Here is a 72,089-nt window from a genome sequence, read left to right as displayed (position 1 = left end):
ATACTATCATAAGATTAATGTTCTTATGCAAAGCTCTGTGTACAACATTCCTCCACTCAAAACTCCCCAAAACTGTCTACTAAGAATAAAGAGAGCACTTTTACTCTTTTGCCAGTTATACTAATGTTCTCGGTCCATAAACATTTATTAAATACCTACTATGTGTCTGGTATATGCCAAGTGCTAGGGAAAGGCAAAGAACAGCCTGTACTGTTAAGGAGCTCACAATATAATGGTGGAGACATATTGAAAACAACTACGTACAAATAAGAAATATGCAAAACAAAATGGCAATAATCAGCCCAGAGAAAAACATCCCCTGCCTCAAATTAGGAGGGATCAGGAAAAGTGGGGGTCTTTGAAGGAAACCAGGAAAAAGAGATGAGAAGAGAGAATTCCAGACATCAGGAACAGCCAGTGAAAGTGTTTGGAGTCGGTAGATGGAGAGTCTTGTGTTAGTAACATCAAGGAATCAAGATTCATTAGACTAAAGAGTATGTGGAGGAAATATAGTTTAATTAGACTGTTGCAATTGTCTGCTGGTTGGTTTGCCTGTTATGTCTGTTTCCACTCCAGTCCATCCTCCACTCAGCTGCCAAAGTGATCTTATTAAATTGCAATCTCAAACATGTCACCTCTCTCAGTAAACTCCAAAAGCTTCCTATCATTCCCAGGATTATATCTAAAATCTTCAGATGGATATATAACTAAGAGCTTTGAACACCAAACAAAGGATTTTAGATATAATCCTGGGAGTGACAGGAAGCTATTTTAGTTTTCTGAGAGAGGTGACATGTTTGGGATTGCAGTTTAGTAAGATCACTTTGGCAGCTGAGTGGAGGATGGATTGGAGTGGAAACATGGCAAGCAGATCAAGCAACAGGCTACTGCAACCGTCCAGACATGAAGTGATGAGGATCTGCACTAAGATGGTGGCAATATCAGAGTAGAGAAGAGGCTATATGTGCAAGATGTTATAAAGGTAAAATCAATAGGCTTTGATAGTAGATTGAGTATGAGAGAGAATGCAGAGTCAAGGAAGACACTAAGGTTTCAAGCCTGGGTAACTAACAGGATAGTGGTTCTCTCAATTGAAATAAAGTTAGAAAGAGAAGAGGGTTTTTTATTTTTGTTTTGTTTGGGTTTTATTTGTTTGTTTGTTTGTTGCTGGAGAGAGAGATAATAAGTTCAGTTGTGGATATGTTGAGTTTAAGATGTCTATGGAACATCCAGATCAAGATGCCTAATAAATAGTTGAAGATAAAAGTTCAGAGGTCAGCAAAAGGATTAGTCTGGATAACGAAATTTGAGATTCAGCAGTAAAGAGATGGTAACTGAATTGTTAAATGATAAGCTCACCATATGAAATAATATAGAGGGAGAAAAGAAGAAAGTCTATGCCAGAGTCCTATAGGACACCCGGCCCAATTAAAGGTTATCACCTGGCTGAAGATCAAGCAAAGGAGATTGAGGAACATAGGTAGAAAAAGAAGTAGGTGAGGGTAGACAAAAATCTAAAAAGAAGAGAGTTTCAGGGAAAAGAGAGTGATTGACAAAGTCAAAGACTGCAAAAAGGTGAAAAAAAATGGAAGAAGTTTCACTCGAATCATTCTAATTCCTGGAATATCCTTGCGATCCCATTTTGAATTCCTGTCTATCCTTTAAAACTGATTACAAAGTGTCTCACTGAATACTTAGTACTAAGTAATAAATATGAAGTCCTTCCAATGGTCGGACTCTGAAAAAGAAGCAGCTGTTTCTGTTCTGAGAAATAACGGAGATTCACAGACATTGCTGAGAGACAAATAAAGAAGAAATGAATAGTTGTGGCTGGGCACCTAGCTGATAGATACCTAGGCAGCATTTTGGTAACCTGGTACTAAAAATAAAGATGAACATTTATATGATTGCTTGGACCATTTTGCTTTCCTTGAACATGAAAGGAACTTAATAAATGCTTGCTGATCAATTGATTGACCTGATGATCTGGATATAAATCATGGCTATCTATAATATATTCCTTGTTACTAAGATAAGAAAGGATATTCATACTCTTTCCTCCCTTTCTTTCCTTCCCTTATCTGCAGAGGAGAGTTGAATATGTGTTTTTATTCACTTCCATGCTAATTCCATATGTTCCAACTAGGCTTCTCAAAGTCCAGTCAAGAGTTTTGGAAGTTTTCTTTTCCTGAATTTTTCCTGAAATTAAAACTTGTTGGCCAACAAAAACCAAAAGTGTTTGTTGTATTTTATTAACATGCAGAGAGAAAAAAAGTAGACCTTAGAAGAAGTCAGAAGGCAAGAATAAAGAAATAGCAAGTCTGGGCTGAAGGTCAGATCTGAAGAGGGACAGAAAAAGAAGCTGGGCTGAATTTTCATGAGCCTTGCAAAAAATACCCAAAGATAGTCTCTAGATTCTTTCCATTGTGTAAAAGAGCTAATGAACAAGAAGAGAACTAGTATGTAGAAGAAAAAAAAAAGGTATCACTTCCTTTATAACCTGACTCCTTCCCACCATTCCAACATTTTAAATCTTACTTTACTCCATTTACTTCATAACCCAGTGACACTGTCTTCCTGGCTGTTTTTCATACAACACATGCCATCTTTTGACTCTATGCATTTTCATTGGCCTCCCCTCATATCTATAACTCCCTTTCTCCTCATGTCTGCCTTGTGGCTCCCCTGGCTTCCTTCAAGTCTCAGCTAAGTTCCCACTCTCTGCTCATTTCTCACCTGGCTTATTATCTGGGGGACTTTTCTAATTTCATTATGTCCATCATGGTGGAACATCATCATTGGGAAACTTCATAATTATATAAAAGCAAATCACCTCATCACCATCCTCTGCCTTTTTGATTGAAGGGCAGAGTCATGATCTCCACTAGCTCTACTTAAACAGGATTCTCAGGACATACATCTCCTCATTTCCCACATGACCATACAGCCTTTTCTTACTTCTATGTTCCTCCATTGGGTCCCTCACTCTTGGTTTTTTTAATCCTTTTATATGTTGTCTTACCACAAAAGATTTAAAGTTCCTTGAAGTAAGGAATTATCTTTTTTTGTATTTATATACCTATAACTTAGTACAGTATTGGGTCCATGACTTTCCATTATATTATAAAAGATGGAAAAAACCTGACTGAGCTATCTTTTTTATATAAGAAAATTTCCTATTTCTATTTTGCCTTCATCCATTAGTTGCAGTAGTACTAGCAGTTTGATGATTTCATGAAATACATTATTCAGAGGTTTTTGTTTGTTAATTTTCTTTTATCATAGTTTTAAGGGAAACCAATAATTAAGCTATTGATCTATATTCTCTGTTCCAAGTCCATTATTTTTGATAATACTTTATCAATTCTAGTTTTTTCGGTCTTTTAGTTTTGTTCTATTTATATCACTTATATTTCACTGAATATATAGCACCAAATCATGATAGTGAGCATTTGAATGAAATTCAATGGAAAGAAAACTAGAAGCAATATTACAGTGGAGGTATGCTAGAGACAAACTGGAAAGAAGAAAATATAGAAATAATTCAGGAAACTAATCACAAATCTAGCTAACATACCCTATTGAGATTTTAGCAAAAGCTGAGAGTCTATAGAAGTTAAAATGCGAAGGTAAAGGTAAAGGAGAAAGCCTTCAGATGTAAAATAGACACTCCTTTCTAAAGAAGATGGGAAGCTTGACTCCATTAATTGCATATGAAGAAGACAGCCAAAAAACGAACAGACCTCTAGGATGTAATCCCTAGTCATGTATCTACATGATAATCTCAAAAAAAAAGTGTAAGATGATAAAAGATTTATCACCATAAAAGAAAATGAATTGTTTTATTAGGAAAAGGAGTTTCTAATAAGGAAGAATTTGTCAAAGGGAATAGCAACTTTTTTCCCATATTTTACCTAAAGTTGAAAAATAACATTAAGAGTCCAGGCTTTAAAGAAATCAAAGAGAAAAGGTTTCTGTCAATTCTAAATTAAGGTCAATGTCCTAACTGAAAGACTATGTAATATTCCAAATGAAAAGAACATGGTATTATTTCACCTAGAGAAGACAGTATACCTCAGCTCAGCTATGGTTGAAGGTGGGAAAAGACTTCAGCTAACAATCAAAGAGCAAGTTCAGAAGGCCAGTAGATTGAATGATCCAGCACTGATGTTACATTCTGATAAGAGCCTAGTCTGCTTGGTACTATCTGCCAGCAGGTACTAAAAGCAAAAGTCCTGTTTGGCAGAGGCTGCTTACTATCAAAGAGACTTGCTTGACCTCATTTGGAAGTCACTCCCCATCAACTGCCCAGACTAATCCCAAACCAGGGTTTTATAAGGGAGCCAATACAGTCAGTGAGTGGACATCCTGGCTCAGCAGCAGACTGATTCATCCACCTGAAAGGAAGAGAAAGCTCAGATGAGCCACCTATACAGAGGCAACACCATGACATGCAAAGAACCAGCTCAGCTGAACAATGGAGGGATTCATTATGACTTCATGAGGATTTTCCAGAGAAAGGAAGGATATCAAAGTTATAAAGTTCCAGAATTTTTAATTTTCTTAATAACATGTGTCATTTACATATATGCCATGGTACTTTAAATTTCTGCCTACTTTTTTTTGCCTCCTGGACTATGGGTTTATTTGAGGGGAAATGTACCCCTGATATTGGGAGAAATTATATTACTGTTCTTCTTATGGCATTTGAATAAAGGCCTTTCCTTTAAAAATCTTATTCTACTAGTTGTTTATCAAGGGAAAACACAATAGTGCAGGCTCATATACTAGTGTACAGTAGGGTAGTCTCCCATAGTGTTACCCTTAGAATTCTGGCAGTAACAATAGCCACTGCTTTGAGGACCCAACTGGCCAGTGATGGTGCAAATTGAACAAGTAAGCTCTGAGGGACTTCAATTATAGAAATATATTGGATCTCCTGGCCAAAGTCACAAGAGCCAATAAATTCTGTATTTGTCTCAATGGTCACTCATCCTTCAAAAGAAAAAGGAAATGAGAGGAAGCATCATCCTGGATTTGATCAAGGAGGAAATAGTTCTTAAAGTACAGATGATAGAAATTTTGAGAGAAATGGTCACTCTAAGAATTTGTGACAGTGAAAAGGGAAACTAAGCATAGTCTGATGACCCATTTTGATTTTGGAAAGAAGATTTCATACAGTTCAAAGGAAATGCATGTAAGATCCCTACAGTTTAAAACTATAAATGGAAAGTCATCTCAGAAGACACTGGTAGCTCTCAAAAACAAAATTCCAAAGCCATAAAGAAAAAATTCTGATAACTAGGAAAAAGAAAAAACTGTGGGTTCTCATGCAGGAAATGCAGAATTCAGACTATCTTGGATTTTTAGAAGATGTATAGAAGATAGAAACAAAGGCAGTTAATTGAAGATGAATATACCAAAAGGGAGATTGATCCCCCTACTGAATATATAAAGTGTAGCATGGTTCTGTAAGAATAATACCAGCCTTGCTAAAGTTCAAAATGAGCTGAGGATGGCTAAGAATACTCAGAACACTTTGCTCTGGATAAATCTTCCAACTGACCACTCCATAGCTTTGTTTCCATGCTATCAGTGGGAGGAGTCAGACACCACTGGCAGCTGAAGTAGTTCATCAATCTTGGAGTCCAAGAAATGTGCATTCAAATACCTCCTTACATCTTTATTAGTTGTGTGCTATTGGGTAAGTTACTCAACTTTTCTCAGCCTCAGTTTCCTCATCTAATCAAAAGAAATAACTTGTGTAAAGCACTTTACTAATATTAAAGTAATTTATAAATGCTAGATCTCTATATATAAAAAAAGGAAGGGACAATAATAGTTTTTACAACAGGGTTGGTATGAAAATCAAATAAAATAACACATGTAAAGCATTATGTAAACCTTAAAGTGTCATGTAAATATTAGCTTCCATCGATTGTTTCTTGCCTTTGTTCTCATTGGGTACGACAATGTTTACAACAGGAGAGGTTCTATACAGCAATGATGACCTCAACAGAGGCCCAGAACAAAAATGGAAGAGAGGAGTTTGAGGTGGGAATTGACCTAGTTAGGCAAAAATGAGAATAAGACAGCTCACTGAAAAGGCAAAAAAAGCTAGGATCTAAGATCATAGGATCATAACTCTTGAGCTCAAAGGGACTTTCATGTTCTTTTATAGATGAGGAAAGCAAGGCTGAAATTGCTTAGAAGCCTTGTCCATAGTCACAGAGTAATAAGCATTAGAGGTGACATTTGAACACAGGTCTTCTGATTCAAGAATCATAGCTCTTTTCCTGAAGATCAAAGATACAACCTCTTCTTTTAAAAAAAAAATTATTTGAATTCTTTTCTTTTATATCAATTACATTTTTTAGGATATTTATTTCCCAAAGAAACGTTTCTTAAAATACTTCAGCAAAATTCATCAACCCATTTAAAAAAATCTGAAATATTCATTGTTCAAAATCTCTGCAAAGAAGTAAGAGTACCTTCTCATTTCTTAGGGGCCAACTTCAGTCATCAGTTTTTATATTTTTGTTTTTGGTAGTAGTCTATCATTTAATTATTGCAGTCATTTGAGTATGTTTTCCTGGTTCTGTTTACTTCACTTTGCATCAATTCATATATATTGTATCTTTCTATACTTCTTTGTAGTCACTGTTTCTTTATAGTATAGTAAAAAGTTTTAGTGTATATGCAGACTTTCTTTTTATCATTGATACTGTTAAGGTATATATATATATATATATATATATATATATATATATATATATATATATATATATATATATATATATATATATATGCCTAGTAAGGGAATTTCTGGGTCAAAAAATTTGCCACATTTTAGTAACTTTCTTGGCATAATCCCAAAATGATTTGAACAATGGTTGGACTAAGTCACAGTTCCATAAATATGAATGTTTACCTAATTTTCCTTCCAACATTGATGATTCCCATGTTTAATTATCTTCCAGTTTGCTGTTGTAAAGTGAAACTTCAGAATTATTTTAATTTGCATTACTCTTATTAGTGACTAGAGGAAACTTCTCTTTTTAATCTTGTCACAAGCTTCACAAAAATGGGAATTTGGAACTTTTTCAAACTCTAGCCATACCCACAGTGCCCCCCATGCTCCAAGAGAAGTAAGGGTACTCAGGAAGATTGCCAAGTGTTTATAGAATAGGTGCACAGTGCCCCCCATGCTCCAAGAGAAATAAGGGTACTTGGGAAGATTGTCAAGTGTTTCATAGAATAGGTCTTGACCGATCTCTGATTCATTTCTTTGAACAGTATATGTGGCTACATTGTGGATGGTCTGTGTAACAATAAACATAACAGGTCATAATTAAGAATATTCCAAAATCACAAGTGGAGGTTTAAGAGCAGAGATAAGAAATTTTCTTATTTAATACACTTAGAGCCTATTCTGCATCATACTTCTAGATCTATATTGAACCTAGGACCAGTACAAAAGACCCACAAGACCTGAGAGCTCAAAGTAGGTGGATGAAGTGGGAGTAATTTTAGAATTTATAAACTAAGCATCCTATGATGTGATTCCTACTAGGTATAGTATAATTCTGTTGCCTTTAGGATCGCCAATACATATACACTGAATACCCTCTGGCAAAGCCACTTGGCTGGTGGCTTGGGAGTAGTGCCATCCAGTGACCAAAATACATAGTACACTCCCTTGCAAATTAATTGACAATTTAATTAAGTGACAGCCTGCTTTTTTGTACATTGTAGAAAACAAGGGAAAGCCTGCTATGGAAGCCTATTGCTATTGAAGCACTGGGGAACCCAACAAGTTAAATTTAATCCACAGCACGATCATTCTGTATTAGAGGGTTGTTGTCTGTCCTTCATTGTCGGAAACAACCATAACATCAGGGGAAGATGGATGACATGACATGAAAGTGACATTTGAGTGAGGAAATGTTGGGCAAACTCACTAGCCTCACTTTCTCCTTCAGGGCTTTTTGGGTCCAGTGGCAAAATCTAGATCAGGACAACTGGAGATAGCCCTAGATGCAGTAGCAGACCTTGGCTTTTTTAAACTAGAAAGGAAAGGGAAAGAGAAAGGAAAAGAGAAGACAAAAGAGAATAGAAAAAAATTTTAAATTTGCATTCCTTTTGTCAGAGTACCCACAGGTAAGGGTATGATACCCTATGAGAAAGGAAGGAAGAGAGGGAGGGGGGAAGAAGGAAGGAAGAAAGGAAGGGAGGGAAGAAAGGAGGGAGGGAGGGAGGGAGGGAGGGAGGGAGGAATTGCCCAATTGACCAGTTCACTTAGTCTTTATTAGTGGGAAAAAAGATTTGAAAACAGATAGTATCACTGCTTTAAAAGAATGGAAAAGAGCTAAAGGATTAAAAAAAGATTATGCAAATTCTTTTGTTTCTTGGCTTCTCTAGGAAATTGGGTGGTGAAATGGATAGAACACTGGGTCTGTAATCAGAAAGACTTGAGTTCAAATATGATTTCTTACAGTTATTAGTTATGTTACCTTAGACAAGTCACTTAAACTCTGTCTCTATTTCCTCAATTGTAAAATGGGAGTGATAATACCTCCCTGGCTTTTTGTGAAGATCAAATTAAATTATGTTTGTAAAGCACTTAGCACAAGAATTTAATGTTTTTTTTTTTTTTTGCCTTTCTTCCATTCTTCTCCCTTCAAACTTTCTTCTATCCTTTCTTCCTTCATTCACTATCAATAAGAATCAATCTTTGACCTGAAAAAAGACTTGAAAAGGACAGGAGAAAATAATAATTGGAAGAAAAATCCAAAATGTGTAAGGAAAAAAAAATTAGCCTCGATGCATTCCTGTCTAAGCCCAGATGAACCAAATCCTAGAGTACTGAAAAAAAAAATAAAGATTATTATTGATTTTTAAACTTTCATGGAAAATGGAAGAGGTGCTGCAAGACTGGGAAGGGGGCAAATATTGCCCTGGTTTTCAAACAGGAAGAGAGAGACTTATCCATAAATTTGTCTATAAATTAAGATGAGGATTCCTCACAAAAATTTCAAATATATTATCAAAGTGATGACTAATGATCGTTCAGAAAAAGAAAATGTGAAGAATCAGCATGGCTTGACCAAAAACAGATAAGATCACACCAATTCCTTTTACTTTTTTTGGCATTTACTAGACCAGTAGATCAGGAATATAGAGATGAGCAAAACAAGAGTATCTCCTGCTTTCTCTGGGGATAAGATAGAAAAATGTGGGCTAGAGAACTGTTTTAGGAGGGGTTGAATGATTGTACTTGAAGAATATTTATGACTTGAATGGATTTCTATAGGCAGTACTTTAGGCCAGTGGTATCTAAATCAAATAGAAATGGGGACAAAGTCAGGATAGTCCAGTGATTTTTGCCTTGGTTACTCCCAAATCTCCTCAACACTGACCTGGAAAAAATGCCTCAAATCAAATTCTGAATCGAGAGCCAAAAAAAAAAAAAAAAAAAATCAGGGAGTCACTTTTCTGACCCAAAGCAGCTCAGGAAAATGGATTAAAAATCTAAGTTTGGGCTGGCCACGTGCACAGCAGCAGGAGGAAGTGACACTGGCTTTGCAAGCAAGAAACAACTCAAAGCCTAGGACAGTAAAGGGACTGAACACCTGGGTAGAAAGAAATCTCAGGGGGCCTCTTTACTAGCACTGAGAGCAGGAACAGATGCCATCTGGCAACTCTGTCGCCCAGTTTGGGATCATGATTCCAGGGTGGAGAGAATTAGATCATGAAGGATCAGGGATCTACATGTATAAGGAGGAGGGAACAAGTTTCAGGACATAACTGCATGGCTTTGAGCCCAATAGCAGAGGGGAGACTTAGTTCTAACCTTTAGCCACACATGTAAGCCTTCAGTGCAATAAACCTGGGTAGGAAGCCAAAATGAAGAGGAAATCGGCAATTTTGGGGCTGCATTAATAGAAGCACAAAGTAAAGAATGAACTAAAAATGTTGAGTTCTGGGCACCAACAACATCTTGAAAGGACACATAAGTTGGAAAGCAACGAGGAGTAGATATTTGGAATAATGAAGGGTCTCAAAATTATGGCCTGCAAAGATAGATTATAGGAAATTAGGTGGTTTTGTCTGAGGATAGAATGCAGTAGGGGCAGAATAGTTGGGTGGTTTTGTCTGAGGATAGAATACAGTAAGGGCAGAATAGTTGTTTCCAATAGGAAATGGTATCACTTAGATGGATTAGACTATTTGATTCCAGATGACAACAAACAGACATCTAAGTAGAACTTGCAGAGACTGTGCATTGATATAAGGAAAAACTTCCCAACTGTCAGGAAAGTGAAATGGGTTGCCATGGGAAGCAGGTCTTTGAGTTAAGACCAGGTCACCTTTTGATAAAAGACTGTAGGGGGAATTCTCAGTCAGGTACAGGTTGGGACTAGAATAGCTTTTGTTGGCCCTATGATTGGTACTCCCAAAGATTCCATTCTAGTTCAGGCATCTCAGCTATTTCAGCATGACTGAAGTTGTATGTTTCTGATATCTGTGTTGTTCTGTGGAAGGGTGGCTCCAGCTATAATGGAACACTGTTAAATGTTTTATGGTTTTAAGTTGTTGGTTTTGTTATTGTTGTTAAGCCTTTAAACTTTGGCCCCAACGTCTGATGGTTTATTGAACTAATGAGATAAGCCCGAAGTTAAAAGCCATGAGGAAGATTTTATAATATCAAGAACCTAGTTTAGAGTTGAAATAAAGAAATTTTGTAATAAAGCCAAAAGAAAAGTAAACAAAAATACAAACAAAAAATTATTTATTTTTGCTTCAGAAAGATTGGTTCTTTTGCTTGATTTCTAGAAGAAATAATCATGAAAATCAAGATAGACTTCCCCGATCACAGAGTTCACTGATTGATAACATTCAAAAGGCATTTGGCTCATCTCACCCACATCTATCATCAATAGGTAAGATATTGTATTATCATCTCATATAGGAACTTATCTACATAAAATTCTCTATTATATTTTTGATATTTTAAAAGATCAATATTTTGCAAAATGTATGATGTTATCAATTTGAGATCAACTGTATCAACAAGTATTCATTAAGTGCCTACTTAAGTGTCTGACTCCAGACACTTATGAGTTGTATGACCTTGGACAAACCACAATATCTACCTGCCTCAGTTTCCTAAATTGCAAAATGGGGATGATAATAATGCCACCTTCCTCCCTGAGTTGTTTTAACTTTCAAACAAGATAATATTTGTAAAACACAACACAGTGCTTGGCACATGGTGGGTACTTAGTATTAGAGATATAATAAAAAGAAATAGTCCCTGCTCTCAAAGAATTCATAATCTGAGAGAAATAAGATGCAAACAACAATATACAAACAGGAGAGATAAAGGGTAGATTGAAAATAATCTTAGAGGCAAGGCACTAAGATTAAGGAAAAACTTCTTACTAAAGGTAAACCTTTACCTGAGACTTGAAGGAATTGAGGAAGAAAAGAGATAAGGAGGGAGATAATCTCAGTGAAAAAGTCAATGAAGATACATAGAGTCAGGAGATGAAAGGTCTTTTGGAAGGAAGAGCAAGGAGTCAAGGGTCACTGCATCATAGAGTACATGGAGGGGAATAAGGTAAAAGGAGACTGGAGGGGGATGAAATCACCAAGTTATGAAGTACTATAAATGCCAAATAGAGGATTTTATATTTGATCCTACAGGTAAAAAAAAATCCAACAATAAACGCCAGTGATTCCCAATAGGAATTAATTGAATGGAGCATGGGAAAAGTGTGACATGATCATATATGAGCTTTAAGAAGATCAGTTTGACAGCTGAGTGGAAGATTAACTGGAGTGGAGAGATTTGAGGCAGGGAAACAAACCAGCAAGTTATTGCAATAATCTAGGCATGAAGTAATGAGGAACCTGCACCATGGTGGTGATGGCAGAAAAGAAAGGAAAGTGTATAAAGGAAATGTTACAAAGGTAGAAAGGGTAAGACTGGTAGCTAATTGGATAGAGGGGATAAGAAAAAGTGAGGAGTCAAGAATGACAGTTAATATGCGCTTGGGTTATTAAGGAGATACATTTGACTATGGAATATGGAATATGGAAGTTGGGAAGAGAAGAAGGTCTGGGAAAAAACCTAAGTTCAGTTTTTGACATGAGTCTACAAGAAACCAATTTGAGAAGTAAAATAGGCAGATGGATATGTGAAAGTAGATGTCAGGAAACAGGTTAGAGCTGGACAAATAGATCTAAGAATCAGTTGCATAGAGATAAGATTAAATCCATGGCAAATTGATGAGATCATCAATCTATACTAAGTGTAGAGAAAAAAGAGGGGCACAGAACAATACTATCATTACAGGTGTGACCAGTAAAAGAGACTAAAAAGGAAGAATGGTTAGACAGGAGAGAAGTGTCCCCAAAACCTAGAGGTAAGAGAGAATCAAGGAGAAGAGGGTGATTGATTGTTCAAAAGACTGCAGAGAGGTCAAAAAAGATGGAAGACTGAAAAAAGATCATTCAATCTGACAATTAAGGGATCACTGGTAACTTTAAAGAGAGGAAGAAGCCAGATTATAGAATTAAGAAGAGATTGAGAGATACTTAACACTTACTAGCTATGTGATTCTGGGCAAGTCACTTAACCCCAACTGCCTCAGCAAAGAAAAAAAAAGAAGAAGAAACTTAGAGGAAAGGAAGTAGAAGTACTCCCATTATAGATGGGCTTCTCAAGGACATTAGCCATAAAAGGAACAATAGAGCTAGCAAGGATAGCTGGATCATGGATGAGTTTCTTGAGGATGGGAGAGACATGGATGTGTTTGTAGACAGAAGGGAAACAGCTTATTGGCAGGAAAGGAATGAAGGTTAATGAGAGTAGTGATGATAGCAGGCAGCTAAATGGCACAATGGATAGAGCACCAGGACTGGAGTTAGGAAGATCTGAATTCAAAACCAGTCTAGGACACTTATTAGCTGTGTAACCTGACCTGAGTCGCAATCACTTAATTCTGTTTGCTTCAGTTTCCTCACCTGTAAAAGTGAGTTTGAGAAGGAAATGGCAAACTACTCCTGTATCCTTGCCAAAAGCCTGCCTTGTTTCAACAGCCTAGATGAGAATGTATAACATTATTCCATGATTGTCTCCTTTTTCATTCAATTGTGCATGAATAGGACAAAGTCAGAAGATGGCACAGATAATCTAAGGCAAGGTAAAAACAAGATGAAGCAATATTAAATAACATTTAATGAGCTCTCATTCAATGTTCCCACTCTTTAAATCCAACCCACACTGTAAGCAGGCAGCACAGACAATCTCACAAGATGTATAGTGAAAAGGGGAGAAGGGGCAATATGATGTTTAGGAATATCACTTTGGAAGTTATAATGAAGATGGTTTTAGAGAAGACTTGTGGGCAATGAGACTATTAAAAGGCTATAGAAATTGCCCAGGTGAGAAGTGATAGGGCTTGAATTAGAAAAATGTTTGTGTGAGTAGAAAAATAGAAACATGCAAAAGTGTTGTGGAATGAATGAATGAAGGCTTACCATGGGCCAACCATTGGGCTAGATAGTAAGAATACAAATTTTTAAAAAGTGAAAATCATTGCCTCAAGGAGCTTTTGTTCTTATAGAGAAAGGCAATTCATAAAGGAAATGGTGGTGGGAAAAGAGAATTTTAGTCTGTTATGATCTCTTGCCAAAGATAGCAAGTTGATAAAGAACAATCAATTAATACAACCTTTACAGAAATAATATTACAATTGATTTGATCACTATATCAAGCAAAAGACAGAAGGGAAAATAGGATGGATAGGAGGGTAAACAAGAAGATATTTATGTTTTGACAGGCAGATGATTAGGTGATCTGATTAGATAAATAGTTGGAATATATAGATGAAGCATGATATGACTAGGTATAGCAGAGGATACAAAATTCTAAATTTTGTGTAATTTAGTAATGTGTAAAACTCAATCACCAATCAACAGGACTGACATTACAAACTCTTACATTACAAACATTACAGACTCTTAGGAGCATGGGTTCTGTAAGTCTAAGATGCAGAGGTCCAGAAATCCAAGTTTGGTATAGAATATGCTGGTCCAAATGGAGAGAGGCAGGTTGGAGTGAAGGGGGTAGGTAAATGCCAACGTGGCATGAAGAGTGATCTAGCATCCAGGTCCAGTGAATGGGATAAGTGAGCCAATTTGCACTCAGAGTTAAAAATAACTCAAAGGTTGAGAACCCAGGTGAGCTGGAGAATTGTGCTGCTAAAAGAAATAGAAACATTATTAGGAAGAGGGTTGACTCTAGGGAAAGTATAGAAGACATGACAGATTCTCTCAGAATCAGATTCTCACAGAGAGAATGATAGATTTTGAACACAAAAATATAGTTGAAAGGAAATTTGGCAGAAAATAATCAAAAAGCAAAAACAATTAAAAGAATATCTGAACATTGTTGGTGGAATTGTGAACACATCCAGCCATTCTGGAGAGCAATTTAGAACTATGCTCAAAAAGTTATCAAATTGTGCATACCCTTTGATCCAGCTGTGTTACTACTGGGCTTATATCCCAAAGAGATACTAAAAAAGGGAAAGGGACCTGTATGTGCCAAAATGTTTGTGTCAGCCCTGTTTGTAGTGGCTAGAAGCTGGAAAATGAATGGATGTCCATCAGTTGGAGAATGGTTGAGTAAATTGTGGTGTATGAACGTTATGGAATGTTATTGTTCTGTAAGAAAGGACCAGCAGGATGAATACAGAGAGGACTGGCGAGACTTACATGAACTGATGCTAAGTGAAATGAGCAGAACCAGGAGATCATTATATACCTCAACAAAGATACTGTTTGAGGATGTATTCTGATGGAAGTGGACCTCTTCGATAAAGAGAGTTAATTCAGTTTCAATTGATCAAGGATGGACAGAAGCAGCTACACCCAAAGAAAGAACACTGGGAAATGAATATAAACTGCTTGCATTTTTGTTTTTCTTCCCAGGGAGAATCCAATTCTCCCTGTGCAACAAGAAAACTGTTCGGTTCTGCACACATATATTGTATCTAGGATATACTGTAACCTATTTAACATGTAAAGGACTGCTTCGCCATCTGGGGGAGGGGGTGGAGGGAGGGAGGGGAAAAGTCGGAACAGAAGTGAGTACAAGGGATAATACTGTAAAAAATTACCCTGGCATGGGTTCTGTCAATAAAAAGTTATTAAAAAAAAAAAAAGAATATCTGAGTTATTGCAAACCAAAATGACCTTGTAGACAGAATGAATAAAAGTAACTTAAAGATGTTAGGTCTCCCAGAAGTAAATGACAAATCAAAAAAAACTTGATTGCTATACTGTAAGGAAAAAAAAAATACAAGAAAACTGTTCAGAACATTTGAACACAGACAATAAAGAACTTAATAACAAATCCAAAGTTTTTTCCAGGAAAAATTTTTTTGAAAAATCTAAGCTTGAAACTCAAAGGCTTGAGTACTTAAATTTTGCAATTTCAATAACAAATGAATCTTGTAAACAGCCAAGAGCAAGTACGTCAGTTATATGTGTGTGTGTGTGTGTATGTGTGTGTGTGTGTGTGTATAAAATCAAAGAAAATGATAGAAAAAGATAATGCAAAAATATACAACAAAAAATACCACATAATACAAAGTGAAATCTAATCATCAATGAAAAAAAGAAGTTGAATTTTCAACTAAGAGAGGCATTCAATGCACTTCTGCAAAAAAAAAAAAAAAAGGAAAAAAAAGCAAAGGTAAGCCTAATAAATATCTAAACTAAAAATAGTCCAAACAAATAAAATACAAGAAAAATAAGTACAATTATTTTTAAACTAATGAAATTTTCATATGTTTATAGTCTTTCATTTAAAGAAGAAAAATAATAAATTGAACTAAAGGGATAGAAGAAAGAAGAGTAACAGATCAAGGACGGAGAGACAAAAAAAGGGAGGAATTTAAAGAAAAAGAAGAGAAGGAAAATTTGAATATTCCATAGCCTAAATTCTATAATCATTACAAATAAAGAAATATCTGGAAAATTGAATGAAGGCAGAAAAGAAAGGAAGAAACAGTTTTACTTAGTCGTGTACTAGAACCATTTTGTTGACTTTCAAAAGCTGATTGTTAAATTTTCATTGTGAGCATTTATACCTTGGAAATCAGAATTGATTTATTGTTTTATTGATTGTCTAGACTTAAGAAAGTCATAGAGAAGACAATAATGCAAATTAAACTTAAAAGCCTGGTGGGTGTATATTTTTCCCCCAGAGAGTCAACTGTTAAACATTTACTAGCCCACTCCTATATATACTACCCACCCAATCAATAGAGAAAAGATAATGATTTCCTTACTAAGAGTTAGGACTATGGGAGAATAGGATAAAAGCAATTGAGGATAGAGGCTGGAATGAAAGTTCTGTCCCAGAGGAGTAAAGAAACAGTACTACAAAGAACAGGAGGATTTTTTTAGATATTTACAAAGGGTTTTAGTTCCCAGAATTGTACCACCTCTCAGGCATAGTAATATATGAATACCTATGGATAGCCAGAACCCAGGGTAATAAAAAACACATGGAACCATAGAGAGATAACTGGGCCTTAGAATGGGAAGTGATTAATTTTGAGGATAAGAAGCTAGTATTAAACCTCAGGATCTAGGACAAATAATAATTCCCACATTACTCTTTTTGTGAATTGATATTTCTAAGAGTGTGGTACAACAAATTAAATTAAAAAAGGATGGGGTAAGACATATAAATGTAATTACTTAAAAATGGGATAGAGGAAGGAGTTCAAATTAGATTCTCCAGAAGCTTTACCTTCCTAAGGGACAGAAAATAAAAGAAGAACAAGTGCAGATATAATCCATGAATAGGAAAATAGAATTCAAAACAGATTAGAAGAGAAGAGAAATTAGGAGGACAAAGCAAAGAAAAACCTCTTCAACAAGGGCACTCCAAAAGATTATTACTTCAAAGAAAAGTTGGAAGATTTTGATACACATTTAACTAGACAGAAAAACAAATGAGTCAAAAGAAGAACAAAAAATGAAAGAACAAAAAAAAAACCCTAATAATTTAAGCAAATTCAAGGAAGTTGAAATAGAGCAAGGAAAAAGGGACAGAAAAAAGACTGGGAAATTACTACCATCATTATAGTGTAAACAAAACCAATTTCAAGGGCAAAACACTGATTTTAAAAGATGGACAAAAAGATACATTTTTTTGACTTATCAATATAAGAGTAATACAAGAAGGAAAATATAAGCTTAGCAATGATATCTTTAAATGTAAATGCTTTAAATGCTTAAATGGGAAAAAATGGCAGAATGGATAAGAAAACAAATCTAACCATTTGTTGAATCAAAGAAGCACATCTAAAAATAAAAAGACATAAAGAATGAAAATAAGAGGCGATAGCAAAATTGTCTAAATATTAAGTAGTTCCAGTTTCCAAGATTTGAAATCACTTTTTTTGATGTCTCTAAAAATTTGCGAAGTAAAAAGAAATGAGAACTACTTGTATGCTTAAGGAAATCAAATACAATGAAATAATACCAGTTCTAAATATATATGTACCAAATGGCAAAGTATTTCAATACATAAAGAAATGGTTAACTGGATGAAAAAAAATTCAGCAAATATAAAAAACTTTAATTTTTTCACTTAAATTGGATAAATCCAACAAAAAGAGCAACAAACAGGAAAATATTGAATATAATAAACCAATGAAGTTAAATCTGAAAAACTTAAGTCATTTTCCAGATAGAAATATTAAATAATATACATATTTCTCATTACCACATAGTATTTTTTTACTGGACAGAAAGAAATTATAAGGAAGTGAACAAAAGCAAAAATACTAAGAGTATTATAACCCAATAAAAGTAATAATTAATACAGGGAACACAAACAAAAAAATACAGACTAAGTAGAAACTTGATAATACTTTAGGGTTCTAAACAGTCTATAGTCAAAAAACAGACCATAGAAAGAATTAATAACTATGTGAACAATAATGATAATGAGATACATAACAAAATTCATGGTATGCAGCCAAAATAGTCCTCCAAGGAAAAATCTTGCTTCTGAAAAAATAAATCAAAGAGGATTGATGAAATCTAGAACTAGAACATTAACAAATGCACAAACTCAAAAGAACAAAAAGGAATTCTTGAAAATTAGAGAAGAGATTAAATGGAAAACAAAAAGGCTACAGAAATAATAAGCAATACTAAAAGCTATTTCTCTGAAAAGAATAACCACAGAAATGTTGGAAAGACCACAGAAAACAGGTGCCTTGATGCACTACTGGTTGAGTTGTGAATTGATATTATCATTCTAAAAAGCAATTTGAAGCTATACTCCTCAAATCATTAAACTGTGCATACCTTTTGACACAGGGATATTATTATCAGGCCTATATTTCAAGGACATCAGAGAAAGCAGAATATGGACTACATGTACAAAAATATTTACAGCAGATATTTTTGCGGTGGCAAAGCACTTACAACTGAAGGAGTGCCTATCAATTGGAGAAGGGCTGAACAAATGATATTACATAAATGAAATTTAAAAACTGTATGCTTTAAGAAATGAAGAAACTTGGAACGATATGAGGCATAGTGAAGTCAGCAGAACTAGGAGAACGATTTATACTATAACAATAACATAAAAATGAACAGTTTTGAGACTTAAGGTTGCTGTTTACAAGGAAATCAAAGTATGGTGGAAAGAAAAGTAGTTTGAAAGTAACAGAACTTGAGTTCAAAATTTGATTTTTTCCCTTTTATTGCCTGTATACCTTAAGGAAAATGATTGTTCATTTTAGGATCTTAGTATCATCATCTGTAAAACAAGGGTGTTTTAATTCTTTCAGGGTTTTCCCAGCTCTCAATCTTATGAATCAATGGGAAAAATCAGAGAAGCTTGGTACTCTGAATTGATCCAAACATTTTGGAAAGCAACTTGCAATTAAAAATCAAGAAATTGGGTCTACTCTTTGAACCAGATCCCCAAAGAGAGAAGCAAAATTCTGTATTCATATGCACAAATTTTATTTATGACAGCAAAAAATTGGAAATAAAATGAGTATTCTTTAACTGGAGAACTGCTGAACAAATTATGGCATATAAATGTGATGGAATATTACTAAACCCAAAAATATTTTGGATTCAGATAAATGTAGAAAACTTGCATGAACTGATACAAAGCAAATTGAGCATAAACAGGAATATAACTTATTGTTCTACAACATTTTAAAGGAACACAACTTTAAAAGCCATAAGGAAATCTGATCAATACAATAACCAATCATGATGCCAAAAGATTGCTAAAGAAACATACTTCCAAGTTGCAGTGATGGACTAAATGTTCAGAATGACACATATATTTTATGTACTAATTGTTTTGCTTGGTTGTATTTATTTGTTACAAGGGAAGGCTTCTATGTGGAGGAAAAGGAAGTTGGTAAGTAGAGATAGTAATGTGAAAATAAATACTATAAACAGCAATCAGACATTTAAAAAATACCCAAAAGAAAGCATGAGAAAGTTCAGAACAAGACACAGACTGGCAAGGCAGTTCTGTTGCTATTACCTGAATATCAGTACTTCAGTGAAATCCCCAAAACAGTGACATATTAAAATATAAATTTCTGACTTTATTATTATTTGCTATGACTACAGCTCAACTGTACTCTGTGATTTCCCCCAACATTTGATGCCCATTTAGGAAATCACCTCTAAATCCCACAAAGAATTATTTTACTCAAAGATCATTCAGCCATAATGATAATGTTAGTTAAGGTGGATCACATTAGGAATTAGCTTGGATTTTCTACTCTAATTTCATCTTTAATCATACACAATAACCAAGTTGAATGATTGATTTTATAATTTGTTTTGGTTATGCATAGTCACAAACCTTGTTTCTTATTTAAAACTAAGGGAGGAAAAATATTTCCTAGAATGGATTGACTTCTGTTATGTACAATAGAATGTAGAAATGTATTTTCAGATAAATCCTAAAACTTGGTATGTGTTCATTTATACATTTTGGAGATTACAAAACTCTGTGAACAACTAGTTTTGCATCTTTAAATTTAATCATTTTCAACATACTTTACCTCTGCAAAAAGCATTGAAAAAATAATTACTAAGCAAAATCTGTACAGTGGAATGGACTAAAATATTATTGTAACATAAGAAATTAAGAATACATGAATTCAGAGAAACCTGGAAACTTGCAAGAACTGATGCAGAAGGAAATAAGTAGAACCAGGAGAACAATTTATATTACTATAAAATTATATAAGAAAACCACTTTCAAAGATTTAAAAATCATTTTACCAAAAAAATAAGAAACAAACCAAGAAAACTAAATACTAATTATTTGACTATAATATGCGACATCAGTATGTTCAACCTTCTTATAAATGGTATGGATATTCTACTAACAAGGTAACAAACTTTGCATTTTAAAAATAAAATGTGAAATTATTGAAAAATATTTCCAGCTTCAATTTTAATTGGTGAATGATGAAGAAAACAATAAAATCAAAAGTAGACTGTTTTATTAGGAAATGGATTATAGAGGATGAGGATGTATTTCTTTTGTAATTTCTGATTAAAAATAAATATAGATTGTCATTATTCTATAAAACAATTTCTGGATATGATCTTAACAAACTAGTAACAATTTTCTTTTTAAAAGTATTTGGCTTAGTTTTTCAGAAATCCAAAAATGAATCTAAGTAAAATTTTAAAGACACATGGCTTATCGGCTCCTCAAACAATTCCTTTGGCCTCTTCACTTTTAAAAATTACATTCTTTTTTTATTGCCTCATTTATTTTTAACTAAATCATTTTATTACCTAACTTTGCACATACAAATCAATTGTGAGTAAAATCAGATGACGATGCAAGTCAGCCATAAACAATCACCAATTACACTAATACATTTTTAAAATTTCATCTTTTACTAATTATTTCTCTTAAGGGGTTATTATAAAATACTTGCTTCAGTCACATCTGTGGCTATTAAAAAGGAGTAAAAAGGGGGAAATAGGTAGAACTATTTTTAAAAGAGCATTTCTTTTATAACTGAACTTTGACAATTTAAAAAATGTTTCTATATTCCATGATACCTCATAATACCCATGATACCCAATTTGGGGTACTGAAATCTCATAATCCTCCATCTCCCAATCTGAGACAAATGATTTTACTCAGGACTGCCTTTTTTTTTTTTTTTTTTTTTTTTTTTTTAAAGAGCTCAGCTCCAAACCATTTCCTCAATGATACAACAAATCTGCCTATGGATATAAATACAAGTTTACACTGTTACTTCCTGTGGTTTGGCTGTGTGTACTTTTCCCCTTAATCCCATACCTCAAACCCCTCCAATGTCCCAGTTTTTAAAATCTTCCACTATATTTCATTATAAAATCAGAAATTGCCAATTCAGCTTAGGAAAGGAACCTTATCCCAATGTCACCCCAAATGAAAGGTTAAAAGGATCAGCAGGACTTTAAAGAAAGTAATAAATGACTGGTTAAATTTACAGTTAAGGAATCTTAGCCCCGGGTACCGGATGCCGCTTGGATAATCAATTTCCCTTCCTCCCCCCTTGCATCCTTTACTCTTGGTCAGTGAAACTAATTCATATGGTATATTTGTAAACAAATGAGAATAAACAGCTAATCTAAAAAAAATACAAGTATGCTTGTATCCACAGGCAGCTTTACTCGGTGAATAATCACTCTCCCACCAAAGCCCCCATTCTCTTCTACGTGGAAGTAGAGGGAGGGTAGGCAGAGAGGAGAGTTTATTGAGCATGAAAACTACTTTAGTGAAATTGAATCTAGAACTGACTACCTGAACAACAGAAGAACACATTCACTCATTCACTAGTCCAAAGGTCTCTAGGTTTTCCTTTAATGCTACTTTTGCTTTTACAGGAGATAGAGGGAAGTCATAGTAAGGACGTTAACAACAATCGCGTTTATTGTCAAATCTCTACATTCCGAGGCAACGGAAAAATGGTGGGTGGGGGGGAAGTGTTAAAAGGGGAAGGTTTAGCTCCCAGCAGAATCATCACGCTACTGAGCCCAATGTGAAAAGAAACTTCTTGGGAAATGAAAATGATGGCGGGGGAGGGTCGCGGAGCTGCAGGCCGAGAAGCAAAGGCAACTTTGGACCCGAGTGGCCTAAAAAGGTACTGGTGGAGGCGATTTCTGCAAACAAAATTGTCGGCAACCCTAGGATTTGCGAGACTGGACTAGGGAGAGCTCAGCTTGGCCGAAGCAGAGGAGGCTGGGGGTGGAGTGGTGTGGGGAGACCCTAAAGCCAACACCCCCCCCCCACCCAAGCTGCGGCGTCTCTCCACACCCTTCCCTCTCTCCCAGACAGCTTCCTCTTACTCTCCCAGCCCCTTCCCCCCACGTGTGAATGACGTCAAAATTCCTCGAAAAAGCCGCGTGGCGGCTACAGAGGAGTGATTGCCAAGGTTGCGCCCCCCTCCCCTGTGTCCTCAAGGGGATGGATAGCTGGCCTGGGGCCAGGAAGGCGCCCCAGGAGCGAAAACTATGGAGCAGATCAGTAGTTTTTTTTGTGTTTTTTTTTTCTCCTGGAGAGTCGGGGCTCTTCAGGATGTGGTGACTCCTTCAAGAACTCCCACCACCCATATTGTTGGAAAACACATTTCTCTGAAGCTGTAATAAATTTCCCGGCCCTGTGAGAAGTGTGAAAAGCTGAATGAGGCAGGAGGGCCGTGGAAAATTTCGATCTTTTATTTATCTTTACTTTTCCAGGAAAGAGGAGTGGGGCGAGTAGGTGAACATAAGGCAAGCGGGTAACTCCTAAAATGTACTTGCAGCATCTGCTGCCTCCGGAAGAAAACACGAGTTTGCATTAAAATATAGTAAATAAACAGAAGAATTAGACAGATAAAGACACAACACACATACACAAGACCCGACCCATCCTCTCACCTGAAACGCCCTGGGGATCCGACAGGGTTGCTCCCTGGAAACTCAAACTACACCTTCATACCTGTGCTCCCCCGCCCAGGGCAAGAGAAACTGCCACTGCTAGTTTAGTCTACAGCCCATGCCCCCCACAAACTATTCTCCTTTCAATCTTATTCCTCCTCCTTTTCTCCCTCTAAGCTTCTTTCATTTTTCTCCCCTTCTTCACTCTTCCTGGGTCACTCAGGAGATAAGTAATTTTGCGCTGAGATTAATTTTCTAGTGACCTTGGGGTTAATTATGTTTTAATTTTTCTGATCATCTCTTTCTTCATGAAATTAAAAAAACATCCACTATCAAAGAATTACTATTCTCTTCCTTACCCTGCCTCCCCTTCGCCTACTTCCCCCCTCCTCCCCCCTTGCATCTCGACCTCCAAGTTCGGCCAAGGGAGGAAATTCTCCTCAGTCTCCCAGTGTGTTGCTTGGTGAACACTGTTTACAATTGGAGGCTATGGGTCCGTGCTCTGAACACGTGCTTCTAAACTTTCACCCAGCTTTCTAGCTCACCTGGCCCGGGTGTATTTGCCAGGTGAGTGTGTTAGAGCAGATTCCAGCGCTGTTACACGCGGCTCGGAACACCGGGCTGGTCCCTACCCCTACAGCGTTTTGTACACTTTCCAACCGAAACTACATAAACACGTGGAGAAGGGGTGGGAGGGAGGGGAGGGTATAGAGAGACGGGAAAACTTGTATTCCCCCCAAATTTAGACTTAAAATTATGGACACTTTCCTTTGTGCAGTTGAGTTGCTTGAGGGAGAAGAAGCCACACCGAAAAAAACCTTGATCCCGAAGGGTATTTTTTTTAAACCTCAAAGTCAAACCCAAGCGCTTATTTTTTAGCTAAGTGTACAAATAAACTTCTGACCCCCTCTCCAAAATGCGCTTTTTAATGTGTGCTTGGAAACCAAAGTGCTTTCTTCTTTGCGCCATAGTGCCTTTTTACATGTTTTTGTTTTTGTTCTTAACGCTACGTTTTAGCCTCGTAGACGGCTCGTGTGGACAATCCCCTTCCCCCACGAAGATAAATTGGAGGCTGGAGAGTGATAAAGAGCGCTGCTAGTGTACGGGAGCAGTCGGTAATGGGAAGAAGAGAATGAGGAAACTTTTAAAGAGGCTTTCATGGACTTAGCCTGGAAGGCGGAATTTGCCCGAGCTCACGATCTTAATGAATGAAGGATAGAATCGGAGATTTCTTTCTTGTCCCTCCACTCCCCTCCCCCTTTCTACTCAGCCTCCCTTTGCTGGTATTTCAAAGTAAAGCAAGGCTCGAGTCGGAGAGCGGGGGAAGGGCGGCAGAGTAGATTTAGCATCTTAGTCTACCCCCCAAAGGCTCGAGGACTAGTCACCCCAGCTTCCCTTCCCCAGGGGAAGTAAGGCCTGGGGGAATTGAGACTTGCTTCATCCCACCAAAGTGCAGCAATGAGATCGGTACTTTCCATTTTCTTGCATAGAGATGGGGCAGGGACGGTGACCAGTTATCAAATAATGCAAAATATGAATGACACACAGCCGGGCTGGAAACTGCCCCCGGCTTCTGTCCTTGCTTACCCAATTACATATCTTCTTCCTTTAAAATGCGCCTCCCTCCTTCCTTCTCTTTCCAACCCGTTCTCCCCCCCCCCCCGCCCTCCCCCACACACATACACATAAACCACGGCTGTTTGATCTGTAGGTTAGGTGAAGTTTGAGTTATTTCTCAATGACTTTTAAAAATAAGAGATGTTTATTTATCCGAAATGACTCAAATCCCCAGTCGGGAACTCCAAGCTGACTAAAATCAATAGTTTAAATGAGTTTACTGTATTCCTAGTAATACTTTATTCAAACCGAGGGTCATCTATGGCGCAGAACACTTTCAAGTTTGCAAGTTGGGTTTGCCCAGGGAGCTTTTTAGCTTTTTTTTATTTCTACAAAATTAATGGCTTCCAATTAACAACCACACATCCCTCTACTCCTGCCCCCCACAGAGTATACGGGATACCGATTCTTTCCCTATTGATTAGGTCTGAGGGTTCCTCCTTCCTTTCCCCAGCCCCCTCTTCGCTTCTCGCCAACTTAGCTTTCTTTTGATATAGAGGGGAATGCTTCCTACTAAGAAAAAAAAAAGTAATCTGCCCAGTAACATTCAGCGCGCAGTAGCAAGAGTCTCGGAGCTATTGGCTATGCAAATAGAGGGAGGGGAGAGAAAGCTCCCCAAACTCTTACTCACCCTTTTAAAGTGATATGCCCCCTCCCCTCAACCATCCACCCCTTCCGCCCCACCCTCCTTTAAAGGGGCTGAATTAATTACATGTACTTTGGATTTTCTCCATTTCTACCTACTCTTTGCTATTCCACCTCTGGGTCTTCATGAAAGTCTCATGAACAAGATCATCTAACCTTCACCGCCTCCACACCACACCACATCACCTTCTCCTCTCCTCCCCCCTCCCCTTTGCTTTCACATCTCCCTTTCTCCAGTCCCTTGTCATTAAAGCTTGCAAAACTTTTTAACCCAGTATATCGGGTAGGAGAAGAACCTAGTGCCCGGTACCCCCCAGCACGTGCTACCTCTGCCCCAAGGGCGTGGCGAGGAGATAGCTAGGGTGACATCCCATTCTCCTCATTAGATGCTATAAGGTGGGAGAGAATAGCCGTGACCTAGAATCAGGGTCCGGGCATTTCATAACTAATTAAAAGAAAGAAAACGATGTCCGCCAGCAATGCATCCTGAGGAGCAACTTGGATGCACGCAAATTGACAGCGGAGATTGTCAGCTATGCGCAGAAGGGAGAGGTGGGGGAGGGGAGCTAAATCTAATCAGTCCCCTCCTCCACCTCCCCTCTATTTCCTAGAAAGCTGTATCTGTGTGGTCAGGCCCTGTTCAGAAACCTCCGGCTGCTTCTCCGCAGATAGAGGCAAAGTCAAGCTAGAGGGGGCTTAAACTCCCGAATGCTTGCTACTGGGGAACCCCTGGCTTTCATTCAGGCCTTATGCCAAACTCCTCTTTCCCTACCTTACCCTTCTTTTATCCTTGTATCCCCATCCCTTCTAGCCAATTGCTTCATGTCCCCCCACTATACACACACACACACACACACACACACACACACACACACACACACACACAAACCCCCTAGCGCAGAATGCTTCCCTCTAGGAGTTCCTGTCTGCTGGGGGTGCATCCACCCACCCTGGAACCGTCCCCCTTCCTCTTCCTTCTCTTGCTAGTCTAGTGGAAAGGAAGGTGGTTTATGCGAGCGCGCGCGCGGGACTCGGAGGGGAGGCGGGGACGGGACATTGTATTCTGAGCACTTTTAGCTAAAGTGCTCTGAAAGTTTATCTGGAGCACAGGCGAGGCTTGAGCCTCAACCCTATCAGAAGCTAGTCATGCAATTTTTTTTTCAAATAAATCCCAATTTTTCACTTAAAGATCAATTTCAAAATTGTCCACTCCCCCCTCCCTTGCATACATCCTTCACTATGCACGCATCTGGAGAAAGATATAGGAAAGCCAAAGTGAGCATAGGCAGGGTTTTATTTGGGGAAATGGGAATGCTCCCACCCCCACCCAAACATACACTGCACTAAGACTTTTGGGACAGTCTGTAGGATACAATTCATTGAAAAAGTGGAGGAAAGAGGTGAAACGGGAAGCTGTCATTTTTTATGGGCTACCCTATACGTGGGCCCCTGGTTCCTTTTTGCTAGAGCGGATAGAGGGAGAGGGCAAAGGAGAAAAGAAAAGGGGTGGGGGGAGCGTTTGATGTTACATCTCACCAGCTGCTGTTCTCCATAATAACGAGAGGGGAAGGGAGGGAGAGAAGCTGAAAGAAGGAGCGGAGGAGGAACTAGGGGGAGGAGAGGGAGGGAGGGAGGAGAGGGAGGGAGGGAGGGAGGGGAGCTAACTGCCCAGCCGGCTTACGTCACTGCCTCCTCTGCAGGAGGAAAGAGAGCCTAAGACCAGAAAAGTTTGAAGGGAGAGCAGGAGTGAGCGGAGCAGCTCTCTTACAGCCTCTTCCTCATTTACCCATCTTGCTTCCCTTCCTTCGCCCCCTCCCTTCTTTTTCTAAAAGAAGGAGGTAAGGACTCCCACCCACCCCCCAAAACCTTTTCTAATCTCGAGGAAAAGGAGGGGGGCGGGGAGGGAAGAGAAGTAGATTCCTTGGGAACGTCATGGAGCTGCTGTGCTGCGAGGTGGACCCCATCCGGAGGGCTGTGCCGGACCCCAGCCTCTTGTTCGATGACCGCGTTTTGCTTAACTTGCTTACCATCGAGGAACGCTATCTACCCCAGTGCTCCTATTTCAAATGTGTTCAAAAGGACATTCAACCCTACATGAGGAGAATGGTGGCGACTTGGATGCTGGAGGTTGGTCTGGACCCTCCCCATGGAAAACCTCTCCCCCCCCTTCACATGTTCACCTTTATTTCGGGGATCTTGAGGGACTGAGACCTCAGAACTTTTGCATCGCGCACTCTTAACCTAAACTCGGTTATTCCGCGCGCGCCTTTGCTGGACTCGTGGCCTTTTTTATGATCTGCGCGAGGCAGGATTGGGGGCGGGGGAGGAGGGAAAATGTGGGGGATTGGGCTGAATCTGGGTGAGATTTGCAGTTGTGGGGTGGCGGCCCGAGAGGGTAAGGCTGAGGGCTTTTGAGCTTGCCCGCGTGTGCAGGTTCGCATGTGTTTCTCTGCTTCCAACCCCCAACCTGCGGAGGCTGCTTTCAGCGTGTCTGTGCAGCGTGTGTGTGTATGTATATATGTGTGTGTCCGCGCGCATGTGTACTTTGTATGTGTGTATGGATATGTGAGCAGAAAAGTTGCAAAAAAAAAAAAAAAAAAAGTAAAAAGCCAAATTATCTCAGCCCCAAGTCTCCGCATGCGGTCGGGGATCCACTGTTGGCATTGAAGAGTGGGCTGGGGGGAGGGGGAGCGGAGAAGGAAGAAGGGCCGGGAATTAAAGTAGCCCCAAACTCTGCAAAAAATAGGGGGGCAGAGATGACCCCCACACACACATACCCTTTCTCCTCCCCCACCCAAATCTTTGCCCAGTAAGTTTCTCAAAGTGCCCACGTATGCATAGCCTTGGACCTGCCATGGTTTCGCCATGTTGCTTTGCAAATTCGGGTTCAAGAATCTTGAAATTACCACTGGATCTTCAGAAGATCTCCCTCATTACCCCAGTACCCCTCTTCTGCCTTTTTATTCTGCTCCCAATCCCACATCCCTAGAAGGATTACTTAAGGAGTTCAGTTTAAGAGTTTGCTTCCTGCGGAGATTTGGGTGGGGTGAGGAAGGAAAGGAAAGGGGTTCAGGACACCCCTAAAAGAAGTAAGAAGGTGGCCCACCCTCAGTTGCTCTTTAGAGCAACCCCATTTCTCCACCCCCACCCCCACTACCTTCCCTTGCTCTCATCCTTGTGGGGCCCAGCAGGACATAGCGGTCACTTGCTTTCTTAACCGCTTCTGAGCGAGTTGGACCTCTATAAGAAGCATTCTAAAAAGTCGGAATAAAAGTGTCTAATCACTCCCAGAAAACAAATTTGGAAAGCCGGAACCCTTCTTGGGGTTTTAGCGCTGAAATGGCTCCTCTAGAATTATTCCTCGATTTTTAGTAAATTTTTGAAACAGCCACGGCAACTTCTCCGACTCTGAGCAACTGAGACTGCGACATTTCTTCCTCTCCTCCCTCCCCCCCTTTTCTCCACCCCCACCCCCACCCCCACCCCCACCCCACTAGCAACTACTGGATCTCGGAGCCACGATTTCCCACCGACACCACCCTAAGCATTTTTTTCAATTACATGGAACGATAGAGGAAGGGTCCTGAGGTTTGATTATATCCAAGTACTGCCTACCAGTTGCCTGGGTAATTTTGATTTTATTTTTCAGTATGAAGAAATTTTTTTAAAAAAGAGTGAGAGCCAGCAAAAGAAGTATGTAGCAAGAGAAAGTGGGATGGGCAAGCTACTGCTTATTCCTTTGACTTGTGGATTTTATTTAATTCATTTCTTTTTTTTTTTCCTTTAATGGAATCGGGATGTCAGATACCTGGTCAGCTGTCTATAACTTCCTGTCTCTAATCTTATAACTCCATCACATCCGCAGCCCTCCCCATCCCCTAAAATGAAATCGTTTGAGTTGGTTAACTATATTCTGGTTCTCCCTTTTTATCTCCCACACTCTCTTCTCCCTTCCCCCTACCCTTCTTATCCACCCATTGTAGGTCTGTGAAGAGCAGAAATGCGAAGAAGAGGTTTTCCCTTTAGCCATGAATTACCTGGATCGTTTCTTAGCCGGGGTGCCCACTCCTAAGTGCCGTCTCCAACTCCTGGGTGCTGTCTGCATGTTCCTGGCCTCTAAGCTGAAGGAAACCATCCCCCTCACGGCAGAGAAACTGTGCATTTATACAGATAATTCTGTCAAACCCCAAGAGCTGCTGGTAATTAATGCCTCCTCCTTCCAATTCTGTTCCGCCTTAGCCCCTTTCCTAGATTCTTGTATTTACTATAGCTCTTTAATACTGCTATCTTTCTCTTTTGTGGAGATATCTCGATCAAGAAAAGAAGGTATAAATCTGGGTTGTTTAAATTTATACTTGTATATCAGTAATAAGTATCTATTTGGTGAGAGATAGGAATGATGACAGGAGTCTTCTGATCTACAGAGATTGAATTTGAATCTTTAAATGCTGATAAAATAATAATCCGACTTTTCTAGATGGGAATCTGACCTGACTGTAGACTTAGAACTTGGAAGAGATCTGGGAGGTGTTCTCAATCTATCTCCTCATTTTGCAAATGAGGAAACTGAGGCATGCAATGATGGAATAAGTTGCTCAGGATACAGGTATTAGTAAGTAACTTCTGAGCTGCACCATGTATCGTAATACCCTATATCCCAGTGATACCTTAGGGGCAAAGTAGACTTTCAGTAGTTGACTTGGTTCTTAGCATCTCTGAAGTAATAGACTTTTTTAGGGCAAGATTTTTTTTTTTTTTTGTTTTGCACCAAGTTTGGAGGAAAAGGAGAGAGAGAGAGTTGACAGATTACAAGCCAATGGCTCTGGTTCGATTTCTTCTTTTGGGGTTTATTAGGAAACAACACCCCCTTCTTTCACCCTATCCCCCAAACCTTATAAAGATAGATGAAAATCTTCCCTCTCTTTTTTTATACAAAACAACCCCTTTCTTTTCCCCTGAAGCTGTCTCTTATAAACCAGGAATTGAGTAGTAGTCTTTATGTCTTCCATCTCTGTAATCTATATAGTGACTATGTTCTATAAAAAAGTGGTTGGGATTCTCCTAAGGAAATTATATTAACTGGTAAAGGGGGCCGTTCCTACGGGCGGTGCTGCCATCTAATGGCAGAAATTCATAACCGTAGAGGTAGGAGGAAGGATTTGCCAAGGGGTATATAGACAGCCACAGTGAATGACTTCACCTTTGAAACACTGCCAAATTTCAGCTGCTTCTCTGAGGCTGAAGAAAAGTGGTTTCCTCTAGAGAGATATCTCTTTTTAAAATTGTGCAAGAAAAAACTCTTGCACCAATATCCTTTTATAGAACTAGAAGCTGGGGTTTCAACCTAGCTTTGTAGTCAGTAAGACCTCAGGATTTCGCCAGTTTCCAAAAATAGTTGAAGTTGACTTTGGAGCTTATAGAAGGGAAACTGTAGGGTTTGGGGACCAGGCTATTATTTATTCTGTGGGTAATGGAATGTGCCCATATCAATTCATAAGAGCCGGAAGAAAGATGTCAACATCAGTGACAGCTCCATTCATTTCAACACACTGGCAAATTCAGAAGTCATGTGTTTGATTTAACAAATATTCTTTAATCATGTCCTTTGTGCAAGACACCAGACTAATGGGTCAGGCTAACATTTTGTATGGTGCCTTGAAATTCAACATTCTGCTTGCTTAGGACAAATGTAGAGATCTTCAGTTAAGGGCAAAATCAATAGGAAAATATTATGATCTCTGACTTCATAGAACTTGTAGTCAAGTGGGGTAAAGAAATGTATTCACAGATAAATATAATACCAATTGAACTTTAATATGCAAGACATTTTCAGAGTTCCCTGAAAACCTAGATTGGAAGCTTCATAGTATTAAGTAGTCATCTTTAAAGGCTATGATACCATTCCCCATTCTCCTATCATAGACAGCTAATTTTATTGCTGGAAAAGGAATCTTGAACACCATGGGTTCCAAGTCATTTTCTAGATGAAGAAATCAAGACTCAGAAATATGTGTGTCAAGATTAAAGAGCTAGTTAGTAGGTGGGTGGGGAGAGTGGGAGGAAATACTACCGAAGCTTAATTTTCCAGACTAAGAAATTAGGACAATATTTTGAACAGTTTTTAAACTGAACAAGAAAAAGAGAGTTGAATTTCTTAGGACAAATGTGAAAGTATTATTGGACGCTGGGTTTTCTTTCTTTTCCTTCCTTTTGAAGAAATCCTCTGGCAAATTTTTTTCGTCTGTTTCACCTTGGACAAAATTTCGTAAAGGAGCTCACTGAGGTCTGATCTTTAAGGAAACTGATGGTGCAAGACCTAGAAGATCTGATATTTGCATGCTTAGCCCTCGGACTGAATAATAAAGGCAGTCTTATCAAAGCAGAAGGGAGAGCTAACACTAATGATGGGAATAAAGATACAAAAAAGAGCTTAAGCAAGAATGTTGAGTCAAATAATGACTGTATTAGGGTTAAAAAAAATTTTTTTAATCTATTTTATAAGTACAAGATGGGGGTATTTGTGGCTAGACAGCATTTCATCTTAAAAAAAAAAAACAAATCTTGAGTTTTTGTAGTCTGCATGTTCAAAATTCATCTTTATTGTGATATAGCAGCCAAAAAAAAGTTGGTTTTGGTATATATTAAGAGAGGTATAATCTCAAGGATTAGGGAGGTAAAAGTTTCTCTGTATTCTGCCCTGGTCAAAGTATTTGTAGAGTTTTGTATTCAGTTCTAGATACTATATTTTAGAAGGGATATTGATAAGCTGAAGGGTGTCTTGTGAAGGAAGGCCAAAATGGAGAAAGACCTTGAAATGATGAGGGGAAGTATCTTGGAAAAGAAAAGGCTTAGTAGATACAAAAGAGTAATAACCAAATGTTGGAAGGAAACTTATGTGGAAAATAGAGTGGCCTTATTCAGTTTGGTTCTAGATAGTAGAACTGTGAGAAGTAAATGAGAGTTTCAAAGTATTAAATAGAAAGTCGATACTAGGCAACACCAAGAATTGAAGATATCTCAAAATAGAAGATACTACCTCAAGTAAGTAGGCAACTAGGTGGTAAAGAGAAAGAACACTGGACCTGGAATCAATAAAACCTGAATTCAGATGTGACCTCATATACTTGAGTGTATGACCCTGGGCAAGTCACTTAATCCTATTTGCCTCAGTTTCCTGATCTATAAAATGAGCCAGAAAAGAAAATGGCAAACTACTCTGGTGTCTTTGCCAAGAAAACCCCAAATGGGATCATAAAGTGTTAAGACATGATTAACAAAAAACAAACAAACCTCAGGAAATAGTAGATGCCCTTTCATTGAAAGACTTCAAGCAGAAACAAGATATCCATTTGGGGTATTATATTATAGAAAAGATAATTATTCAGGAATAGGTTGAATTCTAAAATCCTTTCAAAATCTGAAATGATGATTCTTTGATCTTCAAATCATGCCATATAGAAAAATGAGATTTCTAATAACAGCCCCTATTGTAGCACATTTAGGTGAGCATCTTAAAAGTGTCTCATTTTCCAAAATTATTGCATGATTTGTCTGGGAAGATTTTAGTTTATTCTACTTTTCTTTATTTTCTTCCTTCCTTCCTTCCTTCCTTCACCTCTACAAAAATAAGTATGCCATTTTTTGCCTTTGCCTAAGAAGTATAATCAGACTATTGCAAGATACAAGTTGCCATGGAGCAGGGTCAAGGAAGATTATTTCAATCTTCATTTTTCCAAAAGGAATTAAATTACTAAACTTCACTGACGCAGACATTAAAAATAAATTTTTACAGAAGGACCACAGCGACCTTGGCACTATCTAACTGTTAGTTATGCTTTCTAGGTGGACAAACAGCAGCATGGGATTTGGGACAAAGAGAAATAGAATCTTGGCAAAGAAAAAATATCAGGGAAATACGCTCCCTAGACTCGCCAAGAATTTATATTTTTAACAAAAGAAGAAAATCAGTAATTTTAACAGTTTAAACTTGAGATCATCTACTCCAACTAGTATCTGATCAAGCAAAGTAATAGTATAGAGCTTTGTGGATCTTAAATGTCAGCTTTTGTTAACAATATTACTCTTTACACTGTCCCAATGAGTGGTCAACCTTCTTCTGTTTGGAAATCTCAAGATATAGAGGACCCAGTAATTCTGAAGACAGCCCATTTTCCTTGGATAGCTATAATTGTTAGGGTTGGGTTGGGGCGGGGGTGTTTTGGGTTTTTTGTTTGTTTTGTTTTGTTTTGTTTTGTTTTGTTTAAAGATCCAGTCAAATCTATTTTTCTGTCATTGTTACATATTGCTTCTCTTTTTGCCCTTTGGAATCAAGCTAAACCCTTTTCCATATGATAATCTTCTATTACTTGATGCTAACTACCCTATCTACCAAGGCCTTCCCAAGCTCAATTTCTTCTGGTTTGTCATTTTCTCTAGTCCCTATATCTTACTATGGTCGCACTGTAGCTTATCAGTATGTCATCACTAAAATGGGACATCCGGGACATGATGCAATACTCTGGGTATTGTCTGCCTACCTTCTGAGGTAGGCATTCCCTCTTTTAATATAGCCTAAGATATTGTTCTTTTCTCTTGTTATTATATTGCACATACACACACACACACACACACACACACACATACACATATACACATATATATACATATTATATATATATATATATATATATATATGATTTATTCTTATCTTTCCCATTTAGTACTTGTGAAGTTGTTTTCTTGAATCCTCGATTAGGATTTTACATTTATTTCTATCTTAACAAATTTAGCCCTGCATTCCATATACTATTAAGATCTTTTTTGGATTCTGATACTCATTGAATATTACATACTTTATCTTCCTCAGTTTTACTTCTCCAAATCCTACCTTTTTCAAGGCTTCACACAAGTGTTATCTCCTAGACTATCCAATCTTGCTGATAGTCTGTGGCATATGTCAGCATTACAAATTAAAATTGACTCCCTTCCAGCTTTGCATCTATGTCACCTGTAAATTTGATAAGTTATACTGTAGTCCCAGGCAGATTTCTGAGGGATGACACTAGAAATCTTTTTGTATTAACCATAAACCATTTATTACTACTTTCTACTGTAAGTAAAATGCTACCTACATTTGCATTTTACTCTTCTAATAACATGAAGAGGTTCCCCACTATACGATAGTTTCACAAAACATTGAAGGTATGGGGAGAAGAGTTCAAGCCTAAAACCTTAGCAGTGATTTAATGCCATTCATCAGAATCCCTTGCATCTCTCCTTCCAGTATATTCAGATTCTATTCTTTTTTTTCCCCCTTTCTTTCCCCCCAGGAGTGGGAATTGGTGGTATTGGGCAAGTTGAAGTGGAACTTGGCAGCTGTGACCCCTCACGATTTCATCGAGCACATTTTACGGAAGCTGCCCCTGCCGAAAGACAAGCTGCTTTTGATCCGAAAGCATGCACAGACTTTTATTGCTCTTTGTGCAACAGGTAAGGGTAGTTTTCTGGTTTTCACGGGTTTGAGAAGACTGAGAAATGCGCAGTGGGGGACACACTTTGGTAGGTTCCTAAAGGAAAAATTCACATAAACCTGTTTTTTTAATTGTTTAGAACAAATTTTTTGTGTCCTAATACTGGAATATCCTCAGTTTCATTGCTATAATATTTAATCTTTTAAGAGGATGTATAGTTTGGAGATAAGCTGAAAAGAAATTGAGGAGTGAGTTTAAATGTAAGTTAAAGGAATAATATCAAAGTATAGATCCTCCTATCCTAATAAAGGAGAATAGTGGAAGTCTGGAAAAATATAATTAGCTGTTTTCTCTTCCTCCTTGAGTGAACACTACACTATCTTGATTCTTGGCATTGTAAAAATGGACTCAGCAAGCACATTCTTTATTTTAAAACATTTCAAACTTGTATTATACTTAACCACATTAGATGGTTGGTTCTCTTGGACCCCCTTTTCCCTCAGTATCTAAAGAAAGTAGAGGTGAAATGTAACATCACCTCTCTGAATGAAAACCTTCCATTGTTTATTATTTCTTTGTAGTAGGTTGCATTTAGTATGTGAAGCCCAGGCTTCCAGTGAAGGATTGTGACTTGAAATTGAGTTAGTTAAAGCATCACTTTACCTACAGAATACATATGGGCAGAGCTGCCTGAGGAGATGGTCATTCAGCTCAGAAGGGAGTTGCATAGCTATCTGTATTTTAGGAATTAATTTCTGTGATACTTAGAGCTAGGGTTCTTAAACATTTTTGTTATAGCCTCTTTGAGTATTCTAGTGAAGCCTATGGACCTTTCTCTGAATAATGCACAAAATAAATTACTTAGGAGTACAAAGGAATCCAAAAGTTAGTAAAATTAAAGTGTAAATTTTCCTAATTAAGTTAAAAAACCTCCAAGAGGTCCAGGAATCTCAGGTTAAGGAAAATGGCATGGAAACATATATACAAAACAAACTACATACAGGCTAAGTGGGAAATAATTAACAGAAGGAAGGCATTGGAATTAAGAAGGCTTGGTGAAGGTACTTAAAGGAAGCCAGGAAAATCAGTAGGTAGAGTGGAGGATTGGTAGAGGAGTTTTCTATACCAATCTAATCACTGAGCCAGTCAAAAGAAAAGGCTTATAAACTTTATTGCTATCCCAAAATCTGATGAAGGGATGCCATCCTCTTTTGTCTTTCTCTTGTATGATATGGACTTTGGAGTGTAGCTTTACAATCTCAGGTTCCCAACATTTTATTCCATAGTACAGAATTCTCATTTTCCTTGGTTTTCTCAGGATGTCATTCCCTCGTAGCCTAATCTATTCGATGCAGAATATATGCTATATGTTTAGGTTGAAAGATGGTGACTTCTGTTCCAGTAATCCTACTGGTCTATTCTGAAAACCCCCGACAAGTTAGACTGAACCATCTTTTTAGACTAAATAATTTTCCTCTTTCTTCTTTTCTGCTTTGACTTCCTCCATAGAGGTCAATCCCTCTGTGACTCATTATCTTGTTCTCCTCCTATCCTTCCTTTCCTCTCTGTTAATCATACAGCACTGTAGGGGTGAGGTTAACTTGTCCTTTCTCTGATCCTACGATGGCTGACCCCAGTTTCTAAGCTCCCTCACTGCCTAGCTGTTGGGAGCCAAAAAACCATTATTGTCCTTATATCCCTACTGACTTTTTTCTATGATAGATCCTCTTCTACTTTAACCTCTGCAAATCACTGGGTCTTAAAAAGAGTTTTCTCATGTATAAAAATGAGGGAGTTGGATTACAAGATCAGTAAGGTCCCTTCCAGGTTGAAATGCTATAATCTCTATGATTGCAGGGAACAGAGCAATTTCCCCAAAGGACAGGCCCCCTTAATTTCACACCTATTCTAAAATATAGCAGTCCTTTCCTGGCTTCCTTAGCTAGCTGATTACACTTAACTCTTCATCAGAACTAAAGACCATAACCTATTGAGTCAAAACAATAGATTCAGTTCAAACAGAACCTACTGTGAGAAATACCAATCAAAATGTTTTGCCCTCAAGAGAGTTTTTTCTCTGCTTAGTAAGAAAGGGACATAAACAGGAAAAGACCTATTAGGAAGTATAAATACTGTGCAAACTGAGGATTTAGTTAGGTAGGATTCATCTCAGAAAGCCTCATAGAGAGAAAGCTTGTTGGGTATGAAAATAACCATATTATTATAGAGTTTTAATTTAATTGTCTGTTAATGTTTAATACTATGCAAGACATTACACAGATATGTCCCAGACCTGGACTAAGGGCTTACAGGTTAGGGTGTTGTTGGGAAGAAAGCTAACGTCTCAGGATATTAGCTTTCCATGATTCTAGCTCCTGGGATTAATGGATATATGAACATATGAGCACTTAGCACTGTACTTTGCATATGGTATCTGGGGTGCAGGTACCACACACCTGCTAAGGTTCAGGTAAATTATATATCAAGAACTAGACCTTTTAACTAGTCCATTCTTTCCCTCTTGCTCTTGTGTCTTTCCTTTCCTCCTTGGTATATTAGGGGTAATGATCAACCACCAGCAAAATGAGGGATCTTCTGAGCTACTTGTTGACTCCAGAGCCAGTCATCAGGCCAGATCATGGAATAGATGGCTGTGAAAAAGAACTGGTGGTGATTTCAATAAGTGGTGATAGAGAGAGTATATGTGTGTGAAAGGGCAAGATAGGGGAAATAACAGAGAGGCCAGAGGAAGGGAAGTGAGACCTTCCAGTGTGTATGATTTAGGAATAAGATCCTACTTTTTCCTTTCTTAATTGAGCCTGGCCTTAAATGGCCATCAAGGTAGATTTGACTTTTAAGACACCTGAATTCCCACTGGAATCTGAGGCAAATCTCATGCCATCCTTAGATTTACCCTTGATGAATGAAGGCCCCTGGGTGAATACCTTTTTAACAAGTGTTAAGGCCAGTCACTTTTCTCCCCTAGAGTACATCCCCCAGGAATTAAACATCAGCTCTTGGACTTCATATTTCCAGGTTTGGCAACAATAATAATAACTTGCATTTATATCACACTCATAAAGTGCTTTTATGTGTAATAATTGACTATCCTGTGGGTCATAGGTTTAGACATAGAAGGGAGCTGGGACTTGTCAATGGGACTCATAGAATAAAAGAATCATAGGATTTTAAAGAAGAAAGAACCTTGAACATAATTTATTCCAAACCACTTCATTTTACCAATGAGGAAACAAGCTCAGAAACGTTGATTGGTTTTTTCCTAAGGTCACACAGGAAGGTGCTAAGGATTTGAATCCAAGCCTTTTACCTCTAAATTCAGTATTCTTTCTTTAAAAACAAAATGACAAAAAAGAACATTGTAGGTGACTCGGAATCCTAATTAAGGGCTTGGTGATTTTTGACTCCTTATGTCATGTTCATAGCCATCCAGTGAGAACAGAAGGACCAATGCCATCTCCTTTTGAATTCACCATTGGGAGGAAAGGAGAAGGTGATTAATACTCTTTCCGAAACCCACAATACATCCTGCCTCACACCCCTTTTGGCACCATGATCCTGTCCCAGGCTTGCTTTCCCTTTAAAGCTTTTCATCCCTTATACAGTCAGTGTTAACCTACTTATGGTGTGTTTCATTGGAATTTTGAACTTCTAAATCCTATGATTCGAAAATAATATTCCCAGGAAGTCAGAAGCAGGGTAAGGACTGGGCCCGCCTCTTATTAGCCATGTGATCTCAGACCATTTAGTTCCCTTCTCTGGGCCTCAGGTTGCTAATCTGTAAAGCTAGAGGTTTGGACTCTAAAGCTCCACAGGCTGTAATTAATGTGCTGTTGTGATCCCAGCCTGTATAAAGTGAACATCCTGGTTCTTCTCTTTCTTCCTGCCCCAACTTCTTTTTATGCCTCTGAGTTAAGTTAGCAAAAGCTAAACTTGGGTGTCCACTTCTAATCCTGCGCTTGGAAGCAGCAGGAGAGGTCTATATTAACTTCATTTGGGAGCCAGTGGTAAGGAGCATGGGACAGTGGTCCTAGCTTTTTTCTTCAGTCTGTGTCTTTCTCAAGGATGTGGTTGCTATTGCCTCCTAGTGGTTACATTGCAGAGCAGTTATGTCTGTCATTTTCTTCCATTTGTATTTAATTTTAAAATTCAGTATCTTTTGGATTGTAGAATTTTTGTAATTATTTTCTGAACAAATAGCCTAAGGATAATTATGTCTTTACCTTCTATTTGTATTGTCATAAAGATGGAACTTAAATCAATATATACTAAAACTAATCCTAATAGAGGGTCTGAGAAGCATTAGCATTCAACCAATGACCAGGTGTTTATTAAACATCTACAAAGTACCAGGGATGCCAATGCAAAGAATAAAATTATCCCTACTCGCAAGGATTTGAGTGTTTCTTGGTCTTAGAGAGAGACTTTCAATCAAAGTACTATCTATTTCTGTGGTGCTATTCTCTAATCAGTATGTTAAGAGATCACACTCTCCAACTCTAAAAGGAAAATTAAAGTATTTTTTGGACTTTCTTTGCTGTTTGTTACAAGAACCTGGAGGATTCTGAGGACAAAAAATGCTTGATTCTGTGTTCTGTCCAAAGTGACTTTAAGCAAATTGCCTAATGTATAAGAAGAAAGCCTGGGAGCCATCAGAATTGGGTTCTTAATGATAGCACTACCATAACTGGGTGTCCAATGGGCAAATTATCTTACCTGGGGGCTTCAATTTTCTCATTTACAAAATAGAAGTTAAAGGGATGATTGGGTTGCAGTGAAAATTTGATTTCATTTCTGGAACTTGCACCAAGTTGGTTGGCTGGAAAGTACTGCAGGAAATAAGAATATTTGTTCTTCTAGCCCCTGGAATTCTTGGCTTTCATTATCAGCATCTTTCTGCATCTCTGTCTTTTCAGTTGCTCCTCCACAGTCTATCATTAAGCATTTACATTATGTGCAAATAAAAATCAAGCATCTTTGCCCTCAGGAGCTCACAATCTAATGGGAGATTTTACATGTAAATGAATAGATATCTATAAGATCCATACCAATGGATTGGAGATGAGTCTTGGGTCTCTTTTAGGTGCTGTCCTTCTCTTACTAGAACAAGAGCTTCTTGAGAAAAGGGATTGTCTTCCTTTTCTATTTGCATTCCCAGCCTTTCCTGTGTTTGGTGCAAGGCTCAAAAAAAATTTTTTTAAATTCACTTATTAGATGGAGTTAGGAATTCAGAAAGGAAGTAAAATCATTTAACAGTCAATTAATCGACATGGATTTAGAAAATGTATTGCTGAGGGACAGCACATAGATTAGGATGACCTAACTATGGTTTTTTGGAGGCGAATAAAAATGTAAAAAGACTGGCAAAGTAATAAAGATTGTAAAGATGCTGTACAATAAACTTCATATTTTTTGGCAGAGTGATCCTGGAGATAATGAATAGGTAGCCAATGGAGTTTGTTGTGTAGAAATGTCACATAATCAGACCTACATTTAAGGAGGATTATAATGGCAACTATATGGAGAATGGTTTGAAATGTGGGGAAGACTTGGCGTGGAGATTAATTATAAGGCTATTGCAATCTCCATGCAAGAAATGATGAGGACTTGAGCTAGGGTGACAGCTGTGTGAATGGAGAAAAGGAGATAGATGATGGTAAATGGTATAAATAACAAAAAATTTTAATAGGTTGGATACATATCTTAAGTGAAAGTGATGAGTTAAAGGTTCACTTGAATGACCCAAAGAATAATGGTACCCCCATTATTTTGGAAAATTAAGAGAATTTCAGTGGAAAGCAAATGAGTTCTATTTTAGACATGTTGAGTTTGAGATTCCTCTAGAACTTCTAGTTTGTATATATCGACTTGGCAGTTGGCGGTGTGGGGACCAAAGCTTGAGAGAGAGTTCTGAGGCTGGTTGTATAGATCTGAGAGAGATTTTCATAGATATAATACAATATATTGGAGCTCATGAAATCAACTAGCTGAGATGAGAGAGAAGAGGGCCCAGGATAGAGCTTTGGTTTAGTGTTATCACATGGATAAAGATCCTTAATAACAATAACATTAAGCAATAGTCAAGATAGATAAAAAGTAACCCAAAAAAGAACAGTATCACAAAAATCCAAAGAGAAGAAAGAGAGGGCAAAAGAGAGGCAGGAAAAATGAGGGTTTAGAAGAGAATGTTACATTTGTTAGTTAATAGGTTATTGGTGAGAGCAGTTGAATTATGAGGTTTAAAGTCAAATTGCAAAAGGTTTAGACTGGAGAGGAAGTGGAGGTACCAAATATAGATGTCTTTTTCTTGGGAGTTTAGCTGAAAGTGGAGAGATGCAGGATAGCTATTGGATAAAAAAAGAGACCTCTAAGCAAATGGTCTCAATTTTTTTTTTTTTTTTTGGACTTCCTGGAAGTCACTGTGAGGCACAGTGGGTAGAATACTGGGCTTGGAGTCAGGAAAAACTGAGTTCAAATATGGCCTTAGATACTTGCTAACTGTTTGATTGTAGGCAACTTGTTCACCTCTGTTTCACCATCTGCAAAATAGATGTAATAGTAGTACCTACTTCCCAGGATTGTTCTGAGAATCAATTGAGATAACATTTTTTAAAGGAATTAGTCCAGTGGTTGGCACAAGCTCTTAATAAAAATTTGTGTCCTTCTTTCCTTTCATTTATTAGGGATCCAAAAAAGTGTGGGGGAAAGAGGCCTGAGGGAACCGTGATGTGATAGTTAACCAATTGGAGAGATAATAATAAAATAATATGACATAATTGCCTTGCTGCAGAAAAGATGTAACTAAAAGAATAGAATTAATATTTGCAGTATGTCCAGTCAGTATAGTTGCAAAGCATGAGAACAGAGCGGCAAGAGTTTTGAAAGTTAAGAATGTAATGTTGAAATGTATTCACCAGAAGGTCAAAATTGGAAAAGGAATAGGAGAGGGAAGCCAGGGCAAAGGTGATAGCCTGGGAAAGTACTGGGGTTGAAATGAGAATGGAGAACTGAATTAGGCATTTTAAGGTGTAGGAAAATAAGGAATAATGAAAGATTTTGACTAGGTAAAATTATATCAGAGTTCATAACAGTTAAAATACTTCTGGGTGGTATTAAGATCCAAGGTCATGACCAGTCTTATGTGTGTAATTGAAGTGAAATGGGGGTATAGATCATGAGAAATTAGTAGATTGAAGAACAGGGGAGTTAGAGGAGATAATTGAAGTAAGAGCCATATGTATGTTGGTATCCTCTAATACAAGGACAGAAGTTGGAGAGGGAGATGGAGAACCAGGTACTTAACTCATTAGGGCCACTGAGGAAGGCAAATGATTAGAAGGTTCACAGTTGTCCCCAACAATAGATGATGATAGTATATTCTCTAGGTATGTGGAAAGCCTGCTTTGGGGTGAAAAGGAGGAGCTCTGCAAAAAGGGCAGGAGATAGGACTGTTGAGCGGTGGAGGACTTCCAGATAATGCCAATCAAAAAGCAAGAGGTAGTCTATTTTGACCTCCATAGGTACTGACTAAGGTTTCCAAGACAGATTCCTTTCCAATATTAATAATCAAAAATTTTAAAATGCTTTAAGATTTATAAAGCACTTTTACAAATATTATCTCATTTTGTCATTATAAAACAACCCCAGGAGGGAGGTGTTAGTATTATTCTCATTTTACAGATGAGAAAACTGAGGAAGGCAGAGTCACTGACCAGTCCATAGTCACACAACTGGTGCCTAAAGCCATATTGGAATTGAGGTCTTTTATTCTGTATTTATCATGCTATCTACTAACTGCCTAGGTTAAGAGATTCTTAACCTGAAGTTGGTGAACATGATTTCTTTTGGTATGTTTTTTTAAAATATATTTTGATAACTCTATTTGAAGATAATGGGTTAACTTTGTAATCCTGTATATTATATTTTATACATTTAAAAATTATTTTGAGAAGGGATTTATAGCTACAGCATACTGCCAAAGGAGTCTGCCTCTCTTTTCTTAAGCATGCGTGCACACACTGAGAATCTTTGGTCTAAAGAAATAATGAGGTTTCAATATAAATTTCCCAAGTAATTAATAGAAATTCCAGTTAATGAGTTCTGATGGCCTGAACTGATTAAAACCTGAAAAATAAAGAAATTTCAGGAACATGCTAGAGAATTCCCTATCTCCTTCCCTCATCTCCTACAAAGATTTCTCCTTTTCTCCCAAAGATAAATAAGGAAATTCTTTATCCACATATTGAGAGAGAACTGAGGGAGAGTCCCCTGAATTCTCTCTGAACCATTTCTGTATACATTTCAGAAAGGTGAGAGATAGTAGCCATTTGCCTCCTTCCTGCCCTCCCAACCAGTGGAAGAGAAGATTTCTCCTGAAACTCCGCAGAAATATGTAGCTGTACTCTATAATCAACCCAGAAGAATTCTGTATCAAGACCAAAACCTCACTCTGACCCTAGAGATTTATAAAATGTTTCCTACTATCATTCCCATTGAGTTACAGAACCTTGGGAGGAGAAGTCCTTGAGAATAAGAATTGTTCCCTTCTTTGTATTTGGGCTCCCCACAGCTGGCATCTAATAAAATGCTTGTTGATTGCTTGGTAGGTTGGGGTAGAGACATTCTTGAGCCCCCTTTCCCTTTGTATATACCCTTACTGGGCCCCCCCACCCCACGTGTCCTGCCTTCCGAGTCTCGCTGGTATGGTTTACCCCTTCTCTCTATCAAATCCTACTCAAGTCCAGCTCTTCCACAAAATCTTCTTAGATTATTCCAGCTCACACTGAATTCTCTTTTCTCTGAACTCAACCATCTGAACTACCCCACAATTTATTACATCATCCCATTCTTTCTGACTAAGGAAGCTGCTAATATTAAGCTACTAGTTGGCACGTTGCCCAAAGCCCCTTGGAATGTTTCCATATGTCTGGCCTGTTTGAGGGTAGTTAATGTCCTCCCTTCAGAGTCCCTATCTAGGGAATCACAGGTGAAAGCAAGGATGCTAAAGCAAATTGGGGGCAGGGAGTTATTTTTCTTCCTTGAGACTATGCAGAGAACAAGGACTGTTGGGTTGGTCTGAGGCCAGGAAGCACTGCTGCTGAGCTCAGAAGGGTTGTAAGCATGGCCAAACTAGATAATGTTCATCAAATGCATTATAACTGAAGGACTTATTTGGGAGGGTTTTTTGTTTGTCTTGAGTATTGGATTAATTTTTTTGGTAGAGTGAATTTAAGTGAATTGCTATTATTATGAAAGACAATATGACACTCCTCCCCCCCAGCCATCATCTTGAAAATAACTTATTTGAGGCTTTCTGGCTCTGTCTTTTTCATCTTTTTTTCTCCCTAAATCTAGTAAGGAGGTTCTCTTTTTAAGTATCTTTTTAAGATGCCCTTTTGATTGGGACGTCTTCCAGTGGAATTTCATTTTTGTGATTATCTTGAGCCTGAGGTAAAACAATAAAATTTTACAAATTGGATAAGCATTAAGTACTTTTTTTTTCCGGTTGGAAAATTAGTGACAGCCCCCAGAGCAACATGTGTTAGAGAGAAAGCAGTAGAAACTAGATCCACTAACTCCCAATGGAATGTTCTTCCTGTAACCACAGGACATCAGATTGCTGGCCAGTTAAGTGGTAAAGCAGGATTAAAGTCTTAAATTTTTTGCATTGTTGGTGGAGTGGTGAACTGGTCTATCCATTTTGTAAAATAATTAAGAACTATGCCCAAAAGTCTGTAAAACTGCATATATACCCTTTGACCCAGAGATACCATTACTAAATCTGTAACCTCATGAGATCAAAGAAAAAGGGAAAATATACTCTATCTAGTTATTTATATTTATAGCGGCTCTTATGGTGGCGAAGAATTGGAAACTAAAAGGATAGGTAATGACTAAACAAGTTTTTAGAATATAAAAGTTCTTCATATTCTAAGTTCAATGTTCTTTCTCTTATACCATCCTGCCAGCCTGGGTGCCCTCACACTGCATATTGGCAAACTTTATGGGCCTGTGGTGGCCTTCACAGAACATTTCCAAGGATTTTTGACTCTTAGTCATTTCTTTGGCTCCTTTTCCATTTCCTGCCCTAAATCCCCTGTGGGTAGCCTGTCATCCAGAGAGCAAGTGAACATCTGTCCAGAGGTAACATAGGACTTTTTTTGGAGCTGGCTGGTTGGTTGGAGCCCAGCAGTGCCCTGAACCACTGGAAAAATCTGCCCCCACACCAGACAGTTTTCATTTTTCCCAGTATAAGATTGACTACAAAGAAGCTGTACCGATCATTCAGCAAACATTTATCAAACATCTATTATGGCCTCCGGGCATTGTACTAAGGGCTGAGGACACAGAAAAAGGCAAAATAAGATTTTGCCCCCAGGGGTTCACGTTTCTCCTGGGAATCAGAATATTCATACTTAGATTAGCAGGCATGAAACCGAGCTTTGTAGCTAACAGCTTAAATGTCCTCTTTGCAACTTTCCTCCGTTCATAAAAAATGAATTTGGATAATATGCTTCAACTTTCTTGCTTCATGCTTTCTCCAAATTTTCTTCCATACTCACCCTCCATGTATGCAGTTTTACTTCAATCAGTTAATTAGTGTGTAATTAATAGGAGCTGACCATACAAATCATCAGTTTGTTACACAGCAAAGTCCAGGCATTTGTGAGCTTTGAAAGCTCCAGTTCTGGGGCTTGTGGCAGAAGCAAGAGAAAGGCCAGAGTTAGTTTCTCTTCTCCCTGCCCCCAGATGCTTCCAGCCGGAGGCCTCTGTCGGTCTCGGATGTCTGTCTCATTTGCATTGTGAATGACACAGAGGGGAGCTAACGAGGTTATTGGGCAGAGAAACATTCTCATGTGACCCATGTGGAAGTAGACCTACAGCAGAGCTAAATGGGGGCAGGGGCATTCTTTCATTCAGCTTGGCAGAGCAGAGTGGGAAGGAAACAGGTTAGGATGGTACAGTTTTTATCCAAGACTGTAATAAACCTGAAGGGGACAAAGAAGGTGGAAAGGGGGAAGGACCTGCTGTCTAGATTAGTGTAGATGAAGCTACTGGGGCTCTCTGTGTTTCCTGGCTAAGAGTTCATGGATTAGGAGAAAGAATATTAGCTTTGAAAAAAGACTTCTTGATTCTGAATCTGGGGACAGGTGGGTTCCCATCCTTGCTCTCATATTTTCTCTTTGAGGTAATTTTGGTGAGCAAAGTACTTCCTTAGGGACAGTAATGCTTACATCGGGTTGTTGTGAGGAAAAGACCTTTTATATACCTGAAAATGTTTCATAACCTGGTATCAAAGTACAGAAGTAGCTGGAGCTTACATGTAAACCCTATCACTGATATTTAATATTGTTTTGATCATGGGCAAGTCACTCAAACTCTGTAAACTTCAATTTCTTTAACTGTAAAATGGATAATTCTTAACCTCACAACTACTGCTGTGAAGCTCAAATGAGGTAATATATGTGAATTACTATGTAAGTATCTATTATTTAATATAAATAAGTACATTAAAAATTATCTGAGTTGCAGAGTATGCTACAGACCTTAGTTTTCCTAGAGTATTTCCTTGTTCAGAATAAGAGGGCTTGGACTTGGAGGAGTCATAATTTAGAAAGTAGCTATCTTGGGTGATTCTTTAAAAACTCTCCTTTACCCTATCAGTAGCCTGACCTTAAAAATACTTAATCTCTGTGTAGTTAGGAATGTCATTGTCTCCTCCCCAGCAAGTAGAATTAGTAAGCTCCTTAAAGAACTGGAATTGGAGGCCTAGTGTTCTCCCAAGTTAATTGAGAGCTTTGTGCTTAATATTAAGCACTGAGTAAATGTTGAGTTCTGAATTAACTAAGAGTAAAGCTTCTAGGAGTCTGCCCCTAGAATACTTGTAACTGAGAGTCAGTTGATAAACTGTTAGTGTTAGGGAAGGAATATTACTTACATTCCTTTATGAGTGAATCAATAAGAATTTATTAAATGCTTAGCATATGTTAAATAAAGGTTTAAACAATGGAAATACAATAGACCTTGCCCTAATTGCACATTATAGTAAGAGCATATATAATAACACATTATAGCTCAACATAAGTAATCAGCCATGCTTTACTTTACACCTTAGCCGATACAACATCCCTCTCTCCAGTTCTGGAACCATAATTAAAACAATCAAATTAATATTGACACTGTTACTTGAAGCATGTTTCCAAACCAAATTCATCTTCCTTGCCCACATTGTGGGCAGCAATCACTGAAAAAGGTCAGGAAACAGTGGATTCTGTTGTTGTTGTTGTTGTTGTTGTTGTTTCTAACCTCACTGGACCCTTGAATTCTGAGACCAGCCAAACAGGACTACTCTTAGTTCTTCACATGTAATACTCACCTTCTGCCTCTGTCTTTGCACTAGCCATTCCTCCCTGTGACTGAAATGCATGTGGATTCCTTAAATTCACTGCTAAACCATCTTTCTTAAAGCTACATGTCATTCTGCCAGAGGCTTTCCTGATTTTCAAAAAACTACCATCCTCAATTGCTAATAACCTCCATCCCAAACTACTTTGCATTTATTAACTTTATGTTTATTGTGTGTGTATACACATACACAAATACATATATTTGTTTACATAATATGTATAAACATATATATACATGTGTATTTTCTATTTTATATACATGTACATATATATACATGCATAAAATAGAAAATGCATGTGTATATATATGTTAACAATATTATACATATGTACAAATATGATATGTTTCTGTGTAGATAAGATAAATACAGAGTATTCTTCTATTAGAACTCAAGCTCAGTGACTGGGGGATTGTTTTTAATTCTTTGTGCCTGGCACATTATAGGTGCTTGCTAAATATTTGTTGATTCATTATTGATTCAGGATCCCCTTCAACTCCTTTCCCTAGAGTTCTTATTTCTCCTGTAAAATGAGTATATTAATTTTTGCTAATCACATTGGCTTTTTGTAGAGAAGGCATGAAATGAATGGCTTCAACTCTGAACAGAGGCACAAAGGATATTAGATTTTCTCCTAGCTCATTTGGTGGGCTCTTGGGCAAGTTGTCCATATTTTCCATCTTTGCCATTGTAGATTATTCATAGGATGAAGAAGTGAAAAGGATCAAAGAAATTGTTAACTGAAACTTTTTATATACAAGCCAGTTTTAAGACCCTGAGAAATGAAGCGATTTGTTTAAGACCACATGGGGGCAGAATCAAGATTCAAAATTAGGTGCTCTTGGGTGGAAGGTACCTTTTGCATAAGGTTCCATTTTTTGGCATGTGACACTCCCCTCCCAGTCCATCTTGTCCAATAAGGTCTCCATTGGGGAATATATCTTTAATGAGTTTTCTACCAACATAAAACAATATGATTTTAATATGTCATCTTCCCCCAAATTTTTTCTATGTCTAATATGTCCTTGCACTTTTTTCTTATGCACAGACTTTAATTTTGCCATGTACCCACCCTCGATGATTGCAACTGGAAGTGTGGGAGCAGCCATCTGTGGCCTTCAGCTTGACAGTGAGGACAACTCCCTCTCAGACCATCTCACAGAACTGTTGGCGAAGATCACAAATACAGATGTGGTATGTAAGCCTCTCCCCAATCCCAAAAGACTGGGAATTTCTCTTTTTCTAACATAGGGAAATGGAAGTTTGGTTTTAATATTCACAAGTTGGATGAATTTCTTACAATTTTTCTTTTAAAGATTGACTTAGAAAGTGGTATTATTAAAAGTTCATCTTTTATGTTTTAGAGTTGTGTTCTACTTCCAGAAAACTTTGTGTGTGTGTATAAATATGAATCATCGAATCTTAGAGCTAGAAGAAATATATCTAATGTAGGGTAATCCCTATTCAGAATATAGACACTTTCTATAATAACTCAGACAAATGGGCTATACAGATTCTGTTTGAATAACTCAAATAATGGGGAACTCGTCACCTTTATACATGACCATTTACTGTACCTGACAAAACAGATCAATTAATGAATGATTTGTTCGTTTCACAAAAGGCTTCCTTTAAATGATCAGCCTTATTAAGACATGCAATTTAATGTGCAAAAATATGAGTAATTCATAACCTTTTAGGAGCACAATTTTCCATTAAATTGACTTCCTCCCAGTATCCGTTTAGAGTGCAGTGAAGCACAGTGTGAGAAAACCAACAGGCATGGGAAACTATGCAGCCTGATTTTCAGTCTGATATATGGGAAGCTCTTCAATATGGTTTAGGCAAAAAGAACTTATAACTGAAAACTCAAACTTAAGAGGCATGGTGATTGTCTTGTTGAGTGGCCTTGGATAAGTGATTCCTTCAGCTTCTTAGCTTCCTTACCTATTAAAAAAAAAAGATTGTTATCCATTCATTATCAAAGTGATAGATAAATTTTTAAAATTGATATTTCCTATTAAAATTCCACAGAATTCTTGTTGATTTTCTAATTTTCTTTAAAAAAAGAAAGAAAGAAAGAAAGAAAGAAAAGAAAATAACTTGATCAGCTGCTCCTCAGTGCATTTGTGATTCTAGCTGAAAGTCATCAAAAAAAGTGAGGTTTTATGCATACACAACATTTGATATAACTCCCTAGGAAACCTTCTCAGTTCACCATTTTTTTTTTTTTTGGTTTGTTTTTTCCTGAGGCAGTTGCAGTTAAGTGACTTGCCCAGGATCACACAGCTAGGAAATATTTTAATGAAGGTGGCTAAGGGAGGACCTACTCTCCTATTCTATCACTTTGAGAAAGTATCATCCAGAATATTCATTGCACAATGACAGGGCATGCTATCTTTAAAATAAAATTCTATGTACAAAATATATAAGACAGGATAAAGAAAACAAATAATTAAACTTTCAAATAATGTTTTTGTAAATCTATAGCATTTATATTTATGAGATTATATATAAAAGTTTAAACTTGCACTGAAACTTTAGTAGACACATATACACACACATACAGGCCCACAGAAGTGCTGTGGAAAGTATAACTTCTTATATACAATGAAATGTTATATTATTGTCACCTGCATCTCATGGTGGGGAATAGTGCAAAGGCCTCCCCCAAGGTTCCTTGTACTTATTCAAGGACATCAGGTTTAGTTTTTAGGAAACTTCACCCCAAAGGGAAAAGTAAGGCTTTCCTTTTACACTCTGGTGCTTTAGGCTCACATCCTGGCACTCTAAATAAAATCTCTTAAGCCTGTTTCAATTCCAGAATCTCCTCAAAAAGGATTAGTAAAATCCTTTCTAGACGTTATTCATTATACAAAAGTAGTAGAAATCAGGATCAGTGTAGCTGGCTTTCTAACCCTCCACAAAAGAAATGCTAAAAACAAAACAAACAAACAAAAAGTAATCAACCTGCATCAAAAGTTACTTTAAAACACAAACATTGTCTCTATTATTGAAGACCAGAAGATGAGAAAGAAAGACTTCCAAGAGATTTGTGTGACTGTCCAGTGGCTTTTCAGGTTCTAGATCTCCTGATCAAGTAGATACCCCCAGCTCTTCTGGAAGTGGTCACCTTCTCCTAAAAGGGAACGAGCCACTAGCACTAGATTCTGGAACTCCCAAGCTTAAGGAGTAGCTGCCAGAGCTATAGAAATTTCAATCTCAAGATCACTATTGGATCACCTATATTTCAGAAAGGAAACAAAGCAGGAGAAACAGCAAAATCTTCAAAGGTGGTCTCAGGTTCACCAAAACAAGCATAAGTATTCCCTGCCATGTAGAACCACCATACATAAATGAATGGTCCATCGGCTGTTTATTCAAGTTTCAAGTTAAACTTGTTATCCATTCCCAAAAAGGGAAAGGAAGAGCAAGAGTGACAATTATTTCTTCTTTTAAAACTTGGTAAAGAGTGAGCAGTTCTTTCTGCTTGATGAGCAGTCATCTTTAACACAGGTTCTAATTATGAGGAATCTCTGCTTGTGGGGCCAGGGTGTACAGCTTACTAAGAAGTGTCCCCATTCAGCAGATCAAGGAGTATTATCTTCATATGATTTTAAACACTGATTTATTTTTCTTCTTTAGTACTCCCAGAATACTTTTTTTAAGAGGGTGTGCTTTTGCTTTGAGCCCATATGAAGAAATGTAATGAATTACATCCCCTAAGGTCATGGAGGAAATCCAGCTGGGCAATTGGGAAATATTTTAGAATTTCTGACTATTAAGAACCATCTTCTGCAACCCTTCATTTTAAAGATGGAGATACCAAAGCCTACAGGTGTGTAGTGACTTGATCAGACATGTACCTAGTTAAAAACAAAGTAGAATTAGAACCTAAGTAGCCTAATTGCTTCCTGCTTAGTGCAGTGTGGGAATCATTTTGCTTCAAAGGTTAAGATACATAGCAAGGATTCTTAATTTGTTTTTTGTCATGGACCTTTTTGGAAACATGATGTGCAATCTTTGGATCCCTTTTCAGAACATTTTTAAAATTAAAATTTATTTATTTAAAACTTAAGTAAAAAAGAAAAAAAGCAGGAAAAATTTGCCATGTGTACAGCAGAATATAAAAGAGAATGCAAAATATGAGATGATAAATTTCCAATTCAAGAAAGCCTATATAACAAATACTACACATTGTGTTTAGAGTTGTTTGTCTTTTCTTTGGCCTCCTTGTACATTTTCTTTGTTCTCTGGTATGCATTTTTACTTTATTCTTTTTTCCCCTTTCTTCCCCACCACTTCCCCCAAGAAGGCTACAATTAAACACTGATATATATATTACACATATAGAGATATTTATAATCATACACACACACACACACGTATATATACATATTCATATTTATCTAAGTACGGCTAGACTATCCTTGTTTCTTTCTCTGAAGATAGATAACATCATCTTTTATATGTCCAAGTCTTCCTATATTTTTCTAAATTCACCATATCATCATTTCCTACACTACAGCAATATTCCAACCCTATTCTATCTAGTTATTTTAAATAGTCTGAAAGAACATTAATATGGCTGACATAAAATATAGTTTCCCTGTTTTTTTCTTTTGATTCATTTATTTTAGCTTTAACTTTATCTGAAATCAGTGATTGCTACCCCTTCTTTTTTATTTCTGATAAATTCTTTTTTTTATTTATTATCACAATTTTTCTTAATGCAAAAAAAAAATTTAAAGGAAACCAATTTATTGAAATATGTTATCAGAAGGAAAAAAAAAAGTTGCAGATCTCAGGTTCAGAACTCCTATTTTATAGGAAACATGGTGAGAACATTTGTCTTTAATAGTGCTTGAGAATCACCATGACAACATGCAAGAATGCAGGAAAACTTTACCATGACACATTCCTGGCATTCCATGGGCTTTGAGAATGTTCCAGTTTGGGAACAGGCTGCCTTGGGGCACCCTGAGCCCTTAAGTTAGTGTCTTCACATGAAGGAGAGCCTTGGGTGGCCACTCTGATCTCTCTGTAGCCCTGGTTTGAGATATTGTCTTAGAAAAATGCAAAGGACCACAGATGGTATTTAAAGTCTACCCTTCAGAATAAGCCTGCTTTCTATGAATGGTGTTTTTTGGTTTTGTTTTTTAATGTGAGCTCCAAAATATTAACCAGATTTCCCTACTATTATATAGACAGTGTCTGCATTAGGTTTATAGAACCACAGAATTTTAGATCTAGAAAGGACTTGAGAATTCATTTAGTCTAAAGCTCTCATTCCATAGATGAGGAAACAAGGACTCAGAGTAGTAAATTCCATAATTTTCCTTGGAGGGATCTTTGATAAATCTTAACTTGCTTGGTAACTAATTGATTCTTTCCTCCTGAATTTTTCCTCTCTGCAATCCAGATTCCAGCCAAACAGGCAAACTTGCCCTGATCTCTTCAGAGATAAGGTCACTCCCATGATTGGAGTTTGAACCCAAAGCTTTGTTTTGCTTTGTTTTTTGATACCACATCATTTTTTTTTTACACAGAGCTTCACTTTGATGGGCTTAACTCTTGAATTCTTGTCTCTTTTGTCCCTATGGGCATTGCCTTTTGGACAAAAACACTCAACATGGGGCCTGGCCCACAGTAAATGCTTTAAAAAGTTTGTTGAAGAATTTGCTATTGGATCAGTTTGGGGTTTCCAAAGCTCAAATGAATCTAATCCTTCTTGCTCAAGAGTGAGACTCCTTTCCCTTCATAAATACTATATTCAAGTCTGTTGGGCAACCACATGATATAGACAGCTATTGAGTTGTATTGCTTGGACATGTGTGGTACCTGAAAATGTCCCTCAATGCAGAAGAGGTTAAATGCTAACATACAGTCCCTCTTGGGTAAGGAGCTAAGATCTGTGTGGGCCTGGGATTAGAGAGTAATAATAATGATAACTTATAAGTACAATATGTTCTATGGGTTTTCAAGATACTTTTCTCACAGTGGCACTGCAGTATTAGCAAATATTTGTTTTGTTTGATTGTACTTATTTGACACGAATATTGTTTTTTCTTTTCTTTCTCCAATGGGGAAACAGATGGGAGGGGGAAAAAATTAATGTCTAATAATTGAAGAGAAAAAAGAAACAGTGCAGTCATCTAAAGTGGAGGGAAATTTTAGGTTCAGAAGGACTTTTTCCAAAGTAATCACCCAACATGTGTGTATTGAGCATCTTTAACAGTTCTAGATGCTGTAAGAGAATACAGAAGAAATGCAAAGTAACTTTCAGTATTCTCAAGGACTTCATTATGTAACTGGGGAGACAAGGCTTAAAACCTGGACTAGAATGAACAGTTGAATAGAGTTTCCTAATTAAACTCCAAGTTATGTGGTAGAGGCTGTTGATACTTTTAAAGGAGGTTAGGAAGGATCGGGACCTTTGATTTGAAGTAACACAGAAAATAGGAACATCGAACTCCTTCTAGAGACTTGATGAAATTATTCCAAGTTGATGTTCAGCTGTTAAGTACAGAAGAAACTCAGGCACAATTATGTAACATTTCTCAGGTGACTCACATTCAGGAGAAGCAGGAATCCAAGTTTCTGATTCATGGCACTGAATGTGGCATGTCATAGTAGTAACTGCCAGGTATGCACCAGGTGTTGCAAAATGTCTCAGAAATTAATTTCAGTATTACAGATTTTTGGACCTGAAAAGAACCTTTGGCAACATCCAGTTGGAAGATTCAGAGAAGGGAAGAAGTATTTCTGTAGCACTGATTATGTGCCAGGCACTTTGCTAAGTGCTTTAAAAATGTTATCTCATTTAATCCCCATAACTCTGGGAAGTAGGTGCTATTATAATCTCCATTTTATAGTTGAGGAAACTAAGGCAAACAGGTATTAAGTGGCCTGCCTAGTAAGTTTCTAAGGCCAAATTTGAATTCAGGTTTTCCTGCCTTCAGGCCCACTGCATCACTTTGCTTCCTCAAGCAATTGAAGTGAATTCCTTTTTTACCTAGGCAATGACTAAAGTCTTTGAAAGGAAAGAGGAATGGGGCTCTGGGAAAGTTAAGCTTTTGTGGTTCTCTCTGGTTGCCAAAATAAACAAGAAATTCTTCATTCTAGTGAAAAGCTAAGTAAGAAGCCTGACAGTTTTATCAGTAATAAAAGTCTCTTGGTATGTTATATTTTAAGGATTTTTTCCTATACCTAATAATACTCCCAAAACAGGGACTAAATTTAAAGATAAATCACATTTTCAAGAAACTGAAAAAAAGCTGGCGATTACTAGGGCCATTGCCAAGCAGTATGAAAAGTTATGGATATTAGGAATTCTACAGGATTAGAGAAAGGCAAATGTTTAATTTTTTCAAATAAGGAGAAGACAGTCTGATTTATAGGCTAAGAATTTAATTTCAATTTCTGGAAAAAGTTTAAGTCAACTCATTAGAGATGGCTAATGACTATCAAGAAAAAGAAGCAGTGATTACAGAAATCCAGCATGTCTTCATCAAAAGCAAATCATGTTTTGTTTTGTTTTTTTTAAAGAAGCTATCAATAAAATATTTCCTTAAAAAAAGGAGCTCATGTTAGACTAACCTTATCTCTCCCCTTCCGCCCCTTTTTTTTTTGACAGGGTTAATAACTGATAGGTGAGAAGAGTCTAGAGTTTGATTTTAGGGAGAAAAAATTGATAAGCTACCTCATCCTGTTCTTGTGGAAAAGAGATAATGGATAAAGGCCCAGTTGTATGGCTGTCCTTCAAATGATGGTGTGTGCTTGGCAGGGGTTCATGAGTAAAGTTCAACTTTTGAGGCCTTTTTTATCAATGTGACTAACTTACATATGGGTAGCATATATTTCTGTTTGCAGACGATCCCAAACTGAAAGGGATAACTAATATTTTACAATGACAAATTCAAGATCCAAAATGATCTTAATAGACTAAAGCACTAGACTGGATCTAAATAGATTACCTTTAATGGAGATAAATGTAGTTTAAAACTTGGATCTAAAAAGTCAACTTCACAAGTACACCATAAGGAAAGCATGGCAGCAGTATGATGGAGTAGAAGGGAGAAGATGTGGGGGTTTTCTAAAACAGATTAGGTCTTGTTGACTTCAAGTGTAAAATTCTAACATTATGAATTAGCGTTGTAATGTGGAAACCAAAACTATGTGATCATGGGCTACTTTAAGAGAAGTATAGTTTCTAGAAATAAGGAAGTAATAATTTTTCTGCATTCCACCCTGATCAGGCTGCCTCTGGAATACTGGGTCCCATTTCGGATGCTACAATTTAAGGAAGCCTATCTGAGCATAGCATAGAGCTTATGTCATGTATCAGAGAGGAAAGCTGTTAAACAGAGAGAAAGGAAGGCTCCTGTGAGAGTAGATAGCTCCCATCAAATCTCTGAAGGAGTTTTATTTGGAAGAGGAATTAGGTTGGTTCGGTTTGGAAGGCAGAATCACCATGAATAGAGGAAGAAAAGCAAAGAGACAAACTGAGGTTATTGCTATTGGGGAACACTTCCTAACAATGGGAGCTGTCCATAAATAGAATGGTCTGGAAGCAGTGAGTTCCCTGTCCTGAGAGCTCTTTAAGCAAAATGAGGGAGCCGGTAAAAATAATGCAGATTATTTATTAGCACCTGATCTCAAAGGGTTGTTGTAAAGCTCAAAATGAGTTAACATATAGAGAGAGCTTTGCAGACTTTAAAGCACTTAAAGTTACTCTTACTTAAAGCATAAATTTTATTTAAAGTATAAATACTATTATCTTTCTGTGCAGTAATTTGTCTAATTGAAAAGTGTGGGGGTAGAAATGAGAACTAATGGGAGAATACAAAGAGGTCTTATATGCTTTTGTTAGGGCAGAAATACAAAGTATCTTTCCCTCTGGGAAACATTATGCTCCTTCCTCAGCACTAAGCTATACCTGGACCTCCTAGGACTGAAGTGTCTCATTTTTGAATGTCTTCAGCAAGATAGTGTCTCTCTTTCAGCCTGCATAGGTTGGCTTGGGCAGGTGACATCTATAGTGCTGGGGAATCGAGACAAGCTTATTGCTGTCACTAATAGATCTCTTAAGTCTCAGTCTAAATCTGGGCTTGGACACTTACTAGCTGAATAACACTGGATAAGTCACTTAACGTCCCTGTTTACCTCAGTTATCCTCATCTGTAAAAAGGCAATGATAATAGTACTTAACTCCCAAAGGGCTTTTATAAGAAACAAATAAGATAATAATTATAAAGTGTTCAGTACAATGCCTGGCAAGTTCATCATTGTCACCCCTGCTGGGTAGACCTAGCATCTCCTTCAAGAATCCTCCCCATCATTCATAGCTTCATCTCTATGATATATACCTGTCTAGGTTGGAGGGGGTGGGTGGTATATTATGTTAGAAATAATCCTCCCTGTTTCTTTGCTTTAGGACATTTGGGAACATGGATCCTTGAAAGCTTTTGGGGGGTCCTTTTTATTCCAATATAGTCAGCTTTTCATTAAACACATGCATAGAGCATGCTTCTTCAGGGCACTGGTAGTGTTTTTCTGGACTTCTGAGACTTGTAGTGGGTTTGGGGAGGGGGGAGTTGCAAGGGAGGGGGGCAGAAGGAATGGGAGAGGGAGCTCCAGGTTTCTCTCTACTGCCTTATTTTTCCCCTGGACCATATTTTGTATGCAAGGGAACGTCAGGCCAATCAGCCTTGGAAGAAAAGGGCAAAAAAAAAAAAAGTTTCCTAAGTTGTCTTTGCCCGAGTTGGCAGCTGCTCTGGGGGTTTATTCAGGTTTTTGTTCCCCAGTGGAGTGCTGTGCGTGTGTGATGACAATGAAGAGACACAGTTAACACTGAGGGCTAATGGTAAAGTTCCGTCATCCCCATTCATGGGCGGAGGGGAAGCCAGCAAGTGGAGGAAGTGAGAAGCCCATGTAATGAGCCAGAGATCACAAACATGGCTGTCAGGGCTTGGAGCCTAGGGAAGGAAGGGGGAGAGATGGGAGGAGGAGTGAAAAGGGAATGGGGCTGGGGGGCACGGGTCTGAGATCGTGAGAGTTGGAAGCTTGCCTTGTTTCCCCAGCATTATAGATGTCACCTGTCCAAGCTGACATGTGGAGGCTGTGAAAAAGACAGAATGAGGTACTGAAAATAGTGTTGGACTGAGAAACAGGAGACCTGAGTTCTGATCCCAACTTCATCTCCTCTTAATTTATCTCTTAATTGGGATGAAAGGGGGAAAAAGAATAAAGTAAATAAGGTGCACAGCAGAGAATCAAAGAATAATTTACAAGAAAGTAAAGAAAAACTGGAAATGTATCTCTTAAAATGGGAGGGAGGGATGTCAATCTCCAAGCAAAGCTCCTTCCATAGCTTGAAAATTCTATAATGATATGATTCTTTAGGATTTAGGGTTGGTTGGGACTTTAGAGATTATGTAAACCCTTTTGTCTTCTTTATTTTTATAGATAGAGAAACTGAGGCCCATATGAGTGAAGTCATTTGTATCTGCTTTCTCCCCCTTCCCTAACTTTGGACCAGGGCAGTTAATTTTTCACTTGCGATTCCTTTTCACACATGAAATTATTACATGATCTTAGGTATATAAGTATACAAATGATTTTTTTTTTAAAAAATCATTAACTGTGTGATCCTGGGTAAGTGATTTAACGATTGCCACAGCAAAAAATAAATAAATAATTTCATGGTCCCCACATTTAGTTACAAGACCTCATAGAGGGTTGAGAACCATAGTTTAAGAAGCTGGAATTTAATTCTCTAACAACCTCTAAGCAAAAATTAAAGATGAACCTCATTGATCTCCTCACTACTCTCCTAATCCATAGTTAACTTTCAAATAAATAATTGAATGACATTGAAAAATAGATTTTCATCCAATACTCAGAAAAAAGATGTTAGACAAGATGATCTACAATGTCCTTTGCAACTCTTAAATTCTCTAAATCTCAGTCCAATGTTCTTTGAGAGGATGAAGAAAATAAGACCCAGAAAGTTGAAATGATTGATATTTATAAAGCACTTAGCACAGTTCGTATAAAGTAGGTGCTTAACAAATACTTATTTCCTTCTTTTCTTCCAAGCTTATAGAACTTGTTGAAGGAAAAGGCAGGACTAGAACATATCTCTTAACTTCCCTACTTCATCATCTTTTGAATATACTTTTTAAAAAATCAGATGCTTTTTTCTGTGTTTAATTTATTTTATTCTGAATGTTTCAAACACTAAACATAATGAGCATCTCATACAAAGTAGAGAAATTATAAGAATTACATTTGAAACTGATTCTATTATGTACAATTTGCTTTTTCTTTTTACTTGATGTATTACATTCAGAGCTACCTTTTTATGTCCTTAACTTTCTTTTTTGATTTTTTTATTATACTATTGTAACCATTCAAAATACCCCCAAAATTTTTGAAGAAAAAAATGCTGTTTTTTTTTTTTTAAAAAGAAACTGAGCTTTAAACTTCATGAACTGAACTTTCTTTCCTTCCTTGCCTCTTTCTACCTCATCTGCTTAAGAATTTTGGAATCTCAGTGTTGGAAAGTATTAGGAGGCTATCTCTAAGCCATCCATAGCTGAAAAATAATTTCCTCTCTACATAGCCATAGGTCATCACACAGCCTTGGCTTGAATATCTCCATTGATGGAGAAACTAGTTCATTTCAGTTCTGGACAGTTATAATTCTTGTATCAAGCCAAAATGTTCCTCTCAATAAATTCCTCCTATTATTCCTACGTCTTTCCCTCCAATAGAATGTCTGCTCCCAACTAGAGAGTTTTCTTTATCCCTAGAATAGTGTTTGCCTCTACTTTTCCCTAATTCTCTTTAATTCTTCCCTCTGCTGCCAACCCAATCTCTTAGACAGCATCCTCCTCTTGGACTACTCTGCTTTGGCGTTGGTTTCTCTGTCACCTCGATGGCATGATCTCTGGGCCACAGCCGTCAGTGCTGTTTACAGTTGGTGCAGTTAACATTTCACAGTACCACATGCCAGCTAATAAATAAAGATTTGCTTTCTGGAGTTTTGCCCAGCAATACCCCCCCTTCCCCTTAATTCATCATCTCAGAAAAAACTAGCACAGCCTATTAAGTCGTGATTCCTAGACAGGTTATTCATAATGGTCTGACATTTCTATAGCCTTTAAATAATGTTTACAGGGGATCGACTTAAACATTTTTCCTCTCTCTTCTCTAGCATGGAGGACTGCAGAAATTATTCCAGTTTTCCAGATGGAAAAAAAAAAATGATTTCCTACCTTTATTCCATCATTTTGGCTTCACTTCTAAGAGAAATTGAAGTTCATATCATTTATGCTACTTAGCCTGGTCACATTTGTGTGACCATGGTTAGGACAGGACTTGAACCCCAAAATCCAACATTCTTTCCATAATAAGGTAGTAGAAAGAAAGCCCTTTCTCTAGAAGTAGCTAATAGTCAGAAAGACCTGAATTCAAATCCAGTCTCAGATAACTCTGTGACCCTAGGAAGCTCAATTAATTTCTTAATCTTAAATTCCTCAACTGTAAAATGAGATTTGTTGTGAAGACCAAATGAGATAATATTTGTAAAGTGCTTGGCACATAGAAAACACTTAATAAATGTTTCTTCCTTTCCCTACATGAAGCTTTCTCTCTAATACTTGTCAATGTAAGTAGAGGTTGTACCTGTCCATTTTATATGTAGTAATATCATCTCATTTCTGACTCTTTGTGACTTCATTTGGGATTTTCTTGGTAAAGATACTTGGTATTTCCTTTACAGATGAGAAAAAGTAGGGAAACAGAGTCACACAGCTAGTAAGCATCTAAATTTCACTTCTGGACAGTTATAAATCTTGTCACATTTGAATTCATAAAGATTATTTTTCTTAATTCTAAGCCCAAACTACCTGCCATCTAGAGGAGGGAGGGGGTGGAGGGAATGAGGGAAAAAGTTGAAATAGAGGTTTTTGCAAGGGTCAATGTTGAAAAATTACCCATGCATATATCTTGTATGTAAAAAGCTATAATAAAAATATATATAAATTCTGAGCCTAATGCTCAGTCCATTGCTGTCCTGAATGTTTATTCTAGCTATGTTTTCTCTATATTGTACTTGTGGAATTGATGTTTTGTACCTGTGTGAAATCTATAAATAGATTCCAGGTTCATTTTCTTTTATTTTGTCTCATTGTTCTAGCATGCTGATTTCTTCCTCTAATCCCACTATATCATTTATTAAATCTCCCAGCTGTATGTCATCTGCAAATATAATTAATTCAGTCTGGTATGATCTGTTCTTGAAAAAGCCCAGCTAGTTTTTAGTGATTATTGCTGCTGTCTCTAAATTCTCACAAATCATCCCTTCAGTAAAGTTATCTAGAATTTTGTCAAGACCAGAGGTCAAGCCCACCGACCTTTCATTTGCAGCCTGTTCTTTTCCTTCTGTGGAAAATTAAAACTCCTCCTGCCCTCATACCATTGAACTCCATTTTTCCAAGTTTCTGACAATAGCTAAGTGGTCATCTCTGTTTCATCTAGACTTACTGGCTTGAGCTTATGGCAGACAGTGAGATATCATCTCATTTATGCTCAATTTCAAATCACCTTTCTTCTAGGATTGCCTGAAAGCCTGTCAAGAACAGATCGAGGCCGTGTTGGTGAACAATCTGAGACAAGTTCGACAAGAGGAGCAGCAGAGAAATCCTACAAAGACAGTGGATGAACTGGATCAAGCCAGCACCCCCACAGATGTGAGGGACATCAACCTGTGAGGATTGCCAATGCAGAGAGAGAAAAACAACAGAGAAAGAGAGAGAATAGTAGTAGTACTGGCTCTCCAGACTTCCATTTGGGTGTTTTCTTACTTTGTGGGATTTTTTTGTGTGTACGTGTGTGTTTTTTAGAACAAAACTTTTTTTAATCTACTCCCGCCTAGAAATATTTAAGGGTCTTTTAGAAAAGAGAAAAAGAAGCCTACAAAAAAAAAAAAAAAAAAGTTGGAACTATTAAAAATATTTGGTGCCTATAATGTTAAAAAGAAGGGAATAAATTACTGTTTGGTTATATATAGTAAAATGCTTATATAAAAGCATACAAAGTAGCTAGAGAAAATGTGTGCCTGCAGATGTGGGAACAAAGCAGATTATACTCTATTTTTCCATATTATGAACTAGTGCGTACATCCCCAATTTAGATGGGAGAAAAGAACTATGTAATTCATGGTTTAATTAGATTGCAGAGCAATGGACTTAAAGGGGTTGGGGAAATGAGGAAGTAATGAGGAGGCAACACAGAAAGATAATTATCTCTGATGCAATTGAACCATTCTGGATGCAAAAGTTCTTTGGCTCTGAAGTCGCCTTTGGTTTAATTGGAAATGTTTGTTGGATTTCTCCGAGTTAGTTGTGCTTACTCCCATCTGCGGTAGCTGCTGCCAAGGAAAGAAAGAAGATGCTTTATTTTGCCAGGCAGATACAGGTGATTGGTTCCCAGGTGTGATACGCCGCTTCTTCTTTTAAACACGGTCATTACCATTACAAGGGAAAGCCCAACTTTGGGCCATTTCCAGGGGTCGTGTTTTAAGGCAGAAAAACAGGACCAGAGTCTGAATTGTTGCAATAAACAAGGGTGATGAGGTCTTCACATCCTTCACCAGTCCAAATTAATTCCATGGACTGATTAACATTTCTTATCCACAGCTCAGCATTATTATAAACCATTCCATTCAAAAAGCACTTTGAAAATTATTCTTGAGGGATAAATGGGATGGTTTATGAAAATCATGTGGAATTAAGTATAGAGGGGGTAAAAAATGCAGTCCTCCTCTGCCCCCTCCCCAGTCTGTATTATTATTTCTATATTGCATCTGATATACTCTCTCAGTAGCTCCTGCAATAATTTTAGAAGATGAGAGACACCCCATTCAGGTGACATTCCCATCACAACATTCCTGATGAAATTCCAAAGGAAAAAAAATGTTATTCCTGTGTCACAGAAGGATCTTAATACACCTACCTGCACACTTCTCCTTTGGGCCTTAAGAGAATAATTACTGTTAGTGCAAAAGTCAGTTGACTGAACACCAGGGGCGCAGTGTTGTATTTTATTTTTTCCTTTTTTTTGAGGGGGGTGGTGGTTAATTTTATTACAAAATTGTCTTCAGTGTACTTGAATTTTTTTTTTCCACTTTGTTTCAAAAGGGAGCAAAGGAGTTGGAGCAGAAAAAAAAAATTTGCACAGTTATATTAGCAGGATAGGGGGTATATGAAGCTGTTGTTTGAAATATTGTTTGCATTTTTTTAAAGAAATCATAATGGGCTACTTTGAAGCATTATTTTATAAACAGACTTATGTCTGGCAATATGAGGGTTGAAAATGAAATTTTAAAAAATCTTAGGGTATCTTTCATTTGTTTTTATCTGTTTGGGGTTTTTTTTTTTGTTGTTGTTGTTTGCGCTGCTAAGAAGCTACGATCCTTCATTTTTATCCACATTAACAGTACTTAGCTGTAATGTTTCACTGAGTGTGCTGCTATTTTATAAACATTTTGATAATATATTATTTTACTGCTTAAATTTCAAATCCTGAAGCAGGTGGTTAAGTTGAGCTTTTAAGTTCTGTGATTTACTGGAAAAGCCCGTGTATACCTTTTGTTTTTCTCTGATAGTGTATTCATTTTTTTTTTTTCCTGCTCATTCTGCAAAAAAATGGCATTTACTTTACCTCAGGTTTACTGGATACAAAATAAAAGGTTCACACTCTTTTTTCCTAATACCTCACAACCTTCTGCTGGGGAGCCTTGTCAAATCCTTGATATAGGAGATGGGAGATAATTTTTTCCCTCTCAGAAAAAAGACAGGGCTACTTTGGCCTAGGAAGAAGCAACTTGTCCATTGAGAACCATTTCTGACCACGAGGACATTGACTAAGGCTCCCATTTTGACTTAGGTGTACTCATCATCATAGTGGAAAAAATACACTGAACCCCAGGGAGCATATATTTATGCCCCAGCAACTATGCAGTGGATTTAGAAGTCTGGTTTACTGTCATTGACCAGGTGTCAGGAAGAGAGAGTAAAAATGGATCTTGGCAGCTTGTTTGCAAATCCATATTTTGCATGCCTTTAAAGAGAAAAGGCCTTCCCCTTATCTATTCTGTTTATACAATGCAAAGGTCTTTTATTGCAAAGGTCTCTCCCTCCTTCCCCAATCTCTGGCCCAATAAATTCCAAACACCAAACCTAGAATGTAATTTCACAGTGTCTGTTCTTCCTATCACTAGCAAACCAAGGCCCTCTGCCAGTAGTCCTAAGCAAATTTCACATGGAAGATTTAGGTCTTATTTATCCAACTTGAATTTGGGCTTAAGGCTCTAGGATAAAACTAAAGGATAAAAAAATCCAATAAGAGCCATCAGTGATTAGAGTTGTTTCTGCAAAATCTTGGAAGAAAAGACATTGCTTCCCCCAAGGTGACATCTGCATATGTGATTGATTCTGTCACTCTGGTCCAATCTGATGCTTGGATTAAAAGGAATTTCTAGAGGGATTTCTCAACCCTAAAATGAGGAGGTTGAAAATCCAATCAGTAAGCCAGCTCCCATTTCTTTAAATGCTCATTTTTGGCAGGGAGTTATAAGTGAGATGGTATCATTTTAAAATTCACGATGAAGAGATTTTGGAACAATAATGTTTCAAGGAAGGAGCAAGAAACCGGGTACTTCTCAATCTAAACCCTTTTCCCCAGCACTTCTGGAGCTAGTTTTTCCTCTTCCTTTTTTTTTTTTTAACTTTTAATATCTCATAGGCCTGTGTAATGAAGTTTATTTTCAAGAAACACACTTAATAGAAGAATCCTTAGTTAACAAACTGAGGCCTTTTCTCCCTTGACACATTTTGTTTTGTTTTGTTTTTAAGAAGAAGCTTCTGTTCAGGCTCCAGATTGCCCATTAACTTTAGCTTATGTCTTTGTCCTTTAATTCCATCAAAAGATGCCACCAGTTTTTTTTTTTTTCCTTTTATCCATTCTCTTTTCTTTCCTTCCTTTCTTTCCCCTCCATCAAAAGATGTTTAGAAATTTTTTATTTTTGTGGTGCTTTCTGGCCAGTTTATTCAAATCTTTAAAAAACAAAATACCAAATATAGAATAAAGCATAATATGATATATACAAATTAATAAAAGCTGAGGAATCTGGAGGTAGGGGTTCTCCCCACCACCACAAACATACAGAGGAGTCCTCCCCAAGGGAGAAAAAAGATAAATGCCTACCAAGAAAACCCAATCCTGGGGAATTCTCTGGGGAGTTACTTTAAGACAGCTTACAATGTCCACAATTAGTCTGTTAACTTAATCCACAGAAAAGACCCTTGCTGACCTCCCTTATTAGCTAAATCAGGATGCAATAGGGACCAGGAGAATTGTGTCCCTAGAGCAGAGATTTAAATGGTTAAATCAAAGGATGTATTGTCTCTGATATTACAGGTTCTCTATAGCATTATGGGTTTCCCTCAAAAAGAAACTATATTTTTGCTTAGTTCAGAACTTTAAAAATCTATTTAGATTATGTCCCAATGTCCATGCAGACAATATGACACTGTAGTACCTTAGTTAAGGAACTTTCTTAAAGAGGGAGCAGAATTCGCATTTTATGTGACTCTGAATAGGGCTGTTGAGAAGAAAATGACCGATTGCACCTTATAACATATAAATATTACTTTTTTTTTTTTTTTTTTGCTGAGGTAATTGGGGTTAAGTGACTTGTCCAGGGTCACACAGCTAGGAAGTGTTAAGTGTCTGAGTCCAGATTTGAACTTGGGTCCTCCTGACTTCAGGGCTGGTACTCTACCCACTGCACCACCTAGCTGCCCCTAAATATTATTCTCTAAATTTAAAAAAAATGGGTTAGAAGATTAATATCTTTCTGATTCTGGGGCAAATATTTGAACAAATCAACTTGAGATTAATCAGACTTCCAGGACACTAGCGTTTTTCCTAATAAAATCCAACCTTTGTAATCCAACCCTGTACATAGCTTTAAAGGGGAAAATTAAAACTTAGACTATAATGCCCCACTCATTTTCCCTACTCTCTCCAGAAAGGATATTTAGCATGGAAGAGGTCTAGTAGTATGAAACTTAGAACATCTTTCCAGGGTTAACATTGGTGCAAGAATTCAAGAGGAACTTTGCTACTTCATCCAATCAAATGGTTACATACTCAATAGCCTGATATCTTCAATTCAGGAAGAACTACTCCCATGTATTTGTATGTTGTTGATTTTTGGCCCCCTCCCCGTCAACTGTCAAATAAAAATGCATGATCTTGCTACTTCTTGTAGCCCTAGCTTATCCTTTCTACACAGCCTATTTTGGTGGGAGAAAGGGTTGAATGAAAATCCTTGAAAACTATACTCTTTGCACATCCTAAATATTTTGGCAAGCTCCTACCCTCAATCAAACAGATGTATTTCTTCTGACCACTGCCCATAATTTGGCAACTCTGAAATTCCCATCAAATACCAGGCCACTGGATTTTTTCCATTATGTCTCATTCATTACCACGTACCTCAGTTAACTCAGTTGCAGAGTTTCCGGTCTTGAACTTTTTTTTTCTGCTTTAATGAGTGTGATACCACATCATTTCAATTTTCTTCTCACACAATGGGCTCTTTAAGAGGCATGGTTGTTTTAGAGGTGGGGGGATGCTAGAGAGTACCGTCATAGACATGCTTCATGTGAACAAAGTCTGGAGAAAGTATATGAGGTTGCGTTATTCGATCAGACTGTGACATGTAGCTGATTGCCTCTTAAGAAGGCTGATTTGTTCAGTGTTTTTTAAAATTAATAACCTGTTCTTCCGACTAGTTTGAAGTTGGATTTGAGAATGGTTTTGGATGCAATTAGGTATGCTGTATGGACAATAAACTCACCGTGACCTAAATTCTCTGGCCATTTTGACTTGTAATTCAAAGGATCAGTAGATCTAAAAGCAGAATTTTACTATTGCCAATCATACCTATTTTAAATTTGTTTGACTCTCCTATTGGCCTTGGCCATTAAATTTGGGGCATGTAGTTACCAAAAAAAAATATTTCTAGTATAACATATAAATTCTGGGAGACACATTAAGTATAATTCACGGGGGTAGACATTTAGGTCAAAATATTACAATATTAACCCTCATTTTCTTTCAGTGACAGTGTGGCCATTTTCCTTAACTCCACTACTTAAAAAGATAGGTAGCAAATATTACTAGGGCTTAAAAATTGGCCTCATGGTTACTTAAGGTGTGGGTTTTATTTGTTTTTAAACATGAAATCTGAATGAGGTTCACATTACTTTTCTTGACACATGGGCTTCACCTTTTATCAGAGAATGTGTATTGGGTCCATATCATCTACCTTACTGCTTCTATAATTTAGACTTAGCTCTCTTTAATCATTCTTCAATTCCTGACATGGTGATCAGAACCTCAGATGAAAGACATAAGTCCAACATCAGGCCTGTACTCAAAGCTTTTTGTTAAGACCTTCCAGAGCTTGTAAATCCCTAGCATACTTTTCAAGAATATTCTATGACCCAATGAGGCACCAAAGCACGACTTTAAAAGTGGATGGTCTCAATAATTTAAATATGAACATTTATTTTCTTTTCAGTTTTAACTTATCCTATTTCCCTTAATTTTGCCTGGATTCAGTGCATTTAACAAGACAATGTCTGGATAAAAAATAAAATTAACTCACAATCCTATTCTAGTACCTTTGGAGGGGCATCAATTTAGTCCTAAGTTCTTGAGAGGCCTATGCCAGAAGAATACAATTTCTAGAACAGTTCTTAATTTTGGGGGAGTCGCAGTGGTGAAACCTTATGGATTCGTTCTACAAAAAAAAGTTTTTAAATACATAAAATAAAATTGAATTGCACAGGAAAGCAAATATATTGAAATGCAGGTATTAAAATGTCTTTTTTTTAAAAAATAGATTCACAGACTCCAGGTAAAGAACTCTAGCCAGGTATTCCTAACAATCTGGAAATGGCTTCAATTTCAGACCATATATCTGTCATCTAAAAACCAACCTAATTACATTCAGAGAAAGGTTCAATTGTCTGCAGTGATGAATTTTTCAGTCATTGTAACTCAAAAATAGTGAGATTCCAATCTTTATCACTTAAAAAAAAACCTACTCTGATGAAATCACCAATTTTTGAACCAAGAAATACCACCAAAAGAGGATATTTTCTAATATTTTAAGCACATTTCCTTCATGGTCAGGTTCAGTATTATAACAAATCATTCTCCCTCTATTAGGCAACCAAGTATGGTACTCAAAGAGCTGAACTTGAAGTCCAGGGACATTGGTTCATATTTCAATGCTAACACTGATTGTCATCATGAGCAAGTCATTTAACTTGTCTCAGTTTCTTCATCTGTAAACTGGGATAATACTTGCATTGGCTAGCTTAAGGGGATGGACATCATTGAGAAAGTATTTTGAAAGTCTTGGTGATATAGATAGATAGGGTGTGTGTGTGTGTGTGTTATGTTTTTGTTGAGATAAAGGAGGAGAAATCAAAGATTCCATATAGGTACTTCCTGCTATGGAAACTTTCCCCTTTCATAAACTCTGGATTCAGCTCTCCCTGCCACTCAACATGTTATATACATAAAAATTATTATCAAAAAAAAAAAACTCATAACATCTCCAATAACCATAGGTCATAGCCTTTTATCAAGGAAACCAAAAAAAGTCAACCAATAATAATTATACAATTTGAGGGAATATTAAAGAAACAGGAAGACGTGGTCCCTACCTTCAATGAGTTTTCGATCTGATTAGGGAAATGACATACTGGGATAAGAAACTAGTTGAAGAATACTTGAAAAAAAAAATTGTCGAGTACAAATTTCAAAGTAGTCCCATGGAGCCAAAAAAAAAAATTACAGGGGAAGTTACAAATTCCAAAATTTTTAGAGAAATTTTCATGGGAGTTTTGTACTTAACTATGAAGCATTAGAAATGAAGTTCTGAACAATTTAACTTAGGAAATTAGGGTGAGACTAAAGAATAAAATAATTATTTGAATAAGGTCTCAACGTTTGCAAAATACATTATAAATTAAATGGGACTTGTTATATTCATTGTCTCTTTTGAGCCTCATAACAATCCTGGGAGATAGGTAGTAGTATCTCCATTTACAGGTCTGGAAAGAGTCATCTTAAGGGACTGGCCTATCATAACTCAGTGGTAAATTTCAGATAGGGTTTCAACTCAGGTCTCCTTAATGCATTACTCTTTATATTATATTTATCTGCTTCCCCATACTGAAAAGTTAAGAAGCTAAATACTCCAAGAAGAGCTAGCCAAATTCAGAAAACCACATTTAAATGAAATCTGACATCATTATCCAAGTACTACCGAAGCTGAAAAAGTGATAAACCTAGATCTGAAAAAATCTCTGATAACCTTCATTTTACCCTTTTACTCCTTACCGTTCTACTGGCTTTGCTCTCCTTTCCCCAGAAAGGTCCATAGCATAACAATTCAGACATAAGACCCTAAGACTGACAAAAACTTTAGGGAAAACTGGAAAATAGTCTGGCAGAAATTAAGTTTAGATTAACATTGAAAAGTAATTGGAAACAATGCCCACCAAATTATAAAATTCTGCATCTCATTAAGATCCAATGATACTACTACTAACCTATACATTAAAAAAAAAAAAAAATCAAAGCAAGAGAGAAAAAAGGGATAACTATCAATTGAGGAATACCTGAACCATTCAGGTTTTCACTATGTACATGAAAGGAATGCCATGGTGCCTTAAGAAATGTGACAATGTCAAGAAAAATCTAGGGAAACACACGAACTCACTCAAAGAAAAAGAAGTAAAATCATAACAACATTGTAAAGACAAATGACTTTGATAGACCATGAATCCAAAGAATTAATGATGAAACATGCTAGCCCATTTCCTGTTAGAGATTTGATAGACTCAAGATGGAGATATTCATTTATTGAAAATTGTAAAATAAATGTTAAAAATAACAAAGGACACTGAAGTTGGTTGATTAGAAAATTGAACTAACCTCCAGGAATACAATTAATCAAAAAAAAAAAAAAAACCCAATCAATTCTGCTTACCAGTCTTTGATTCTCCCTCTTTTTACCCATGTATCCCACAGATTTAATTACCATTTCTATGCTGAATCATCAGCATATCTATCTATCTATCCTATCCTGCCATTATGTCTCTGCTGACAACCATTATGTCTGCCTTTCAGACATCTTAAACTGGATGTCCAGTAGACATCTTTAACTCAACATATCTAAAACCAAAGTCATTATCTTTCTAAGCTCTCTCCCATTCCTATTTTTCCTATTAGTTCCTCAGGCTCCCAATCTATGTGTCATCTTTACCTCCTCACTTTCTCACCTGTAGCATCTCTCAAATACTCCCCCTTCTTTCCTGTGACACTTCCACTACTCTAGTGCAGACCCTCATCACCTCATGTCTGAATTATGCAATAACTTGCTTATACAGTAGCCTGCTGGTGAATCGGTTGCCTCAGTTCTCTCCTCATTTCAATCCATCCTCCATTCAGCCGCAAGAATGATTTCTTAAAATACATGGCTGACCATGTCACCCCTCCACTCAATAAACTTTGTTCTTTTTGTATCCCCAGCACTTAGCACAGCTGACACATAATAGATGCTTAATAAATATTTATTAACTAATTTAACCAACACTTAATTTTGGCTTATTTAAAATGTGACTAGCATTATTTTCTATTCATAATTATTTTTGGCATAACAATTTGATTAAATCTTCCATGTTACTTCTGACAACACATTTGAACTGTGGGGTAATTATTCTATGGCCAGGAACTGGTCACTGCCATGCTTCCTGTCAATTCCACTAGGTGGAGCAAATGTAGCTCTCATCTGACCTCCCCAAAGCAACCCACGGATCGAGACTGTCCAGAGATGGCAGGCCACTCACTGCAGGTTTGTTCAGCCCCCTGAAATATCAGGTTTTCTTCAAATCTGAATATATATTGAAGTTAGCACAGGGATTTGGATGAGCATCTTCTTTCCTTCCCAGCCTCCTAAGTGTCTGTTTTTATTTTTCTTTTTAAAATTTTTCTTTTTCTACACTGGACAAGCATCAATTAATATAAACATTTGCATATGCAAAAAACAAAACAAAACAGAATAAGAGAATTACACATGAAATAGCATGTCTCTAATACAAATAACTTCTCCCCCTTTAGACATATAATAAACTTAACATTATTATTCATAAGTAAATTTTTTTTTAATGAATGAATGTACTTGTATAACCAGAAACAAACAAATAAATGAAAGCTTAATATTATCTTTAAAGATGTCTACCTTTGCTGGGTCTCTGTCCAAATGTTATGCTCTTCTGTGTGTTTTTTCAGTGCTTTAATGATCCTTTTTATTTATTTGGGACATCATTATCATTTAAACTCTTTTTCCTGAAAGTGCAAAAATTAGAAATAAAAATTAAAAAGATAAAAAATTAGAGATAAAAAAATTACTTATGACAAATAAGCATAGTCAATCAAAACAAACCCACTCATCAGCCATATTCTAATCTGTATATTTCATTACTTCTCTCTTCAGAGGTTAGTAGAAAGTTTGTTACTTCACTAGATGTAATATGGATTCAATGTTGGCTATTGCAATGATCATTTCTTGCCACATCCCCATATATCTTCAGTTGCTAGTCCAAATATTTTCCTTAAAAATGTAAACAGAAGCATGATTTAAAAAAAAAATTGAGCAATTCAACCTTCTTACCATCTTCAGTCATCTTTTTGACCCCTGGAGCATTTGGCTCTCTTTTTGCCCTCAAAACAGATTTTTAAATATTGTATTATTACATGTTTTTAAAAATAAATTTTAATTATATTTATAAAAATACAGCCTATAAAGTAATAAAAGTAATTATGACCATTATGTGCGGGTTATTCTGTAAAATTCCAGCAAAATTTTATTATTATTTATAATACTTCACATTAAATTTATCTGATAAGTTGGTTGAATTTAAATATTTTAATAAAATAAATTACAATTTGGAAGACGTTTAATATAATATAGTAATTGTAATTACTTAAGCTTAATTTTGGTGTTGGACTTTTTTATTTGGACAAAAGTTTGCAATATCTGGCTCATCATCAGACAAATACAATCTTAAATCTGGTTCCATCTTGAGTTTATACTTGAATTTTGATTTAAAACAAGAATAAAGTGAAAATGTGTTGTGGAAACAGTAGAAATTTTATAAATTGTCTAGCTGAGAGATAATTGTTTTTGTTTTTGTTTTTTGCCACCCAACCAATCAATGAAAACTATGAGTTAGGATATAAAATACTTCCTTTTCTACTGGCTAATGACAACTTATGTACTTAAAAGTACAGTTACATATATTGCTTCATTTTTTTTAACAATGTTAATATTTAAACAATCTTTTGTAAGAAAATAGAATCTCCAGATGTGACTTCTTTCTCTTCTACTATTGGAACATCAGCCACATTTTTACAGAAATTCTACAACTGACCATTGTTGTTGATTCATTTTTTAAAAACCTACCAGGTAAAAGAATAGAAACATAAGCAAAAGATAAGTTTAAATTGGAAAATGGTCTTAATGCTGCAAGGAGAGACCGTATGTATTGGCTTAGGTTTTTTTTTTTTTTTTTTTTTACAATATTTATGATGATCTACCATGGTTTTAAAATGGCTTAAAATGTTCATACCCAACTATTTATACTTCAAAAACACAAAGCATGTTATTTCTTGATCACATGATTACATAGCTTAGGAGGTATGATTACAGGGTAATAATGGGAAACAAGGGAGCTACTCCACAGAACACAAATAAAGGTATGCCTATT

The 72,089-nt window shown here is 37.1% G+C and overlaps 1 protein-coding gene across 1 annotated transcript; it reads left to right on the top strand.

The window, feature by feature from the left end:
• Positions 1 to 26,969: 26,969 nt before the first annotated feature.
• Positions 26,970 to 66,108, top strand: CCND2 (cyclin D2). Its single transcript, XM_051963346.1, has 5 exons — positions 26,970 to 27,396; positions 29,253 to 29,468; positions 34,599 to 34,758; positions 48,212 to 48,357; positions 60,786 to 66,108. The coding sequence occupies exons 1-5, from the start codon at positions 27,202 to 27,204 to the stop codon at positions 60,939 to 60,941; spliced, it is 873 nt and encodes a 290-aa protein (XP_051819306.1). The 5' UTR covers positions 26,970 to 27,201; the 3' UTR covers positions 60,942 to 66,108.
• Positions 66,109 to 72,089: the final 5,981 nt, after the last annotated feature.

Source organism: Antechinus flavipes, chromosome 5, assembly GCF_016432865.1.
Source record: "Antechinus flavipes isolate AdamAnt ecotype Samford, QLD, Australia chromosome 5, AdamAnt_v2, whole genome shotgun sequence".
Taxonomy (NCBI): domain Eukaryota; kingdom Metazoa; phylum Chordata; class Mammalia; order Dasyuromorphia; family Dasyuridae; genus Antechinus; species Antechinus flavipes.
The sequence above is the reverse complement of the archived record's forward strand: the minus strand, read 5'-3'. Positions and strand labels throughout refer to the sequence as shown.

Coding starts and splice junctions, on each gene's coding strand:
- CCND2 (XM_051963346.1), top strand. CDS start 27,202: ATGGAGCTGCTGTGCTGCGAGGTGGACCCCATCCGGAGGGCTGTGCCG. Junction 27,397..29,252: donor TGGCGACTTGGATGCTGGAG/GTTGGTCTGGAC, acceptor CACCCATTGTAG/GTCTGTGAAGAGCAGAAATG. Junction 29,469..34,598: donor TCAAACCCCAAGAGCTGCTG/GTAATTAATGCC, acceptor CTTTCCCCCCAG/GAGTGGGAATTGGTGGTATT.